Source organism: Centropristis striata, chromosome 1 (assembly GCF_030273125.1).
Source record: "Centropristis striata isolate RG_2023a ecotype Rhode Island chromosome 1, C.striata_1.0, whole genome shotgun sequence".
Taxonomy (NCBI): Eukaryota; Metazoa; Chordata; class Actinopteri; order Perciformes; family Serranidae; genus Centropristis; species Centropristis striata.
In genome coordinates this window covers 21,585,607-21,657,695 of record NC_081517.1, presented here as the reverse complement: position 1 = coordinate 21,657,695, position 72,089 = coordinate 21,585,607, and the positions used below count along the sequence as shown (strand labels likewise).

At 40.9% G+C, this 72,089-nt stretch overlaps 1 protein-coding gene, 1 long non-coding RNA gene and 1 other non-coding gene across 6 annotated transcripts in view; 2 read left to right on the top strand and 1 right to left on the bottom strand.

Moving 5' to 3' along the window:
- Nucleotides 1-476, bottom strand: part of LOC131969785 (uncharacterized) — a 1,687-nt gene extending 1,211 nt beyond the window's left edge. The window contains exons 1-3 of the long non-coding RNA XR_009394148.1: nt 431-476; nt 277-348; nt 1-189 (exon numbers count right to left, since the gene is read on the bottom strand). The exon at nt 1-189 is cut by the window's left edge and continues 1,211 nt beyond it. This is a non-coding gene — a long non-coding RNA (uncharacterized LOC131969785). The remainder of the gene's footprint in view (nt 190-276; nt 349-430) is intronic.
- A 37,388-nt stretch (nt 477-37,864) lies between these two features.
- On the top strand, nt 37,865-38,054 carry LOC131980059 (U2 spliceosomal RNA). Its single transcript, XR_009395176.1, has one exon. It is a non-coding gene; the product is annotated as a U2 spliceosomal RNA (small nuclear RNA).
- Nucleotides 38,055-40,634: 2,580 nt separating this feature from the next.
- LOC131972838 (zinc finger protein 638-like) lies at nt 40,635-71,771 on the top strand. 4 transcript variants are annotated; one of them, XM_059334580.1, is made up of 26 exons: nt 40,650-40,791; nt 47,125-47,243; nt 47,352-49,098; nt 53,092-53,153; nt 53,870-53,899; nt 54,136-54,332; nt 55,396-55,509; nt 55,912-56,111; nt 58,018-58,233; nt 59,669-59,767; nt 59,909-59,943; nt 60,067-60,113; nt 61,746-61,774; nt 61,888-62,007; nt 63,052-63,183; nt 63,336-63,377; nt 64,176-64,313; nt 64,678-64,842; nt 64,991-65,425; nt 66,494-66,973; nt 67,070-67,243; nt 68,562-68,781; nt 68,859-69,086; nt 70,373-70,498; nt 70,583-70,704; nt 71,478-71,771. In XM_059334580.1, the coding sequence occupies exons 3-26, from the start codon at nt 47,725-47,727 to the stop codon at nt 71,532-71,534; spliced, it is 4,842 nt and encodes a 1,613-aa protein (XP_059190563.1). In that variant the 5' UTR covers nt 40,650-40,791; nt 47,125-47,243; nt 47,352-47,724; the 3' UTR covers nt 71,535-71,771. The 4 variants fall into 4 exon arrangements, with proteins under 4 accessions (XP_059190572.1, XP_059190563.1, XP_059190590.1 ...); XM_059334589.1 differs by lacking the exon at nt 47,125-47,243 and having other exon boundaries at nt 40,635-40,791; XM_059334607.1 differs by having other exon boundaries at nt 47,125-49,098; nt 55,912-56,087.
- The last annotated feature ends 318 nt before the right edge of the window (nt 71,772-72,089 follow it).

Sequence of the window (72,089 nt, the reverse complement as noted above, 5' to 3'; positions counted from 1 at the left end):
GGACCAAATGGCGTGTTTGGTGCGCCGTCTGGCCTTTAGACCCTATAACATATAATAAAACAGTTGTCAAATTCTAAGGGTGCTAAAATGAATTATAGCATCACAGGCATACATACCACCAAGCGAGCACAGCTGTCACTCAGTGTGGATGAGAGGGGAGAGACACACGGCCGTTGTGCACTTTGCCAGCTGCTGACCACAAGAAAAAAAGAAAAACATCACTTGTGAAGCCAAGGGAGAAACCTGCCATCACTCTGTGAAGTCACGCCAGCCTACCTCACAGACTTGGTGAAGCTCAGGCCTGAAGCGAACTTCACCCGTAGCAAAACTGCCGGAGAAAAGCAGTACCTACAAAGAGAGACAATCAGCCGGTAAAGCACAACTCCGCTCTCTATGAATGCGCTGCACAAAGAATGGCACAAGAGCCTACCTTGTACTTGTAGTCAAATCGCCACACAGCCACGCCAAACTGCAGCAATGCTTAAGGGCCAGAGAGAGAGAGTGTGATCAGAGCAGCAGCCGGCCAACTTGATATAAACGTGCACGGCACAGCCCTGTAATCAAGAGGCCGAGGAGTAATTGCGCACTGCCTGCTACCAATTAAGCGGGCTGGAAAGGAGGAGAAACGCCACCTGCCACATTTTTTTTTCTAGTCTGGATGTGATGAAGAAATCATTCTTTAGTGCTTTTGGAGACTCTAGAGGGTTAAATGTAGTTTTGCCTTCATATTGCTGCAGATGGTCATGTAGCCAACCAGAGCCTGTCATCTCAAATAGCCTCATAGGCCACAGGTTTACAAAGAGCCTCTTATTTTGCAATAAAGAAATGAAAAGGTTTGCAAAGAAAATGCATGTGCACTGTGTCTGGTGGCAGGGGCTATGGACAGAGAGCAGAGAGGGGAGGGCAACTCACACCATTAGAATTATGAAATGCTGACAAATTGTTATGGAAATTCAATAAAGAAACCAAAGCATCTCTGGCTTGTCAGATGAGAATGTGTGGTAGGAGGTATTGTTACTGTGGTTAATCAGATTATGTAAGGGAGAGTGATAATGAGCTAAAACTGAGCTCAGTCACACATTTCACCTCACACACATTCACAGCTGTGACACACACTCATGGACACAGATGGAATTTCATGCTGCTCAGGGTTTTGCATTTTTTTGCCTGAGCAGAAATGGAAACACCATCAATCATATCAATCAACACCTGTCACTCTGTGGTTTCCTGAGGACACACAGGCCAGATTACAGGCACACAGCTAGTCGACAATTTGGAATAATCCTAAATCATTTCTGAGCTGTTGCACTGCCGAGTTTTAATTGTTCTCGACAGTTGCCTTACTTTTGAAGAAATAAAAATTAGAAGATTAGAAAATTAAGGAGCATATCAGATGTATTTCGTTAAAACCACATGTTAATTTAACCTCAGTTTGCCTTTAACCTGTCCACTCAGCCTCTCTGTCCCACTATAACCAGTCCACTCAGCCTCTCTGTCCCACTATAACCAGTTAACTCAGTCTCTCTGTCCCACTATAACCAGTCCACTCAGCCTCTCTGTCCCACTATAACCAGTCCTCTCAGCCTCTCTGTCCCACTATAACCAGTCCTCTCAGCCTCTCTGTCCCACTATAACCAGTCCTCTCAGTCTCTCTGTCCCACTACAACCAGTCCTCTCAGTCTCTCTGTCCCACTATAACCAGTCCACCCAGCCTCTCTGTCCCACTATAACCAGTCCTCTCAGCCTCTCTGTCCCACTATAACCAGTCCTCTCAGTATCTCTGTCCCACTATAACCAGTCCACTCAGCCTCTCTGTCCCACTATAACCAGTCCTCTCAGCCTCTCTGTCCCACTATAACCAGTCCTCTCAGCCTCTCTGTCCCACTATAACCAGTCCTCTCAGTCTCTCTGTCCCACTACAACCAGTCCTCTCAGTCTCTCTGTCCCACTATAACCAGTCCACCCAGCCTCTCTGTCCCACTATAACCAGTCCTCTCAGCCTCTCTGTCCCACTATAACCAGTCCTCTCAGTATCTCTGTCCCACTATAACCAGTCCACTCAGCCTCTCTGTCCCACTATAATCAGTCCTCTCAGCCTCTCTGTCCCACTATAACCAGTCCTCTCAGTCCCTCTGTCCCACTATAACCTATTACCATTTGGGGTCCTTTTTTTGAGAATCGGTGGTTGTGGGCAGTGGATGTTTAGGGGGAGGTAGCAGGTCAACAATAAATACCATATAGAAGGGGTGGACATCATCTGAAAACTGTGAACCTGGAGATTGCACTGAGCACTGTGGGGCTACACGGTGGTGTAGTGGTTAGCACTTAGTTAATTAATTATTGAAACTTATTATTGTGTATAATAATTTTGGTGCTGAATAATGCAATTTTATTCATACCGAGAATGGATAAAAATGTTCAGGAAAACCCTACAGAATATTACATCAGTATGCCAAGACCTTTTGAACAACATAGAAGAATCCATGCTGAGATTTGTGTTCAAAAACTTTGGTCATTTTGGAGATCTGTATTTTCAGCGATTGGATGACCAGCACTTCTGTTCTTCAAACTGCTGAGAAACCCTCTTATTGTCAATATACCTAGGAAACCTGCACATCCTCTGAATGCTCGAGGTCTCTAGTTTGTGGTTGTAAAGTTTCATGAGGCTGTGATTATTCTAGAGGTCACAGCAGCTCATTTTATACACTGAGGTAGAGACTCAAGAAATGCCCTCACTGCAATGAACTGGCTGCTACCATAGACGGATTACTGCATGGGCAAAGTGGGCGTGTGCCCAGGGCCCTAGAGCCAATAGGGGCCCTTGGCCTTCAGATTATTTATTTTTTTTGGTACAATTTAAAAATATATTGGAATGAATGTGGCTTTGAAAATGTAGTATGATAGTAAAATCAATTAAATGCTTTGGAAATTATAAGATTAAATCAGTAATGTGTGATGACACAATACGCTGGTCGCTGGGGTCAAAATTGAAAAAAGTGCATTTTTAAAATGGAGACATGGTCACTCAGTTGATCAGCTAAACGAAAACAGAGGGAAGAAAAAGCTGAAATGGCTGAAACCACACTATGTAACTGGCTGTGGAGGCCAAACTGGTCAGAGAGTTGGACTGTGATTACTTTATCAAGGACTTTGCCTCGAAGAAGGCCAGGAAAAAGCTGCTGGTTTAGGTGAGTAGTTCCTAGGACTGTAGCCGGTATCTGAGTACTCGGCAGCTGAGTGCCATGTTTGACCCCCTGGTCGGACGGTCGGTCTGAACACATTAGCGCGATTTAGTGCATTTGTTTATTACCATTACAACATGACTCCTCCATGGCATCTGCCTGTATTTGTGTGTGTAAGTGTGTCTGTGTGCGCCGGCCAGCGCGAGGGAGAGAGAGAGTATTGTTATAAAAATTAGGTTTATACAGTGTTTCAGATGTTTTAAATCCTACAATGAGTATGGGAGTCCCCATTTCTGACATGTCTTGTTTATACTTCTCTTATATGACTTTATTGCTGGGGCTGGCAGGGTGAGGTAAGGTTCAGGGTAAAGTATCAATAAAGGAAGTCTAGAACAGAGTGAGGATTAGAGAAAGGTCAGAGGACATTTAGATTGGGGATATCCTGATTACTGATTAAGGGAACAAAGGAAAACGTCTGGATGCACTGTCTTTAACAATTTACAAGGGTAAGGACAGCCCATTATCAATAATAGTATAAGAACCAGCTGTTAGAGCTCCTCTGGGAGCCTTTTTCTCTGTAACCCCTCGTTGTGTGTTGCACTGTTAAATGCTCCTTCTTGTACAAGAATAATAAATTCTAATTCAACTTTACTACTCCGAATCCAATCTTCTTTATTGAAGGGTCACTCTAAATAATTCCTATAACATTTGGCGCCCAACGTGGGGCTCCAATACCTGTTCTCCTCTGGAAGCAACGGCACTGGAAAAGACCTGCAGGTATATTAACTAAAAACCTCTGCCACGAGGGTTCTTAAATCCCGTTTTGGCGTGGGCCAGGACCAGCTGAGAGAGGAGACAGTGACGGGGCCAACCACAAAAAATAAAAAACGGACCCACGGGATTCGGAGGAAAAGAAAAGGGTAAGTTGAATTTGATTAACAGACCGGTAGAAGTAATTCGAGTCTTCGGACTTGGAGGTAATTCGAGTCTTCGGACTTGGAGGTAATTTGAGTCTTCGGACTTGGAGGTAATTCGAATCTTCGGACTTGGAGGTAATTCGAGTCTTCGGACTTGGAGGTAATTCGAGTCTTCGGACTTGGAGGTAATTCGAGTCTTAGGACTTGGAGGTATTAAGCGCTTGTAGGTAAGAGAGTTAACGTCAGGAGTCTAGGACTCCGATAAAGCATGCTTTAGTGTTTGTTTGGCTTTAGTGTTTGTTTGTCTTTAGTGTTTGTCTATATAGGTACCTAAAATAGATAAATAGTACACATGGCAAGAATTACCATAAGTAATTGAAAGGGGTTTTTATTTTTATTTTTAAGATAGATATTAACAGTGTCTCAGTGAAATAAAAAAACCAGACAAGGGTAACCATAACGGTGTCAACAAATTGTCTGGGGACTGGATACCATAACGGTGTCAACAGAAGGTCCACATATTTCACTGATCAGACCAGTTGCTCGGTGAACTCCATACAAACTGGTTGGCTGTTAAGGGGAAAATAGGCAAGAAAAATAATTTTGTTCCATGTGAATTAGAATAAATTAGAAATAGATAAATAAATAAGTAAAGATATGAATAAATAACTTTTAAAATGGGTAATAGTCAGAGTCGTAAAACAGGACAGTATAGTGGAGATGCCAAACGTATGGAAACATTAAATCCGGATAATGTTAAATACCTCAAGAGATGGCAGGAGAAGTATGACTTTGTAGGAAGATTAGATGTAGGAGAATGCGAAAAGTTAGTGAAAGCTATTAGTGAAGAGGGGAAAAAGGGAGGTAAGTCAAAGAAAGAAGGATTGTTACAGGCCAAGTTGTGGCTGATAGAGGCGAAGGCCAGACAAGCAGGTATTCAGAGAAGGAAAAGAGAAGAAGAAGAAAAAGTTGCTACAAAACAGGAAAATTCAGATAAACAGAAAGAAGTTCAACAAAGTAGAGAGAATCAATCTAACATATATCCTGTCTTATTTTCTGCCCGAGACCCGCAGGGTGATAATGAGTACGTGCCATATGGGCTCCGTCAGGATCCTCCGCCTTATCCCGCACCTCTACCTCCTCCTCCTCCTCCTCCACCTGCACCGCCGTCCGCTCCACCACCTCCCATCCGCTCACCCCATAACCCCTTCCTGAGGGTTAATGTCACTCCGCGAAGAGGACAGAGGACTTCACCGGACTCTCAATCTCCCCCAATGACACGAAGCGGTACAGTATACGGCCACATCACACACACGAATGAGAAACAGAATTACAAAGGAATAGATTTGGATGATAAGGATTATGACGCGGCCTTTATTGCACCCATGATTGAATTGCCAAACCCCAGAGCAGGTATGGCTGTAGATGGAGCAGTGCAGCCACTGACAGTGAGCGTATTTAGAGCATGGACAGATCAGGATGTTAGAGACGCAACAAAAACCATAACTCGTCCTGAAGAGGATGGCGAAGCTTTCACTGAAGAGATGAACCAACTCTTCAGAAGTTTCGGATTAAATGCTATAGAGGTAGAGAGAGCAGTCAGGACAATAGTACCAAGAGTATGGTGTCAAGTAAGGGGAAATTGGGACCCCCTTGTAAATCAAGAGCCGATTCCATTTGGTCATGCAAATTACGCTGCTCAGGTAGATCCATTATTAGCAAGAGTGGTTGCACATTACAGAGGACAGGCGAATTACTCCAGGGTGTCAGAGTGTAAACAGGGACCTGCAGAGTCAGTGCCACTTTTTGTTGAGAGAATGAAAAAAGTGTTCCGCATTCACAGCGGAATACCTATAGATAATGCTGATAACAGCCCGTACAGCATGCAGTTAAAGAATGCACTTATGATAGGATTCAGACCAGAGATCAGCCAGTTCATAATTAAACATTTGATTGCTTGGAAAAATGAAGGTCTGCAAAGAACCATTGATTATGCGATTCATGCAGAAGAAGCAATTGAAATGAAGAAAAAAAAGAAGGTTGCAAATGCATTTTTGTGTGATGATGGTGATACTGATGAAATTTTCTTCCGAGATAACGACGGGGAAAGGAGAGGAAGAGGAGGCGGTGTGAACAGAGGAAAGGACGACGAGACAAACGTGTGCTACAATTGTGGAAAATTCGGACACTATGCGAGAAATTGCAGAGCGCCAGGGAGGAGATGGAGAGGGGGAGGAGCGAGAGGAGATGGAGGAGCGGAGCCCAGGCAGGGAGGACAGGAAAGGAGGGAAAAGGATCGCACTGCATGACTAACTCCGGAAAAAAGGTTATGTTGACACACAAACACACACGCAGACACATACACAGATAGAAATAGATGACATCATGGAGACGACAGATGATGAAACAGAGGTAGATGAGATTCTATCGTTGCAAACAGCTGAGATTTTATTATCACAGGAAGGAACTAAACCATGGATAATATTAAAGGTGCAAGGGAAAGCAATCACTTTCTTGTGTGATTCTGGAGCCTGTAGAACAGTCGTGCGACATAACGAAACAGGAGCAGACTTTCCCTTACAGCTAAACAGCGGTTTGAGAGTTAGGTCAGCCACAGGGCATGTAACTACTGAACCTTTGACCAAACCTCTAAAAATAAGTGATCCTAAAACAAAGAAAACCATACTAGCCTCAGTGGCATTATCGCAATTGTGTCCTGTGAATCTCTTGGGGAGAGATTTGATGATGAAATTAGGAATAGCAGTAGTACCGGACCCAAATGGTTCTGGTATGAAAGCATGCCGTGTAAATCTAAAAACAGCAGACAGTGATGAAGAAGACGAGATAGAAACATTTGTGTATGAAGGACTAATGTTAAATTACTGGTATAGTTTAGATTTAGTTCAAACTGGGCCAGGTAGCATAACTAAGGAATTAATGAAATTGGTAAAAACCCACATTCCTCCTGCGGAGATCAAAAACGTTGAGATACACCCGAAGAGTTACATTGCACAATGTACTTTCGGCACGAAAGTGGACCAGACGGAGAATATCATGATAAGTTTTTTGAAGAGCCCAACTGTAAGGTAACTCTCACTGAACTATACTGGGACAAAAGAGGAAATTGTGCCTGTATGGTGAGCCTTGAGGATTCAGAATTGAAATTGTGTAGAGGAGGGCTCACACCACATATTTCATGTTCAAAGACGATTAATTCACGGTGGAAAGATTTGGGTGGGTTTATCTCAAGAATAAAAAGATCGAACTGTGAGTGGAAAGAAGTGGGTGGAAAAGTGCTATTTGCGCCTAATCTAAATGTGTATTGTACCCATTTAAACTGGGTCACACAAGTGGTCAAGGCTGTTCACCTCAGTGGAGAAACTAGCCTAGACTCTACCACTGAGTGATACACTCTAACTGCTGAAGAGGAATTAGAACTAATTGATTTACCTCAAGGGTTGTGGTCCAAGGGGTCAGCTGATGTCGGACTTATTAAGGGAATAAAACCAGTGAGAATAACTCCAAAAAGTACTTACAGGCCGTACCAGAGGCAATATCCACTTAAACCAGAGGCTGAAGAAGGAATAGCACCAATAGTACAGGATTTACTTAGTGCTGGAGTTATTAGAGAGTGCCCAGATGCTGCGTGTAATAGTCCTTTGTTTCCTGTGAAGAAAGCCGCCCCATCAACAGGATGGAGGATGGTGCAGGATTTACAAGCAGTAAACAAAGCAGTAATACCACGTGCTCCCCTTGTTCCAGACCCACACACGCTACTAAACGAACTCAATCCAAAAGCTGAATATTTTACAGTAGTAGATTTAGCTAATGCTTTTTTCTCTATACAACTTCACAAGGAAGATCAATTTTGGTTTGCATTTCAGTATAGAGGTAAAAAGTATACATTCACAAGACTCCCACAAGGATATTGTGAAAGTCCAACCATCTTTTCGATGGCAATGTCATCTAATTTAGCGCAATATACTCCCCCGAGAGGGAGCCAACTATTATTGTATGTTGATGACATTTTGCTAGCTTCAGAAAATGAACAGGATTGTAAAACAGACACTGTTGCTTTATTACAATATTTAGCAGAACAGGGTCACAAAGTAAGTAAGAATAAATTGCAATTATGGAAAGAAGTAGTGAAATATCTAGGTTTTAATATCTCCTTAGAAGGTAAACACCTAGATGAAAATAGGAAAACGGCAATATTACATGCACCTAAACCACGGACTAAGAAACAAATTTTGTCTTTTCTGGGAATGACTAACTTCTGTAGAGCATGGATTGCAAATTATGCTGAAGTAACACATCCACTCCAAATGCTCATCTATGATCGGCCCATGGCAGCTAATGATGTGATCACATGGACTCCAGAGGGAGAACATGCGTTTGTACAAGTAAAACAATTACTAGTGAGTTCAGCAGTTTTAGCACTTCCGGATTATAAAAAACCATTTATTCAAATGTGTGATTCTAAAGGAGGATTTATGACCAGTGTGTTAACCCAGCCTTTCGGAGGAAAACTTAGACCTATAGCATATTATTCGTCTAAATTAGATCCTATAGCTAGAGCGATGCCACAGTGTTTGCAAGCTGTACAGGCCGCAGCCCTAGCAATACAGAGTTCAGCTATAATTGTCTTGTTTCATCCATTGACACTGAAGGTGTCACACGCTGTAGACGCTTTGCTAACACAGTCAAAAATAGCCTTCATGTCTCCGGCTCGACATCTTAATTGTATGACTATTCTACTCTCTCAACCTCATCTAACTATTGAAAGATGTACAACTTTAAATCCAGCAACGCTATTACCAAATGAAACAGAAGGTACCAAGCATAATTGTGTAGCTGAAACAACAAAAAAGGTATTGCCTAGAGCAGATTTGACTGATGTGGCGTTACAAAACCCAGATGTAGTGATGTTTGTTGATGGTTCATGCACCTCACTTCTCAGCTCAAGCAGCAGAATTGATTGCACTAACAGAAGCATGTACGTAAGTTAGGAGCAGGGAAGAGAATAACTGTTTATACTGATAGCGCATATGCTTTTAATACCTTACATGTTTTTGCACAGCAGTGGAAAAATAGAGGTATGATTACATCCACCGGAAAGTCAATCTTGCATAGAGATCTGATTTTAACATTATTAAAGGCTGTACAATTGCCACTTCAGATAGCAGTATGTAAGTGTGCAGCTCACATGTCAGGAACCAACTTAGTTTCACAAGGTAATCGCAAAGCAGATGAGGAAGCGAAAGCAGCTGCTGTTAAGCAAGAATACCAGGACATATATACAGCTGAAGAAATCACACACATTGATCATGACATTTTGAAAGACATGCAACAAAGCTCACCTGAATCAGAAATCTTGGGTGAACAGTTAACAAATTAACTGAGAGTGAGTTATGGAAATGACCAGAGGACAAGTTCATACTTCCAAAGAATTTATTTCGATTTGCAGCAGTGTTGACGCATGGGTTAACTCATACGTCAACAGGGGGGATGTATGAACTAATAAATAGAATATACACAGCCTATGGATTCCAAAACTACTCAAAAAATTTTTGTGCATCATGTCTAGTGTGTGGTAAACAGAATGTCCAAGGTAGATTGAGGCCAAGATTAGGTAAAATGCCTAATGCTCCATATCCATTTCATACAATATGTATGGATTTTATAGAGTTAAATAAATGTGAAAACAAGAAGTATTGTCTAGTAATCATAGACTTATACTCCAAATGGATCGAAGTTATTCCAACTACGAAAAATGATGCAATAACAGTAGCTAAAGCCTTAGCAACACATATTGCACCAAGATTCGGATTTCCAGAAATCATATATAGTGACAATGGACCACATTTTAGGAATGAGGTGATTGCTAAATTAAGTTAACTGTTTTCCATTAAAATGAAATATCATTGTTCTTATCATCCACAGTCAGCAGGACTAGTGGAAAGAGCGAACGGTACAATAAAGGCTAAGCTCAGGAAAGCAATGGATGAGACAGGGAAAGGATGGGTGACCTGTTTACCAGCAGTAATGCTAAGCCTTCACATACAACCTAACAGTACAGGATTATCACCTTTTGAAATTCTGTATGGTAGACCTTACAGGGTACCTTTGATTAATTTGAAGGGAGATGATACAGAATTGACTGAAACAATTATAGATTATATGAGCAAAATGTTGAAAAACAAAGAGATTATGTCTACAGTTCTCTCACCCACAGAACAAGTCCTTGACCAAACAACACCTGTGAAGCCAGGAGACTGGGTATTTACCAAGACGCTTAAACGGAAGAATTGGAGTTCTCCAAGGTGGGAAGGCCCGTTTCAAGTGTTACTCGCAACACCCACAGCAGTACGTATAGCTGAGAGAACAACGTGGATACATCTAACACATTGTAAACGAGCACCTGATGGCAGCATCACAAAGGCACTGGAAGGACTGACCTCACTGTTGGAGGAGCTGGCAGAGAATTCAGCCTGTCTCCACAGAGGACGAGTACGAGAGCCATGTGGTGCTTGGAGGACATGAAGAGATTGAGCATAAGAATGAGGAGGAGTATGGAGAAAATGTCCAGTTCGAACGAATAAGGGATTACACTTACGAGTGCATGGGAGGAGAAACACCCATTGGAAATGACACATCTGTTTAGTCTTTATTCCACAGTATAATGATGAATCTATAGAAAATCTGAAAGGAAGTTATAGTGTTCTGATATAATGTATGCTTAAGAGAAAAAGATTGACAGCAATTGTATACATTTATAGGTTTTTTTCTTTTCTTCGCTTTAGGGACAAACACCCGTAGGCAGGGAAAGGTCCTCGTGACTGGGTCCAATGAGTCGATCAGCCCGGCTAGGGACAACTTATTTTTCTTTATTTGATTCATAAATATAATTATACATTTGCTATTGTAAAAAAAAAAAAAAAAAACGTTTCTACATTGTAATGTGTGATTAAGCATACTAATATGATTCAAACAATTGTAAATATAAAAGTAGTGGTCGCCGGGGCAGCGGGACCGTGTGGAGAATTTTCCTGTCTAGAAAGTAACGGTATGGACAATAAGAATGTTAAGGAACTGCCAGACAGGTTTTTCGCTCCCACATCATTTATGATTATTTGTATCAACTATGCAACACTGATTTAATTTTTATTCATGATTATATTTTTGTATCTTTTGAAACAGTACAAACGGGGGAAATGTTATAAAAATTAGGTTTATACAGTGTTTCAGATGTTTTAAATCCTACAATGAGTATGGGAGTCCCCATTTCTGACATGTCTTGTTTATACTTCTCTTATATGACTTTATTGCTGGGGCTGGCAGGGTGAGGTAAGGTTCAGGGTAAAGTATCAATAAAGGAAGTCTAGAACAGAGTGAGGATTAGAGAAAGGTCAGAGGACATTTAGATTGGGGATATCCTGATTACTGATTAAGGGAACAAAGGAAAACGTCTGGATGCACTGTCTGTTAACAATTTACAAGGGTAAGGACAGCCCATTATCAATAATAGTATAAGAACCAGCTGTTAGAGCTCCTCTGGGAGCCTTTTTCTCTGTAACCCCTCGTTGTGTGTTGCACTGTTAAATGCTCCTTCTTGTACAAGAATAATAAATTCTAATTCAACTTTACTACTCCGAATCCAATCTTCTTTATTGAAGGGTCACTCTAAATAATTCCTATAACAAGTATTAATGGGACACTCTGGATGCGCTGGTTGATGGTTTCGTTTTTAAAAATAGGTGGTTACCTATATTTTAATTAATACTGCAAGGGCTGGCTATTTGAGCTTTCTGTCTCTCCCATAATATATATATCGTCCTGTACATGGCAGGGGCCAAACAAAACAGACCTAAAATGACAGTTATTTTGTGTGGTTGTGTGTTGCCCGGTGTTGTTATGTGCGTAATGGGATGAGCACCTTTGCGCGCACACTGTTTGCTTGTGTAGGCAGGGGCCCGTGGTGAGTTTGTGTCCAGGGCCCGTGGTCATGATAATCCGTCTATGGCTACTACTGATGACTAACATCATCCCACATGAGCAAAACTGGGCTCATTGAATCAACAAGAGTCTCAGCTTTCCACTGATACCCAGTTTATGTCATTCAGCCTGTTTAGGGACCTCAGGATGCACAAATGTTCAAATTCAGTAGGCGGAAATGGCAAATTTGTTCTACATGAGAAAAACAATGTGGTTTTTGCCTTAAACTGCATGTTCTATTTCATTCTTACTGACCGCCAGAGGCGGTGCTTTAAGCACTGGATATTCCATCTTGCGCATGCGCAGGTCGAGTAGTTATACCAACAAAGTCATCTGTGACCCCTGGATGACACGGGAACATCTAGAGGTTCCGGTGTCAACAGAGGATCTGTTCCTTCTATCTTCTTGCGATTGAGGAATAATTGATAGCAGGTCAATTGGCTCGCCGCTGGTAGTCTCGTAACCTGAGGGTTGGTGCTTCGGCTATTCGTCCAACAGAGACTGCGGCAAGCCGCTAATTCTTTCAATTGTTGTTCTTTGAACGACCGATGGTGATCTCGTCGTTGCGGTTCGTACTGACTTACTCCGTACAGGTAAGTAAGCTACGTTGCTGAGCTTGTATTTTTGTTTGGGACAGCTGTGTTTTTGCCGCAGGTTCTGTTACATGCTACATTGCTTGACTCTCGTTTTTCGGGGGGTTGTAGTAGCAGTAGGAAAGCACGCCATAAGTTGCTTTAATTGTTAGCCGATGCTAGGAGTTGGCGGCTCGCTGAGCTTGTATTTTGTTTGGAACAGCGGTGTTTTCCCTGCAGGTTCTGTTACACGCTACATTGTTTGACTCTCTGTTTTCGGGGGGTAGTAGCGGCAGTAGGAAAGCACGCCATAAGTTGCTTTTATTGTTAGCTGATGCTAGGAGCCGGCGGCTCGCTGAGCTTGTATTTTGTTTGGAACAGCGGTGTTTTCGCCGCATGTTCTGTTACACGCTACATTGTTTGACTCTCTAGTTTTGGGGGGTTGTATCGGCAGTAGGAAAGCACGCCATTAGGTGGACGGTGCGGAAATATAACTTTGGGTCTGAGCCACGATCAGTGTCCGGCCTGTCTCGGGGTTGAACACCTCTGGCATTCCTGGCATCCTGTGATCAGTCGGTGATTGATACAGTGTTAAATGCCAGGGCCCCCTCCAGTAGGTTGCTCTATGCTAATAGGTGGAAGCTCTTTTCCCAGTGGTGCCACCAAGCGGCAAGCTCCGGTCCGGTGCTGGGAAGCCTATGCGGAAGTACCAAAATCTGCAGTTCCTCGACTCGCCGCTTGAGGCAGGCTGCAGAAGGGAGCAAGTTACATTGACTCTCATGTTAAAATGTCCGATTTCACAGTAGAAATAAACTTGTTTACAGCCTGGTTCAAACAATGGCTCTAGTTTCAAGAGCTGATTTCTCTTTTCATGACAGCTCTGGGGGGCGTGAATTATTTTATATCTCACTCATTTAAGTTTTGAAAATGCTGCATAATTGAGGGCGCTCCGCTTTGAGTGACAGCTCGGTGCTCTGCGTCATCGCCGCAAGCTGGGAGCTAGCCGCTTGGCCCCTCTACTTGACTACATGACTCATCTAAATCGAGTCACTGAACTTGTCGTTCGCCGTGTGTGTGTCATCGTCCTGTTTTTCTGATATTTTCTGCAAACATTGGACTGACATAATGTCTTGCTGTGCTGTTGATTGTACTAACAGACCGTCCAAGAATTCTGTGTTCCAGTTTTTTCAGTGAGTGAAATTCTATAATTACTTAATTTATATGTTAGTAGTAATTATCAGGTATTCACGCCGGTTCGCGCTAGCTTAGCTCGTTAACTAACGAGCTAATTAACCAGCTAATGCTAGCTTCGGTAAGCATTTACGTCTTATTCAGCAAGGTTTTTGAAAGCTTTTGCTTGCCAGTTATTGAATCGGTATGCACCATAGTCGAAATGAAATAGAGAAGTTATAATTTATTCTGTGATTATTACCTTATTTATACAGTCTATGGATAGTAGTTCTTGAACAAATCAAGTTTGTGTGAGTGTGGAAAATAAGGTACATCACATTAAGTAATATTAACATTTAATTAATTTAATTTCAGCACTATTACAGAAATACGGTTCACCTACCGGTTGCAATATGTTATTGTGTGAGCTGGAGTTGGTTAGGAACGTAAAAATCAGTATATCAGACGGTCTAATCCAACATTATTTTCATATTTATATTTATTTTAAATGTATTTTTTTGGGCTTTTCCATGCCTTTAATGGATAGGATAGCTGAAGATAGACAGGAAGCAGGGGGCAGAGAGAGGGGAATGACATGCAGTAAACGGCCGTCCGATGCGGGACTCGAACCGGGGCCAGCTGCAGTGAGGACTGTAGCCTCTACACATGGGGCGCCTGCGTAACCCACTACGCTACCGACCACACATATTTATATTTATATTATTACAAAAAAAACATGCATTCAGACTATAACACTACAGAAGCCGGGCTTTTATAGTAGCGTGCCGGCTGAGACATTGACATTTACCTGTTTCAGGAGCAGTTGTGCCGTGAGAAGCGTGCTGTTTACTCGTTACTCGTGCGTTAATTAATATTAATAATAGATAAATACATTGCTTAACAATAACTGCATTGAGTTAGATGACAGGAGACTGAGTGAACACATAAACAGGGAAAATTATACTGAAAATACAACGCACGTGGACATAGAATCTGTAAGGTAAATTGGAAAATAAAACTCAACACAGTTAACACAGTATTTGTTTTAATTGTTGTAATTATGTTTGGCTCAGGTGAAATTAAATTTGTACATTACATTATTTTTTTCTTCCCATTATTGTCGAAATCATTCCAAATATTTCTAACATAAGTGCATTTGGCACAAAATAAATTTAATTGAGTGTCCCATGAAATAAATAAATAAGTGTAGGAAATATGCCTGCCACTACACAAGAATAGACTGTATGTTTAAAAAAAAAGTCTGAAGAAGGTAATCTTACACATATATCCACTGAATCTATTTTTCTGAATGAAGTTTTCCTCTAGGTGATCCAGAGAGGCTGGACCAGTGGGTGCGCAACATTAGAAGACAGAACTGGACTCCAAACAAGGCTTCTCGTCTGTGCAGTGACCACTTTGAGAGACATCACTTCAGCATTGACTCCAGGGTACAGAGACCTTTTTCCCCCTATACCTTACAAAGAATCAGGCAACTAACTGGTTTAACCCATTAAGGCCTAAAGCGCCTGGGAAAAAATGCCTGGAAAACCTATAGACCCCCTAAAACCTGAAGTTTTTCTGGAAATTCAACACCTACGTAATAATAGATTTTTCAGCCTCTGTAGCAGATAAAAATGAAATTCAAAAAATATTTGAGAGCTTATACCCGTGGCTTTCATACGAAGTTGAGTTTATTTGTCCAAACCTTCAATAAAGTTTTTTAAAAAATCAACAAACTCAGCAAATGTTACATTTGACTGAATAAAAAATCCTATGCATAATACTAATACATGCCCATTAGCAAGATGCAAACATGTTATGACCACTGGAAGAACAAGTAATAGTTCTCATTAGCCTACTGTAATAAAAAATTTTTTTTATCATAATAATAATAATAATAAATAATAATAATACATTTTATATATTGCACTTTTCAGGGTACTCAGCGACGCATAAAGTAATATAAGACATAAACAGTCATGATTTCTTATATCATCATCACAATCAATTATTATTATTATTATTATTATTATTATTATTATTATTATTATTATTATTAATATAATATTAATAATATCATTATTATCTCCAGATGGCCACAAATCTGTCTGTTCTTCTGTTCTTTTAATGGTAGAAATGCGGTAATGCTTTCCCGGCGTCAATGGGTAATTGAAGTAGTAACCACAATAAATACGTACTTTCAATGACATTGCAATTTTTTTTTTATTCTTTTTTTTTTTTATTACATAATACAACACTAACTCATTTCTTATCAGAACTTAAACATAGACATAATTTATGAATAACCTCAACTCTGTAATAATGTGATATACTTTTATGCCTTGTGCTTTTTATTAGGAAAGGACATGCCTGAAGGACACCGCTGTGCCGACTATCTTCTCTTTCTCAGAGGGCAAAGGACAAAAGCCAAGAAAGAGCAGTTTGGTAAGCATAAATGTACAGGTAAGTGACAGGCCAGTTTCTGTTATAAACAGAAATGAGGAGGTTGCAGATGTAGACAATGTGGCTTGTGCTGGTAGTCTTGCTGCCGATCAGAGCAATGTCATGATGGAAGACACACCTGAACAGGCTTCTGTTGTCGAAGATATTGTGCAGGATGACACTGCTCTGACAGCAAATGTGTGCCACGATGTGGTTTTGAGTAGCAGCGTCGTTAAAGAGGCCGCATCAGGTCAGTGTTACACCTTGTCAACACTGCTGCCTAGCTCCAGTCTGATTGATCATGACTACACTATTTCGGAATCTCCAAAGACACTTAAAAGGAAAGCGTCTCAAATAGAGGGAAGCCTATGTGCAGCTCTTAAAAAACTGAGGTTGAAAAGCCAACATACAAGGAGACTGAAGGCAAGAATTTCTTCCTTGAAGGATGTTACAAAATTGCTTCAGAAGAAACTTCTTATTTCAACTGATTGTGTCTCTCTCCTTGATGGTCTCGATGATGTTCCACGAGATATCATTCAGAGAATACAAAAAAGAAAAGTGTTTTCTGAAAACTTGAAACAATTCGCAACAACACTTCACTTCTACTCTCCAAAAGCCTATGACTACGTGAGAGAGAAGTTTCACTTGGCTTTGCCTCATCCTCAGACCATTCGAAAATGGTACAGTAGCATCTCTGCAGATCCTGGATTTACGGTTGCTTCTTTCACAGCTTTAAGAAGTCATGTTGATGAGAAGAAAAAAGCAGGAAAAGAAACCATTTGCTCATTGATGATGGATGAAATGTACATTCATAAGCAGACTGAGTTTGGGGGGGACCAAATTCATGCCTATGTTGACATTGGCGCTGGTGAGTTGGAAAATGTTGTGGCAACACAAGCATTGGTCCTCATGGTTGTTGCAATCAATGAGTCTTGGAAGATCCCCTTTGCTTACTTTCTTATCAACAGCATGACAGGAACAGAGAGAGCAAACGTCATCCGAGAGAGCCTTGTCAGGCTTCATGCAATCAGAGTTAGGGTTATCTCCTTGACGTGTGACGGACCTTCCCAAAACTTTGCAATGATCAAGGATCTTGGTGCCAACCTGGACATCATGGACATGAGATCCTACTTTCTCCATCCTGTGGATCACACACAAAAAGTCCATGTGCTTTTGGATCCATGTCACATGCTCAAGCTTCTTCGGAATGTGTTTTCAACTGTTGAGGTTCTGGTAAGGGAAGATGGCCAACAGATTAGGTGGCGGTACATCGAGGAGCTGCACAAGGTTCAGGAAAAGGAAGGCTTGCGTCTGGGCAACAAATTAAAAATGGCGCATATTCAGTGGCGAAATCAGAAAATGAAGGTCCATCTTGCTGCCCAGCTTTTCAGCAGCAGTGTGGCTGATGCCCTTGAATATTGTGAGCAGGAACTGAAGTATCCCCAGTTTAGTGGATCTGCAGCCACAGTTCAGTTCCTGCGCACAATAGATGCAGCCTTTGATGTCCTAAACAGCCGCAACCCACTTGGAAAAGGACTCAAAGCACCCATCAAGCCAGCAACTAAACCTCCTTCGTGACAACACAACCATCCTTGACTCAACACCTGGGACTGTGAACATCGCACGCAGGGTGGATGTGGAGTCCGTGGAAGTGCTTGCACCTGAGAATGACACCCTGTCTGATCTTCCAGACATTGACAATCTGTCTGAGTACAAGGAAGCAGCAATCTCGTACATCACAGGCTTCATTGTAAAAAAGATGAAACAGAAGGTTACTTGCATGCCTTGCTCACAAGCACTGACCTCAGATGACTCGGTGCATCAATTTGTGGCTTTGAAAAACAGAGGTGGCCTGCAGAAACCATCACCAGGCATCACTGCTGTTTGTCAAGCTACAGAAAGATGCTTCCAGCGGCTTCTCAATTCCAATGAGGGAAAGGCTCCACAGGGAAGAGGAACAACAGCAGCCATTGTCACCCAGGTTCTTTCTGATTGTTCTGAGAAGAATCTCTTCCCACAGTTACACAGCCACATGTTTGAGATGTGTGTTGAAGCCAACCATGTCAATGTTCTGGTGAGGATGGCTTCTGCGTGCTACTGCAAAATTAGATTAAATCATATAGCAAGACGGGAGACAGATAAAATCAAACAGGGTAAGGTAGTCCGCAGAAAACTCACTAAATTAATCCATTTTTATGGAGATTAAGAAAAAGGTGGAAGTGGTCGTTGGTCATTTCTCTGTGTCCCTCTGTGCGTGTGTATATAGTTAGAATTTATACATGTTAATATATTTGTGTAGTTTTTTCAGTAGGTTTGTGTGTTTTATATCCATGTTTGTATGTGCATTTGTACCCACAAATATGTATATATATGTGTGTGTGTGTGTGTGTATATATATATGTTTTATTTGTGTGTAGTGTGTCTTATGTGTATGTCTGAATATGGCCAACACCATTATGCAGTTTTCTTAGAACATGGAAAATGGCAGGTAGCAAACCTAACTCTCTTGGATAACATTGTAAATGTTGCTTGGAGCCTGCATGCACGGGGCACAAGTAACTTTCAATGTCCGCTGTAAAATACATGTGTTGTCTCAAATTAATTGTAATGCCAGATGAACCTAGTATATAGTGAAAAAGCACTTGTTGACAGAGAAACCCACCAATGAGCATGATGACTTTCAGTTGGAGCCTGCATGAACGGGGCACAACTGTCCAAACAATACTCTTAATGATGATAGGATGCTGAGATGCTAAACTATGATAAAACATGCAAAAAATGCAGTTGTACATAGAGCTACACTTATATTTATTGGCTTGCGAAAATAAGAAAGAAATATACTACTGGCATATATGAGGCTGTTCAATATCGCTTAGAGTCTGCATGAACGGGGCCTAGGTTGATATTGATCAGTGTACTATGTCTCATGTGAACTACATATGCAACCTCCTGGTCATGTTCATGTTGACAGTCAGTTAGCCTTCAGTCCCTTTTAATGTAAATAGTTTCTGAAATCCTATGTCTTAGTTAAGAACAGTTCACATATAAAAATAAAAATATTTGAAAAAAATCATAAAAGCATTTAAAATAAGTTTGCATTTTTCATATTCTCTCTTTTACACTTAAAAAAATAGTTTTTTTTATCAAGTGTTGCTGAGGTAATGATCCAGTCAGTTTATCTACAGTTACTTTTCATGTAGCTAGTTCTGGATTTGTTCGTCTGAGGTAAGTGCAGTTCAGTAAAAAAAAAAAAAAAAAAAAAAAGCATTAAAAAAATGTTCATTTCATTCACAAAGGCTGTGTGAAATGTTAGTGTTAACCTAAATGTTAATGAGATTGTCTCTTATTTTTCATTATCAGTAAAGTTTTGTTTTTTGTCAGACTGTTCTATTATTTATCGATGGTCATCACATTCACATTACTAGTGATTATCAAACATTTGGCATATTTTTTTTTGTCCCAATTGCTCACCCTCTGAATAGGTTCTCCACTGTCATATTTTATTTTATTTCTCCTTATGTCTTGTGCCCATACGTTTTAGTTTCTTGTATGTTTGTCTCGTGTTATATGTTCCCACTCCTGACCTGCACCTTGCTGTGGTGAGTGGGATTTCAACCAAGACAGGCTCTGCTGAATTTTTCAACTTTTTTTTTTATCTTTCTCTCATGTAGGACGTTTGAGGATACGCCTACAACGCATAGGCCATAGTGTGATGTGTTCTCCATTGTTAAGAGGTTGAAGGCATCAGTACATCAACAAATTATGTTTTTACCAAATTATGACACTGGGGTTGTTATCCAAGTTATATCCTCAGAATTATAATTACAACTATTGCACATATAAGTGTACTTGAACCATAAAAACCCAACTTGTAAATGTGTAACCCTTAAAATGTATTTTCAAGAATGCAAGACTTAAAATTGTTAAACTGTTACTTGTGTACTGGGTGTGATTCTTTTGTCATATATAATATAAAAAAGGCACCTTCTTCAAAGCTGGCATTCATCTGTTTCCTATATTAATTAGAAATTGTCATCCTAACCTTTAACATAATGCAATAGTTCATAATTCTCAATGTTATTATTAGGATTGGATTTGCTTGTTAACATTGACCAGATTTTAGGTCTTCAGAGTAAAAAGAATGGAAAAGCTAGTATTTGCTGGTAAAATATGTATCTATTGTGAAAAAATGTTTTTAGCTGCACACTGAATTGTCTTAAAGCCTGCTATTTTTTCTTAATGTTTTATTAATATGTTTTTGTATAGTACTGTGTGATTTGCTTGTCTTTTCAATTGACATATTTTCTGTCAGCAGTAAAGAGAACTGGAGAACATATAAACATTTATTAATACAAAATATAACATTTATAACAATATATACATATAACACAAGGGCCCAGAGAGCAGCAGACCATACAGTGTGTTGGGGGAAGGGGATAAAGGGTGGAATAGAGGAAGAGCAACAGAACAGGAAACAGTGTTATGGCTACATTTGTTGTGTTTTTTTTTTACTTTTTAACAAATGTCAACATTAGCCATGACAGTCAGGGCTATTTTAATGCCTAAATGTGTCCCAAAGGCCAAATTCAAAAGCAGTGACACTGCAAACTGTCAGCAGTTCACTGCATTTGGATGTGGTCTTTCAGGCAGTTGGCCAATGCCCCTAAAAACATATCATTTCCACTAGGTGTGAGATAAACTTTATCTGCCAAAAATATCCCAGGACTGTTGTCTAATGTTAGGGTGCTCAATCATGGCACAATTTAATCCACGGACAAATGTAGCCATAACACTGTTGACAAACTTCCTGGCCTTGTCCATCTGTCCTGGATTTGCACCAGCCCTCCACCGGCACCTTTGGGTCAAAGAAGAAAAAATAATCTTCATCACAGGGTGTCGGTGGTGGAGCTGGTGCAAATCCTCCATCATGTTGACTAGCTGGACACTGCTGGTTTCCCCCATGTCGTTGCCGCCACAGTTGATCATCAGGTAGTCTGGGGCTGCTCTTCCTCGCAGGGAGTGGTCGAAGAAGGGGAGAAGGCCTTTCCAACGCAGTCCACCCCAGCCAAACCAGCAAACGTGGACGTCAGGTAGGTCGAGGTTGCTTCCACGTGTCTCTGCTGCTCTCTGGGCACCACGCCGGACAAAGCTGTCCCCGACAATCCATACGGTGGCTGTGGGACAAAAATAAATTACAGTAATAGATTGCACCAGGTAATGAAAAATATTAAATATAAAGGGTGGCTCAGTACTATTGTCTCATCGGTTAGATGGAACAGGGGGGCACTAAATACCAAATACCCTGCTGTGAAATACTCACACCAAGTAAAAGTTCTGCATTTAACTTTTACTACTGATACTTTAAGTACATTTTGATACATTTGCACTTTTTACAAAGTTTTTAATGCAGGACTTTTACTTGTAGTGTAGTAATTTCACAGTGTGATATTAGTACTTTTATTAAAGGAATCTACAAAATGCATTTTAATCAAGATATATTTTCTATATATTATTGTAGTGTTGTTGTAATAAATGTATTATATAACCAACATTTTTATGTTTTCAAAGTAGAGGTAATCTTAAAATACTGTTAGTGTGGTTTAATTTATAAAAACGCATAATAGTTTGAATAAACTGATCATGTTTCTTATATTGAATCTTTACCTGAAAGTAAGTTAACAGGCAATGTAATATCAACTGTCAAGACTTAATTAACAAAAACTGGTACTTAAGGTTTATCCGGAGTGGAGCAGCTTTGGTGGAGATCTCACTCGCTGCCATTACTGATTTGCTGAAATAAATATGCATGTTGTAAGAAACACCGAAGTACCGTTCTTTCTCCACTGCACTGTCATTATGACAATAATCACACACAGTGCTGTCAATGGCGGTACACGTGAATAAATAAACCCCCTGCGGACTTTTATCACTGTCAAAACCACTAAGCATTCTAAGCTTTAATGAAACGCATAGCTGTTATGCACTGGTGCATCTGAACTGAAAATCAGCAATAAATCCCGGCGATAATAATTATGACTAAAATTACGCAGGCCATCATCAATACAACAAATATAGCAAGAACATTGTGGCTACCAGTAACCTCACATGTAATTTAGCTAGCTTACTAACATTAACACACACACACACACACACACACATATATATATATATATATGCCTATGTAATAAACGGTAATAAATAGCATCACTCTGATTCGCGGCCAAATTGCTGCAATCGCCGACAATATGTAGTTTAACCAACTTTAACAGATTGCAATGAAATAATGAGCATATATATTGAGTAATATAATATCAGTCTAAATGTCAGGTCGTTATTATTTCAAGTTTCGTTGTATAGTTTTTGTTTTAACTTACCTTGGTTAAGATAACTGAGAAGGCGGCAACCGGCGGCAAGGGTATGCACCATTATGTAGCATCCGTAGCATCAGAGTAGCATATAGCCTAGCTTCTTAGCCTAGCTCCTTAGCCTCAGCTCTCTTGCTTGGTGGATGTGTTTCAGTGCATGAGCCCGCCTCCACTCCAGCTCTTAGCCAATCACAGGGAGTTGGGCGGAGTCAGCCCCTGCCAAGATGGCGACTGGGGGAACGCCCACAAAGCTTCATTTGCGCTCTTCAGAACCCTATGGGTGACGTCACGGTGACTACGTCCATTATTTATACAGTCTATGGGTGCCACACACAGGGTGAAGTGCTGGAGACCTGCTCAGTAGCCATCGTTCTGCGGTTCCTGCAGTGGGTCTTGGACACAGGCAGATGTGCATCAACCCTGAGGGTATATGCAGCGGCCATCTAGCAGGACATGCCAGAGTGACCGGCCAGACAGTGGGGTCACACTATCTGGTAAGCCAGTTTTTGAAGGGCGCACAGAGGCGTGTCATCAAGGGTCACTGTAGTGCCATCATGGGACTTGACCTTGGTTTTGAGGTCAGTGTGTCGGCCCCCGTTCGAGCCCATAGGAGGGGGAGAACTCAGGTGGCTGTCTGCAAAGACTGCATTTCTGCTGGCAATCACTTCAGCGAAGCGAGTGGGAGAGCTCCACGCCCTGTCAGTGAGCCAGATGTGTTTGCGTTGGTATCCAAATGGCTCAGGGGTTGCACTGCTACCCAATCCCTCTTTCCTGCAAAAGAGGGTGCCTTCTGTCAGAGCAACTTTGCCCTGTTCGGGCTCTCAAGGCATATGTGGCTGCTACAGCCCCTCTTCATAAATCTGACAAACTGTTCGTTTGTTATGGGGGTTGTAGGAAAGGTCAGCCTCTGTTGAAACAGAGACTTTCTAGGTGGATTGTTGAAATGATTCTACATGCTTATAGGTCACAGGGCCTACCTGCGCCTAGTAACGTCCGGTGCCACTCAACTCGGAGTGTGTCCACATTATGGGCAGCCTTGAAGGGGGTTCCTCTTCAAGACATCTGTGCTGCTGCTAGCTGGTCTTCATCGTGCACTTTTGCTCGATTCTACAGAGTGAATGTTGCGGCTCCTCATCCTGTGGTGATGGCTGTCCTGTCAACAGCCTCAGGCCTCTAGTTGATCAGTATCCTTGTGACCTTTTTGGTATTAGTCATCCAGTGCTTAAAGCACCGCCTCTGGCGGTCAGTAAGAATGAAATAGAATGAGAGTTACGTATGTAGCTACGATTCTATGAATTCTTGATGACCAGTTCTCTGTCACTCCAATCCATCAGTTTCGCAAGAAGATCCAGTTGGAACAGATCCTCTGGTGACACCAGAATTTATAGATGTTCCCAGGTCATCCAGGGGTCACAGGTGACTTTGTTGGTATAACTCCTCGACCTGCACATGCGCGAGATGGAATATCCAGTGCTTAAAGCACCGCCTCTGTCGGTCATCCAGAATTCATAGAACCATAGTTACATACGTAACTCTCGTTATCAGCATAAAGTATGTATGTAAAGAGGAGAATTGTAGGACACAGAGAGCCTATTTTCATTTAGATAGCATGACGTCAGAGGTCACATGACCGCTTTAAAAATTGCCAAAAGTGTTTTTTACTTCCCGACATGGTATCTTGATGTACTTGGACTATATAGATTCCTTAGATCTTCTAGTTTCATATCAATCAATCAATCAAACAAACAAAATGACTATTTATGCCCGAGGGGAAATTCAATTAGTCTGGTAGAATCTCTGAGAGATTGAGATTGATACAGCCATCAGGCTGTCTCATTCTAATAATCTCAAAGGCTTCAAAGGAAAAAAGGGTCCTTCTTGAATCAAGCCTGAAGTCTCTGCCTTTTTCTGTCTTTGTCAGATCATTTAATTGAAATGTTCCAGCCCATACCCAACGTATGGGCACGTTTTCCCGTGAACGAGCACGCTGCTAAGTCCACTTTTTAACCTTAAAAGGAATTCAACCATACTGTTTATATTCTAATTCCACAGGCTCTAATGTCTGACAAATCCCAGATCCTACAGTTCATTATTCTGGTTTAAAGCTCTTACAGTTCTGTTCTGAACAAAAGGTCAGACTGGGCCCCTTTAGTAAAGCAGAAGACTTATATTAAAAGTAACATAAAATATACCACTTGTAACATAAAATATACTACACAAAACAATAATGGCAGAAGAACTGCCGTCGTGCTGTTTCTCACTGTAGAGATTCTATAGAGTCAAGCAAAGTTGTTCTGCATTTTGCTGAACATGATTTGATGAGTGTAGGATAAAAATATGCCTCTTACTTGAGTAAGAGGCATATTTTTATCCCGCCTCCAACAGTCTCGCCGATTTTACGCCTTACGATATAACTCACTACCTCTAAAGTCGTTACAGAGCCGGCATCACTTGATGCCCCCATCATGCATTCAGAATAAAGGCAAAACATCACAGAGGCTTAAATATTGTGGCTTTAAACAGCAGTCTGGGGCTTTAATCTCGGCATCCAAAGCCACTGGGAAAATGTGGTGTTTCATGCTGCGTCAGATTTGTTGCAATTAATTTTTTTCATACTATAGCTCTTTGTGATCATCTTAAGGAGTTCCTTCCCTTCCACTCTTACTATCCCACAATGCAAAACACTCCCCTTTTTTCCTTCTGTGTCACTCTATCTTCTTACATAATTCCTTGTCAGTGTCCCCCTTGCTTCATCTCTGAATCAGCGCTCTGCTGTAACTGGAGACTGAAGCTGTGACTTGTGACCCAGTAATTCTTACCATCCTGAAAAAGAGGGCTAACCTTGGATGCTCCCCCTTAATGACCGGCTAAAATTAAATATAGCAAATAGCTAAATACATTTTAATGAATTATGGTCAATGTTACTGCACTGCATAAAGGTGTGTCCAAAACACAAGATAAAAACACTAAACCTGAGGGAAATGATCTTGCTGCATGGACAGATAATTTCACTTGACAAGATTTCCTTAATTAAGATTGATAAATCTAGAAATAGGCATGTTGAATGCTTAAAATAAGAAATTAACTCTGAAAACAAGATAAAGTATCTAACACTTCTAAATCTAATGTTTTTTCTTATTTTAAGCATACAACATGCTCATTTCTAGATTTAATAATCTATTTAAGAAATCTTGTCAAGTGAAATTATCTGTCCATGCAGCAAGATCGTGTCCCTCAGATTTAGTGTTTTTATCTTGTTTTTAGACACACCTTTTTGCAGTGTGTAATCTGGTCAATGAGTTTTACTGATAGCAGGACAGTTTTAGCCTGTTTATTTTAAAAACAGCAACAAGACATGTTGCTGTTCATGTAGATTCTTTGGTTTGTTGAACTATTTTTTAGGTATGCATTTCTGACCATGTGGATTCCTTTCTCTGGTTCAGTGTGTCTGTGGGACACGGAGGGACGGGGCTAATGTTATGTGTGTGTATGTGAAATGTCAGAGAGGGAGGGGGCAAGGTCAGAACTGTGCTGGCTGGCCATGGGGCCAGGGTGAGCACACAAAAACTGGATTACTCCTGTCTTTTGCTCTTCAGTATAGTGTCTTTTCTTTCCTCGTTTCATCCTTCATTTCAATCTTTTAACACTGAGTCTCTGAGAAAGGAGATCCAGCTTTGGAGATGCAGAAGACCAACAAGAAGAAACAGGCCCAGAGGACCAGTGCTAACCCAAAAGCAGCTCATCAGTAAGTAACAGGTTAGGGGGGAGGGACAGAAGATCCACCGGAGTTTAGTAAAAGTCAGGGAAATGTAATGATGTCTTGTAGGAATAAGGTTAGGGAAGACGCTTTCATTTATTTCATCCATTACAACTGTATTATTATGGAATTATAGGAAGGAATTCAGAAATATAGTTTATTCTTGATAAAGAGGAAAATTCTGAAGCTTCTTATCTAACCCGGTTCTCTTTTTGGACTGACGAGTGAAGTTTAGAAAACCACAATTTAGAAAAGAATTATGAAAAAACTCAGACTCAGACTCTCAGAACTAAACTAAATTGGGTGTTAAAACTCTGATGATTTTCCATGAGAGTAAAATGAAACAGTGGACGTTGTTTTTACCATAGACACGAATAAAAGATGAGTCAAAGCAATTTTTTTTTTTAGAGAGGAATCATTTTACATTTGGTGTGGACAGCTGTTTTCTTAAAGGCTAATCCCGTAATCCTATTAATGTCCCATATGACAGTATCATATGACATTAGTAATGACAATAATAAGTAATAATATAAAATGGAGCACCAAGTATACATTACAATAATTAAAAAATGAAATAGAAAATAAAATAAGAAATAAAAAAGAGCAAAACAGACAGCAAAACCTCTCCTTTAACTTTCAATTGTTATTCCTTGGTCTGGGAAGCACCTTCAAAAATATGTTAGATATTCTAGGTCCAACATAATTGAGAAATGGGGTCCATATATGATAAAACAAACCAATTTTCCCTCTGGAGCAGTGCGTCAAATATTCCATGGGTAAGAGGTCAAATATTACCTTATGCCAATCTAAAACTGTAGGTGGCTTATTTGAAATCCAGTTCAGCAGTATAGTTTTACGTGCAGCATATGTTAAGACATTCCACAATTTTTGACAATGGGATGATTTTATTTGTGGGTGTGGTAATCCCAACAACAGACACACTGGGTCCAGATCCAAGTCCTTATTAAAGACCAAATCTAATTTCAGAGCCACTGCTACCCAGAAATCCTGGATATGCACACACGTCCATACAGTGTGTATAAAGCTACCAACTTCCTTATTACACTTCATACACAGAGCTGATTTCTTTGGGTCCATCTTATGTCTGAGTTCAGGTGATATCTGGAGGTGATGCAGTAATTTAAATTGTGATTCCTTTGCTCTATTACATATGGAGATGTTGTTAGCATGCTCCCATATGTCCGCCTCCATATCTTCATCTATTGCCACCCTCGAATGGACTGTTTAGTGCGCACCAACAGCTGTTGGTGTGAAAGCACACTTAAACGTGAAATCAACAGTGCTAGTATTTTTTTACCATAATATTACAAAAAGTTCTGGCAACCACAGCTGCCGTTTTTTTACCGTAAAGTGTAGTTGTAAGAACATTTGTGTACTTTTTAGCAAGATACAAACCTTCCAAATATTAAGTGTCCAATGTTAACAGTTTGTTAATAGAACTCTAGCTTTCTCTAGCTAAATTGGTTTAAAATAGTGCTTCGTACTATGCGACATAGGATGTGCTTTGGCCGCCATGTGAAGCTTTGATGACATGACACAACAACGCCGCTGTGGGCCGATCTCTGTGTTTAGCTTTTAGTACTTTGTAGCTAGATGACCTGAAAGACCATGTAATCATTGACTGTACACGGCTGTGCTGACAACTTCTTTCCTACTTCTTAAAAAAACTATCCACTGCCCTATAAATTGTTTGCAGTTATTTTAAATTTGTTCATATCATAACCCTGTTGTTCAACTCATCTGTGTCTTAAAGTTTGATGAACATGAAAAAGCTTTGTTTTGATCAGGTTCTGTTACTATATGACCATTGCTTTGTTAATCTGTATCACATTACTCTGAATAACTACAATGATTTTATATTAAACTTACTGTTCAACATGGATTATTTATTGAAATCTATTGTAACATGTCAAACATTACAAGAAACTATGCATACAGGTAGAGGAAAAAATATAATATATTATAATAAATTTAAATTTTCCTCCATTTGATCAAGTCACAGTCTAGATATGAGTTGAAGCAGTTTAGAGTCAGAAATTGAGAAAAAATGATGGAGATCTATTGATGAGATATGATGGGATGAGATGTCCAACAAAGGACATGTGCTTTGAATGTATGTGTCTGTTAAAAAGCCAATTTAAAGTATTTTGTATGTGAATTTTTGTGCCAGATCAAAGTGAACTTGTCAGTAAGTTAGTTAGTTAGTAAAGACCTGGTGTTTGTGTAAACAAGACTAGAGTTCAATTTCAAGTGGTGTGGCTAAATAAACATCACAAAAATAGTACTGCACATCAAAACCATCGATTGAAGTTTGAAAACTTATGCTTTGCCGATTTGCTAACTCATCTAGCCCAGTACTTAACCAGTTAATCCATGAAGGTGAGAAGGGTAATGAAGGAAAATATTAAAGGTTTGCTTCTCAGTAGTGGTCGACCAATACAGATTTTTTAATGCCGATGCCGATACCGATCATTTTGACATCAGTCTTAACCGATCCCCAATATGTGCTGCCGTTTTTTTTGGCCCGATTCTTGAAGCCGATATTGCCTTTTCTCCCTCCATTTACATGATAAAAATGACACAATGATAACAAATGTTACACCAATAAGGCAAAAAAGAAACATTTATTAACAAAACATATTAACAGTTGGATAGCAACAATGTGTATGTTGTTCTAGGCCTCGAGGTGGTGGCGCCTCAGATGAGTCCACATATTTGATGTGTTTTTTCTTTTTTCCGGTATCAGCAGCAGCTCACCAGAGAATGGCAGATGTTGCACCGAGCTTTGCCTGGTGTTGGCTCAGTGAAATGGACTAATTGATCGGCGAACACAAGCACGTATCGGCCGATGCCGATACAAGTAAAAAACGCAAATATCAGCTGATATATATCGGTCTGCCGATATTTCGGTCTATATATATTGGTCTATCTCTACTTCCCAGTGTAGTCCAGCTGTCCTTTGCTGTAGTGATGTGCCAATGAAGCCTCATGAAGCATTTTCTGTATTTTCTGACTCCACTAGATGGAGCTCTCTGTTCAACAATGGGCTGAAAACACACTTGATTACCATTGCGAGAGCCTTTTTTAATGAACCAAGGGCACCATCTAGTGGGCTCAGAAAATATAGAAAATGCTTCATGAGGCTTCATTGGCACATCAATACTTTGCTGCTGCTGCACACTAATCATGGTTGCATTCAAGAATATTTAAGTTGTTGGAAAAAACTCAGCACAGACCCATGGCTTGGTTTTGCCGCCTTGTAGGCTGGAGGCCTGCTCCTTTAGAGCCAGGTCTGTCCCTTTGTGGAAACTGCAGAAAAAGACAGCCAGCATGCCTCAGGTTGAGACCAGGTTGAGAAGAGACGTGTTGTCTCCATGAAGAGCCGGAGAAGAAGCAGGAAGGAAGTTATGAACTTCCTACGGAGGAAACTCATTTCAACCAGTTTTATCCACAATCTTGTTCTTTTGGTCACTGTCCAAAGCTAATGACCAAAGGTGAGGGTTGGAACGTATATGGACTTGTAAATCAAAAGCTTTGCCTTCTGGCTCAGCTCCTTCTGCACCACAACTGTCCAGTACAAAGCCTGCATCACTGCTGACGCTACACCAAACCGCCTGTCCATCTCACGCCCCGTTCTACCCTCACTAGTGAACAAGACCCCGAGATACTTGAACTCCTTCGCTTGAGGGAGTAACTCACCCCTCACCCAGAGGGGGCAGTCCACTGTATTCCGGCAGAGAACCATGGCCTCAGACCTGTGCTGACTCTGATCCCAACCGATTTGAAGTCTGCATCAAACTGCCCCAATACATGCTGGAGGTCCTGGTCTGATGAAGCCAAAAGAACCACATCATCTGGAAAAAGCAGAGATGCAATTCTAAGGTCTCCAAACCAAAACCACCCACTGGGAACATGTTTGACATTGTGCCGAGTATGCAGACACAGCTCTCACTTTGGTTATGTAGGGATCGGGTAGCTCGTAGTAACGAGCCCAGTACCCCATACTCCCGCTGTATCCCCCATAGGACTCGAGGGACACGGTTGTAAGCTTTCTCCAAGTCCACCGAAAACAGACTGGATGAGCAAACTCCCATAACCCATTCAGCAGTCTCACAAAGGTAAAGAGCTGGTTCGTTGTTCCATGGCCAGGACGAAATCTGCATAGTACCTCCTGAATCTGAGGTTCGACAACTGGCTGGAGCCTCCTTTCCAGCACCCTGGAGTAGACTTTCCCGGAAAGGTTGAGTAGTGTGATTACCTGGTAATTGGAACACACCCTCACCACAGAAGAAGTGCTGGATTAAGGAGTTCCTCAAGGTTTGGGTCAGCAGGTCTCCTCCCCAGCTGAACACAGCTTGAGCCAAGCCCTGCTTTCCCTTCCTGAGTTGTCTGGCAGTTTTTCAGAACCTCCTTGAAGCCAATCAAAAGTCCTCCTTCAGAGCCTCAATTCCTTCAACACTCAAGGTTTTGCTTCAGCAACTGCTGCAGCTGCAGCCCTTCTGGCTGAACGATACCCATCTAGTGTTCCCGAAGACCCCTGGGCCAGTCAAGCTACCAGCAGGTTCTTAGGTTGCCACCACAACAGGCACCGACAACCTTCCAACCACAACTCTTCCCATCCACAATGGGGGCTTTGAACATGGCCCACTCAGACTCCATGTCCCCAACCTCACCCGGAGTGCAGGAAGAAAAATTCTTCCAGAGGTTGGAGTTGAAGACCCAGAAGACCCCCCGCATTTTTTAGAGGGGCATCCTCTAGCTCTATTTCTTAATTAACCCTTATAGATGACAAATCCAGTGAGAAACCAACCTTTGCTCTCCATGTTCACAGAACTGCTATAGATGACCCAACTAGCCGCTGATGTTATTATCACCAGTTACATGTTGTCTGAGTCTGTATGAAAACCTTGTTGTGACCAGACAGCTGAGAGGGAGAGAGAGAGAGCTGTGCATGACTCCTCCAGACTGTCAGTCGGACAGATACACACTGTGACAGAGGGCCTTTGTCAAAGCAGACCTTCCCCATTCCCACTCCATGATGGACACTAAGACAGTGACACAGAGCAACAATCAGTGGAAAGACACTACACTGCAGTTTAAACTTTTTAAAAGACAAATGACTGGAGGTCTCAGTAGCTTATGGACTGGAAATGCTAAAGCAAGCATGTATGACTTGAAGATACTATGACTTGATAATCAGAGAGAATAACATATCTTCCAACCATAGCTTTCCTCAGGTATGTTTTGATTTATGGCTGTGGGTTTGTCACTCACCACCATCTGCTCAAGTAAAATAAATAAAATCAATACACACAACACTGTTGATTTCTTCTCATGAAGCACACATGACACTATTTTGGTTCAGTAATTGTTTTGCTGTCAGTCAGTCTGATGAAGCCACTACTGCTCACACTGTAAAAAATGTTTGTAGAAATTACAGTAAAACAAAAATTAACTCTGCATCTAATGAAAACTATCCTTAACTCATGTGAAACTAAAGGCATTAGGCTTGTGTTTACATGGAGTAGGGCTGGGCGATATGGACCAAAAGTCATATCGTGATATATTTAGCCTGAATATCGATATACAATATATATCCTGATATTTTTATCGCAGAGTGAGAGCAAATAAATATTTCTAAAATTGAGCCTGCTACGACCTCTGAAAATAAATACAAAACAGCAAAAATATGAAGCCTTCGGAAAGCTAAATATCGATACTTTGCGGGCATGAATCGATATCATATTACCACACGGTATTATGCTATTATATACTATAGGTAATACACGACCATGGATAAGTACCTCATACAACCTGTTTAAAAATTAATAAGACAACTCATGCAAGGTCCCTGGCATGAGTTGGAGTCCAGAGGTGTACTAATCTAAAGTATTTGAACAGTCATTGTATTGTCATGTTTTTTGGGGGGTTTTGTTGCATTTGTTCTAGTTGGGATGGACTCTTACATAGCAACAACACATTTCCCCTGAAAGTAACATGAATGGAGTTAGTGACTGATAGGATTTTAAGAGTTCTGTATGACAGCTCATATTACTCTGTTTTAGCCAGCAACTCGACTATTCCATCTGTTTTGAAGTTAGTCCGGAAAAAGACTTGAATGTCTATTTTGTAGACATTTATGGTGCCAGTTGCTGAAAAATACTAAATATGATAAAGGAGATGCAGTTGACTTCCATGAGTACAGTATGATCATAATGCCTTCCCCTTCAATCCACAGCACACTAATCCCTTTCTATTTCTCTTGGTCTCCCTCATAGTCCTCCACTTGCATGTCCATCCATTTCTCCTGCTTCTCCTCCTTTGCCTTCAGACAGATACTGGACAGAAAGTTCAGTGTGGTATGTTGGCCACTATCCCCTGTCCAAGGCAACACTTGATCCACACGATCTAATTAAGTCATTCATATGACTCAACACAGGAATGCTGCCCGGGTGTAGAAACAAGTATCAAGTGGGCACTTGAGGGCTTAACCACAGCATGTGGCACGTAGTGAACATGACTAGATTCCTCCAAGTATTTGCCATGTCAGTAGTTTAGGTCTCGAGCTCCAATTCATCAAACAGCATCAAGTCACTTGTGAGAATGACACTAAAAATTGGACCAAAAATATTCCTTAATACTACTAAATTAGTATAGTAATTGATCCAGAAACTGTTCAACTACAGAGCAAAAGAGAGGCAAGCTTTACGAAGTTTGATCAGATAGAAAGAAATAAGTATAGATAGATAGAAAACAATGTATGTGTGTGTGTGTGTGTGTGTGTGTGTGTGTGAGAGAGTGAGCGAGTAAGTGGCTTCTGAGAGAGTCAAGCAGGGTCCCAATTCACACACACACACACACACACACACACACAGTAGTGGCTAGTTGCTAATAAAGTTCAACCCCTGACATTCAAGTTAAGAGCATCCAGCAGTGCAAACTCATTGCAGAAACAGATGACCACATTACAGCCATTCAGTTACATTCTGTCCTTCCCATCTCCTCTTTCTTTCTTATATAACATGCACATTGCAAAATTACACTTTGGACCGTTATTTTAGTATATCTAATTAGCACCATAATTTCTCTTATGTATTAAATGTCTAAGTATCTGGTCATGTCATGTCTTCAGAGGGATTAATACAAACTATGTAACTGGAGAGCTATCTGGTAGCACAGCAAGCACTGGTTGGCCAGAATAGTCCAGAAAGCCAGGTGATGGAAGAACCATCAAGTAAGATAACAGGACAAAGAGTTATCACATTGTTTGTACAATCAGGGTGTTGGCAGAGAAAGAAATGTAGAAGTGGATGGTGCAACACTACCTTACTATGGACTCTCAACTGTCAACTGAAATGGTGTGATCTGGCTGGCTGTCAGATTGCCATCAGTGTTGTGCACGTTCACACGTAATAAGAACTCTGACAAGTTCAGTTCAAGCAGATCATAATGAGATCATAATTCACGATCGACAATGGCAACGACCTTGCAGCTGCTTTCTCAACCTCAACTAACTGACTAACTATACTAACTTCATCACATGCTATCTCATCATTTCGTCTGTCCAGTCTCCATTCCGGTCACTCAGCAGATTTTACAGTTTATTCGGGACAGAGTGATAGATGCCCCCTTACTTGGCTCACAAAAAAAAATCTAATCTTATAACAAATGTGGTGCAAACCCCCCTCTACTGGCATCAGTTACTGATATCTAAGGCCAGTCTCACTGTCAAGATGTTCCAGGCCATCCTGAAATACCCAGATCATCCGCTACGCAAAACCTTTATGGACCAAAAAAACAGCAGTGGACGGCTCCTCTCTCTCTGTTGCAAGACAGAGAGATTCTACCAGACTAACTGAATTTACCCTCAGGGATAAATAAAGTAATTTGATTTAGATTTTTGATTTGATGCAAATGATTTACAAAGGTGTCACGGATCAGGGCGGACCCAAGCACAGAATCACAGGCAGAGGAAGGAGTAACTGGGGATTTCCACCGGGCGCGTTACAGCAGCGGCACGTCTCCACCGCGGTTTTGCTGCGTCTTCTGGCGTCAATTCACACCGGGTGCATTACAGCAGCAGCACGTCAGCTTAGCGAGCCGGTCGTATACACGCGAGATCACGAGATCACGCGATAATCCTGACCATACGGGAGACTGCGAGATCCCGTGATAAACTCTAAATACAGTCTATGGATAAACTGTGTGTATAAAGTAACCAACAACAACTAACAGCTTACTTTGCTTCTCTGACGTGAAAGATCGTTTGATCTGACCATCTATCCTTATAAAAACTATATGTTATGTCATAAATGATTGTATGATGTTCCACTTCAACAATCAGTCTCTTGTCGTCCGTGTTGCCGATCCTCTGAGACCCTTTGATTGATTGATTGCTGATCTGGTGCCCCGGTCATAACATAATGTTGATGTGAAGTAGTTTTAGGCTGCATGAACTGCGTATTGTGTTTTATTTTGAAAGGGGGCGGAAGTGTTTTACGTTGATTCTGAGTCGGACTTCCTGTCTGGTGCGATCTGCTCTGTTGAGATTTACGCGATTTGGCAGCGTCTCGTGGAGAAAATAGAAGTCCTATCTAATGCTCGCGTAGAGACGCTGCTGAGACGCTGCAGTAACGTTACGCAGCGCGCCCGGTGGAAATGCTGTCATTGATTAGTGTTACCTATTTGCAACGGCGAACGCATCGCTGACGTGACGCTGGTCGCCTGGTGGAAATCAGGCGTAAGACAAAAAGCTTTACTTAAAACAAAAGCAAAGTTCAGGCAAAGGTACAGATATGTCAGGCAGGTCGATAACAGGAAAAGGTCAAAAATCCAAAAACAAAGAGTAATCAAATGCAGGATAGTTAAGGGAGCGGAAAATTCCCACAGGGACCATGACACAAAGGTGTTGTATTTTCAGTGAATCTGGTCCTTGCACTATGTGGGGATAGCATCACACCGACATTGTGGAAAAACAGCAATAAACATGCCAAAAGCCTACAGCCATGAAAGCTAATGGCACAAATTTGATGCCAAGTGACTCTGATTACCTGTGACTTGCTCCTTTTTCTTTGGCCATTTACTAAGTTTTGTTGTTGTCATTTGCTTGTCGTTGTCAGACATTAGTATTTCTTTTAAAGGAGATACAAACTCTAGTCACCATGTACGATGTGGATCATCTTCCATAGCACACATTTGAGTGTCGCCTTCTGAAGTAAAGCCTGAGAACCCACAAGCCACAGGATGATATGGCTCCGGCTACTTACATAATACATTATGACATTCAAAACAGAGAATAGAGCAGTAAAACAGCATGTGTGTGGCAAATTGTCATTTTATGGTTGTGCATCTGTCCAAAGTAGTTGCTGCCCGCTAGAACGAGAACTGTCTCGATAAGTGATTTAATGGCCGTGTTTCTACTAGGGGGGGGAAGTGGCCACCGGGAAAGTCTCAGGCCACACCCTCTCTAAAGTCCGCTCACTCTGCGTGTTTCCACTACAAGTTAGCCCCCAGAGGGATTTAAAGACTCTGGAGGTGACGTATGGCTAATTATGCACAGAGTTTCTGCTGATCATAAACATACACACTGTACTGCTACAGAGCTAACTGTAGCTAACTGCCGCTAACGGCATGTCTTCTTAACGAGCCAACTTCTTCTTATTCTTCTTAAGAAGTTATAATGTTATAATGTTAATTTATTACCAACTACAGATAACACAATAAGTAGGATTGAATTACTCGTGCATTTTATCAGTCTGATTTTTTTTTGCCATGCCATCTCCCTGTCTGTTTTTGTGACCGTCACTTTATATTCTTCATAAAGCTCCAACAGCATCGTTTGCTTGGCCACCGAGGAAAAATCAGCACTGTTTTTCACCTCTTTTTGTGACCGTCACTTGATATCCTTCATAAAGATCCTTCAGCGTTGCTTTTCACCACTTTTTGCGACATCTTATTGCCTGTTCCCGTCTGTTCCACGATCGATTAATACGGGCTGCTTATATCCTCCACTCTCGCGCACAATGCCAGCTTGTCTAGCCTGGGTTGAGTTAGCATTAACTAGACTCGACTGAGCGGCGTTAAAGGAACGGCTACTGAATTTGCCTGAATATTTTAAACATGCAATTATTCAGAATGATACCAACTTAGATTAGATTAGCTAGATTTAGCAACTTTCTGACTAACCTAGCAATTATGTTTTCTAAAAGCAACACAATAGGGCTGTTTCCACTACCGGGTAATACCCGAAATGAGGCGGGTCTCACTTGCCCAAACGCCCCTAATTTGAATACGAGCAGTCCGGAGCCGGCTTTTGCCTGGACTTTTTTAGTCCCTGTTGAAGATCAGGGTCTTTTTTCTTCCCTGAAAACAGCCTGATTACTGATTGGATAGATCGCTAAACAGGATGTGACGTAGTACTATACACAACAACAACATGCGATATTTGTAAAAGCCGGCAAAGCAGTGTTCCCAATTTTAGCGACTTTTCAAACCCCCTTAGTGACTATTTTTCAAGAAAGCGACCTTTTTACTCTTCTTAAGGAGCCGCTAACGAGCGTAAGAAGGAGCCGGCTAGTTAAGAAGAGCCGCCATTAGTGGTAGTTAGCTACAGTTAGCTCTGTAGCAGTGTGTATGTGCTGCTGCTGCAGGAGGTGTTCACTTAGCAATCTCTGTTTGTTTACAACAAGCACCAGACACTCTGTGCACAGTTAGTGATGCCGTTAATTCACAATCATTATGTTTATGATCAGTGGAGACTCTGTGCATAATTAGCCATGCTGCTTTCAGCTGCTGACGTTGTGCACAGTTAGCGATGGCGAAAACCATACGTCACCTCCAGAGTCTCTAAATCCCTCTGGGGGCTAACTTGTAGTGGAAACACGCAGAGTGAGCGGACTTTAGAGAGGGTGTGGCCTGAGACTTTCCCGGTGGCCACTTTCCCCCCTAGTCGAAACACGGCTATTTAGCAACTTTTAAAATTCATTTTGAAACTTTCAGGAGCTTTTGAAAAGTAACTCAGATGCTAAAATCCACACATTTTCCCTCTAAATGACACAAAAAAGGATTTTCTCAGTCACAACACACTGCAAAGTTCAGTTCAATTCAATTCAATTCAAATAGCCCAGAATCACATCGGCAAGGGTAAAACTGCTATGAAAAAAAAGAAGAAACCTCAGGGAGGGATAGAACAGGGATTCATCTCCCAGGATGGACAGACGTGCAATAGATGTCGGTGTACAGGGTCAACAGAGCAGAATGGATAATAGATAGAGGCTGTATCCCAAAGTCAAGGATCCTTCCTTGGTAGGATCCTTCCTTCAGAGTCGGGTCCTCCGGAAACGAGGCAAGAGTCCTTCCTTTCACTGGTGTAACGCACAAATGGGACAGCCTTCGGAGTGTGCAGCTGTGCGTCATTGCGTAATTGGACGTCCTGCTTAAATTCAGCGCCGCTCTCGGCCTTTTGGCTAAGATCAAGTCTAGTATCTGTTCTTATCAGTTTAATAAAAATGAATAAATAAATAAATTCAGCGCCTCAATTTCAAAATCAGTTCACGACATGGACGTGTCTTTGGCATCAGCACTCTGACACATATTTGTAAAAATGGAAGAAGATGCTTTAAGGTTGAATCTCCACGATTTAGCAAGTAAAAGCCACAAAGTGGATTAAACCCAGTGGCGGCCGGTGCATTTCACACTTCACGTCAATAAATACCTTTCATTATGCCAGCATTTATAACACCAGGACTGGAGAGTAGTTAGAAACACACTTAAGCACTACTAGGCATTGCATCACCTCAGTTGTGTACAAAATGGGCTATTATCCGGCGCATCAGCAATTAAAACATATCAGGTATGCTACTGTCAAAACTTAAAAATAAAAGGGTCTTTAAAATGATCTTTCCAAAAAGTTTTATTAAATGAGTCCACAAAGAATATGCAAGCTTTAACAAGATTGTACAATACATTGCAAAATCGCAGTTAAATATCAGAAAGACACAAACAAGACGGCCATACTTTGGCGACAGCGACACAATAAACAAGTCTCTTTGTGAAAAAACGTTTTCATGTCAAAACGTGACGTATCACGACTTTCTGTGACCTGTTGCTTTGAGTACAACCACACAGCTGCGCCAATGCGCCAGATTATTTACATACCGTTAACAGTCCCGGGTGAGACTCTGTAGATCTGCATAGCACTGCCGTGGCTCAAACTAGTAAGTATCCATATCCAATCACAGGACGCGTAAATGTCACATTCAACGTGAGGCCAGCTAGAGGGCCTTACTGACACAACTCGTGATCTGATTGGCTATCACAACTATCTATCAACTGTATTTGCCCGTTCACTTACAGTGCACAGACGCCCGCATTGTTGATTCTGAAGGCCCGGGCAGATTTCATATAGCCTGGCAACATAAGATAGCTGAATTCTGATTGGATAAAAGCTCTAACCTAAAAACAACAGCACTGGAAGGAGCATAATATGACATGAAGAGAATATGAATACTTTTAGATATTTAGGGAAAGAAAATTAAAAATTAAATTAACCTTTATCATAATTATGATCATGATTTCTGTTCTGGTTATGTTAGGCCAGCAGAGAAGGCCTTGCTGGCCCTGACGGCCCACCACTGATTAAACCTGAATATTTCACTGATCCTGGCTTAATTTGGCCGCTACTTAGTTTCATAAAAGCAGCGGAGCATAATCATCATGGAAATATGTTCTGTGATTTTTTATTTTTTATTTTACAGTACAGTACAATAACAGTTATTTATAAATAACAATAACGGATAATAGCAGACTTTCGGTCCCTGTAAACACAATAAAGAAATGTATAACTTTCTGAATGGCATAGTTGCACATAGTACATCATCATCTGACGCATATAAATTAATTAACAATAACTTTAGCGACTGAGACGGCATTAATTAACTTAACCGGAAATGTATCAAGATGACGTTTATTATCTTTAGCTTAATATTCTGGCATTTGTTTATATATATGTTTTTGCTTGAATTTGAACACACGTTTTGTAAGTTATGTGACAACATTCAGTGTAAACTGAAAATACTTATTTAAATGCATATTGCGCTGCCGGCGTCGCTGTTTCTACGCTCGCTCAATGCTTTATGGGTAATGGGAGCGCACGGAGGATACACACATGCATCCTTGGAATTTGGGCAAAAGAAGGACTCTGTCCTCCGGAGCATCCTCGACATTGGGACAGTCCTTCGGCGGATGTCGATGACGTAGTGTCCTTCAAATCCAGCCGTTTTAGCATCCTTCCTTGACATTGGGACACAGCCAGAGTGTGAGGGAGGGAGGATAGAGGGGAGGGTTGAAAGGGGGAGAGAGAGCCAGAGTTCTGGGAGGGGCACAGCAGCAGGTGACAAAAGTTTGTTGTGAGTGACGTCGATGCTCAATAAGAGGCACAGGCAGTAGCAGGCCAACATGGGTCAACTCGCCTCAAAACCATCCAGACTTTTCTCTGTCCTGGCACACGAATGGTGGAAGGAGCTCCCGACCGACATCAGGACCTCAGACACCTAGACATCTTCCACCGCAGGCTGGAGACCTACCTCTTCCAACAATACCTCGGTTAAGTCATGGTCACCTGAACAACCTTAATAAAATAATAATAATCATTTTAAAATTTAAAAAAATGCTCTTCTTCTTCAACATAAACCACTCCTGTAGCGATTACAGATGGCTCTTTAAGTAATGTACTTACTTGATTCCTGTGGTCTGAGGCTAGTACCTTCAGGTTGAATGCATTAATTGTATTTTGCTCTGGACAAAAGCGTCAGCTAAATAACCTGTAATGTAAAGTAATGTAATGAATTTAGTCATGTATTTAATTATTTATATTTGTATTGTAATATGCTATCCTTTACACTATTGTTCCCACTTTTCCCCTTAAATAATTTATTTATATTAATTTTATTATTATTATTATCATTATTATTATTATTACTTTATTTATTTTTATTTTATTTCATTATCAGTATTATTATACTTAAACTTTAATTATATTATATTAAAGGTCCTTATTTTCCTGTCAATCTACTGCTCCACACTCCAGTCAGCAGGTGTCGGTAATGCTCCTGAACGTTGCTCTGCCAACCGCCAAAACAGTCAAAAGAAGAAGAAGCAGATCTGACAGTAGTTCCTCCGGACCAGCAGGTGGCGGGATGCATCGTATAACCGCTACATTAGCACCATGACAAGATGAAGGGAAGAAGCAGAGCGTCGTTGTTCTCTGCTGGTTCTGATGGCGGAAAATAGCTTCATGTTAATGACATCGGGCTGGAAAGAAACCAAGACTTTCCGCTAACACCAAAGACCCAAATCAGCTTGTTGTGAAAGGTATTTATTAAGTGAGCTGTGCACTCAGCGTTGTTTAAATGCAACCAAACTGTTTGTAGCTCTCCTCTTGGTAGCGGCAGCTAGCTCGGTAATGAAAACACCTAAAATGGCTGGTATGTGAGGGTTTAACTGTGCAGTCTGGCCCTGTAATTACCGGTTTTAATCATTCGTCTCAGCAAATACGGCATAAATTGTATCGCCAGAGTGTGAACAGTTGTGTATTTGTGTGATACCATGCAGTTTGTTGATTCTAGAGATTGTACGTGTGCATTTAGCTGAATTAGCATGTTGTAATGTGTTTCGGGCTGCTGGTTCAGAAACAGTGGGGTTCACACAAAAGACAAATCAATATCGGTGTCCTAGCTTTAGCTTCTTTACTGCTGTCACTGCAGTGTTCACTGCTTCTCCTCCTCTGGGATTTAATTTAACTAGTTTCTCCACTGTCCTGGACAATGCTATGTTGACCATTAGTGTGCATGTAACTCCCTGCTGATGAAATGCCTTGTGCCACATCTTCTATCTGAACGTGTAAATGTACATGTCAGGTACGTTCTGTCACCTATGTGTTTATCCAGACATTATGCATTATCTGAATTAGATATACGGTAGATATTATTCTTCGTGTTATCAACTCTAACACTGTTGCTGATTTGCCAACCTGCATGCCATGTCTTTAATTTAGAGAAATATTTTCTTCCTTAACTTTGATTTACGGTAGGGCTGGGCGATATTGACCAAACGTCATATGATATCCCGATATATTTAGGCTGAATATCGACATACGATATATATTCCGATATTTATATTGCAAAGTGAGAGCAAATGTTCAGTCAAAGTCAAATATGACATGTCACAAGTAGTTTTATTGAAACTTTTTATTTAAGTGAACATAAATACTGTATAACAGGAGAACCTTTTTAAAAAAAAAAAATCAAAGCTCCATAAAGTGCACATTTAAATAAATAAATATCTTAAATAAAAATGGCCTATGAAATAAAATAGGCCAATCTGTTTCTGAAATAAATATATTTATATGAGAAAAGAATAACATACATTACAAAAGAACTAAATATGACAAACAAACAGCATTTTTATATAAAGCAGCCTGGATCAAGGATCACAGCACAAATTTGAACTATATCCATATATGCAATATGGTCTAATTCCATGTCACATTTCACAATATATCGATATATCTTTTATATTGCCCAGCCCTAATTTAGGGTATACTCCTTCTCAATCTATATGTGGTGAGATGATTAGAAACAAACATCTATGTCTGATATAGTTGCTCAGCGTGCAGGCTCAGCTCTTAACAGCAAATATTTCGTCTAATGTTGCTAAGCTCAATCTGTTAAATCGGTTAATTTTAACTTTCAATTTTCAATTTTTGAAATTAAAAACAGAACCTGTGAGATTTTGACTGTATGGCATTTAAACATAAGGTTTAAACTTTAAGTATTGTGACACCCTTAGTGCAAATCAACTTGTGTTTTGAATTATCTACAACAAGGCCTAGCAAAAGATAATAGTGTAGACTGATACCTGTTTGACATGAGTGACACTATTGCAATAATAAAATAATGTTAAAAGCAGCCTGATAGCTTTTGTAAAAGAAAACAAACAACCATTCAGCCCAAATTCAGCTGAGGTACAAGATACAGAAAATAAGAGTGGGTTGATGATGATGTATATAATGAATGTTTCCATCACATGGACTGTTTGTGACAAGAAACACATACATGTAATGTAAGCCTGTCGCCAGTGGAGTTGAGGGATTTTATTAGGCATTTTACAGCTTTCTTTGATAGTGCAGCAATAGAGTGAAAGGTTGGCAACAAAGGGGAAGTCGTGCATTAAAGGCCTCCGAGCCGGATTCGAACTCAAGCCGCCTGGTTGCGAGGACTTGTGCCACTGGGACACCCCGCAATATAATATTTTTGTGATTGAGGACAAGTTCCGAGTAAAGATTCCTTTAACTACCTTTTTTCTCAGACAAAAAACTACATAATATATTTTGAAATCAAAGAATCCTTTTTTATTTCTAAGGAAAGGTATAATTTAAGTAAACAATGCATATTTCCTTTTTTGATATATTTTTAATCATTTTTTTATTTTTATTTTCCAAAAAATCCCAAATCAAATGGGTGTAAATAAATTAAAACAAAAACTATTCTAACCATGTAATGGATATAAAAAATAATTAAATTAATATCAGCATATCATTGACAAAGTACAAAGCTGTTTATGTTAAGCTTGTTATCTTCTTGCCTTGATACAGCTAATGGCAGCTGAGGACATTAAACAAGGGAAGTCAAAAGTAGATTATATAGTCATATTTGTGTCATGGTTAAAACGTCTTTCCTAGTGGACATGCTTTCTTCTTTAGGTCTTGTAAAACATTAGGCCCTTTCATAGTGCGGTCCCGCAAATATCACGCTATATTGGCGGAAAGTAGGCCTGTCAGGATAATTACTATATTGACTTATCGTTCAATATATAAAATGGACTCGATAGCTTTTGTGGACTCCATGCATGTTTGTTTACATAAGCCATCAACACCAGTTGCGCCGCTTTTTCTCCCTACACTCAGTCTGCTCTCTGTGGGAAGGCGTGGCTCTCTCACACACACACACACACACACACACACACACACAGACGGTAGTAGGGATGTGCATTTCAGGCAAAAGTACTATTCGGTAAGCATGGGGTACTAATCGATGAATATTCGATAATAACAGTGCGGTGACTTCAATAATATTAATTTTGAGCATGTTTTACTGAACATACCAGAGAGACAGCATTGCTGACGTGAACATTTTTAACATGCACATCTTCATAATCCGAGCAATAGTTGAAGACTGCAGCCTATTCCATGTTTTTATTTAGAAAGATCAGCATGTCCCCATGTTTGGGATGAAGACGGGTGGAAAACACCGTCTCCTCTGTTTGTTTCTTCTTCTAAAGCTTGGCATCTAGCCCGCCACACTGTGTATCATCAAATGCTATGCTGCCCCCGTGCGGAAGGCACCAGTAATACAACTTTTTTTTTCCAGATATGATGAACTATTCGTTTTTTTTTTTTTAATGATTTAATTACTATTTGAAAATCGATGCCCATCCCAAGACACTAGCCAGCTGAAGCATAGTGAGTTACTCGAAGTTAAGTTTCCCGACAGCTGCACTTCAACTCCGAAAGTGTGGTGGAATACTACGGCTGACGTTGCTAACTGTGCACAGCGGCCACCGCTTATTGTAAACAACCGGCATGCTAACTGTGCACAGAGTGACCGGTGCTTGTGAACACATACTGCTGCAGCACATGCATACTGTACTGCTACAGAGCTAACTGTGCAGCTTATTAGCACTGTGCCACTGCACAGCACTGACTGCCCTGCCTCTGAGAGGAGCCACGCCACTCTTATAGTGGACGCATTATAATGCAGACTTTTGGTGCTTTTTTTAATTAATGCTACAAATGTTTGTCAGGCAATAGGACTTGCCAAAAAATCTCAAACAGCTGTTAATATATTATTTAGAATGTATAATAATATAATATCCCAGTGCAATTTCTGTTAACAGAGCCTTAGAGTCTATTTTATTTGTTTTGATTGTGGTTTATTTATATATGTTTTATTTATCTAGGATGTTTTACTTTTTTTTCATTTGAATTCCAATGTTATAATAATATGCTATACTAATATTCTTGAGATTTTAAAATTCATTGCTGTGGAAAAGGATGTACTCACGTTATACTATCGTTTATCGTTATAGTTTCCAACAGTCCCACCAATTTTCCTCCTCTGTCACTACCTCTGAAGGTGTAAAATTGGTGGGATCACTTGATCTTGGCATCCTGCTTCTGGCGCTTTCATAGTGCAGTTGAGATGTAGGCTTGTTACGATAACACATTTTTTAAGCCATAATATTTTCTCAGAAACTATCACAATAAACGATAGTATCGATGTTGTTTTAGGACCATTTTATACCATTGATATAATGAAATTAGCAAAATAATCCAACTACATCCTTTTCAACAGCAATTATTTTTTTTAAATCTCAAGAATATTAGAAACTGGAATTGAATTGTGGGAAATAAATATTAAAATATCCTAGATAAATAAAACATAAATATTAAACTACAATCAAAACAAATAAAATAGACTTTCAGGCTCAGTTAACAAAAAAATACACTGAGATAAATATTTGGAAATATATTGTTTTATATTATAAATAACATGCAAACAGCTGGAATTGCTGCTTAGGAAATGTAGGGTTTTTTTCCCCCGGCAATTCGTACTACCTGCTAGGGTTGTCACAATACTAAAATTTTCAGCTCGATACAGATACTCAGGAAAATATTCGATACTCGATACCATTTTCGATACCACCAGGATAAAAACAAAGACCCCAAAATTTAACAGAAATATTTTTATTAACAAGAAAAATGCAACATTTAAAAATTAACAGAACCACAGGTTAAATATTTATAATGAAAAACAGTTGTGCAAAAAGAAACTGCAACTATGATAACAAGCTTCAAGTCTGAGGTAGTGCAAAAAATAAATAAATACAATAAACAATAACAATGATAATATTTTTGGCTGTGTGTGTTGCTGTTTGTTTGCAGGTCGACTTTTCTCTGCTTCATTCTGGGACTTCAAGAGAGAAAATAACACTTTTCAGTCACCAACATTTATGTAAACGTATTAACTCTATGCTTATGTATACTGACACTGTGTCAATTAACGTAATATGGGCATACTATATATATTCATTTATTTATTTACATTGTTTATAATCATTAATGTGACGTCAGCCTTTAATTGCTAGCTGCGGCTAATGGCTAATAATAACACGGGCAACATTAATGCGAGCCACCGGCCACGATAACATCAGTAATAGGTCAGTTTGAAACGAAAGACACTAACCTGTCGAAATTCACTGTTAAGGCCAGAACCACAGGTTAAATATTTATAATAAAAACAGTTGTGCAAAAAGAAACTGCAACTATGATAACAAGCTTCAGATACTCGATACTTTTGAAAATGAGTATTGTATCCGGATACAACGTTTTAGTATCGGTACTTTTTTGAGTATCGATACTTTCGACAACCCTACTACCTGCCAAACATTTGCAGCGTTACTTTAGCACAACACAAAAAAGCACAAAACGTCTGCGTTACAACTACAACGCATCCACTTTTAGAGGGGTGCGGCTCCTTTAAGAGACAGGGCAGTCTGTGTGTGTGCATGTGTGTACGTGATGAGTGTGTGGTGTGGATGGGCAAGAAAGAGCGAGCGGGTGATTCTGGTGACGGTAATGCAGCAGGGGGCTCTTCATGTCCATTTAGTTCCTGGCTGAGTAAACTGGGCTGGATGGTCATGTTTTAAAAGAACTTTCAGGTTTGCTGTATTGCCAGTTTGCATTGCCAACGTTTCATACCGGCTGATTTGGCTGAAATCCGAAAATGTTCCCACACCACACCAGCTTTGGCACCAATTCCATTTATTCCACCAAACTTTCTGGAAATATGCAGTAGGGATGTGTATTTCAGGCAAAAGTATTATTTGATAATAACAGATTGTTTCTTCTTCTACAGCTTGCTTGTTCTTTTATTTTTCCAGATATGATAAACTATTCAAAATTTTATGATTTAATGACTATTCGAAAATCGATGCTGGCATGTGCGTGGGCTGAGTTACATGAGAGGGACAGAAGCAGCACGACTGGCGTAAACGTTGATGGCATATGTAAACAAACACACATGTAAACGATAATGTATCGAGTCTAGAAAAAACTATTGGGTCCATTTCATACATCGCACGAAGAGATATAGTCATTATCGTGACAGGCCTAGTGAGACGTTACAGAACCATAAATGTCCTAGCATGAAATGGCACTATGACAATTGCCAGTATGTCCAATAGGCTTAAAAGTTGTTCAAAATATTTATTAAGTGTTCATTTTATTCAAGTTTTACTAGTGGTATGCCATCGTTCAATATTTCTTTGTTTATTTTGAATGTGTTACAGGACATGGTAAGTTTGATTTAAAATGTGTTACACGCAGGGAATATTTGATGAAAAACAACACTTTGTATTCCTGCAGTGAAAATTGTCAAAGAGGCCTATGTCATGTTTGGACAGAGTCCACTTGTTGAAACCTTGAAAGCTTGCAAGTGTCTCTTGGGAAGCAGGATTATATTTTTTTCTTCTTCCCAGAGCTTCAGAATTCTTGTTGTCTCCTTAGTTTGAATTCATATTTGCTTTTTAAATGGTTTTCAATGATTCAGTGTTCCATAATATTGCTTTGCTTTTCCGTCCTGAAAGAAAAGCACAGCGGGACAACAGGAAGGAGATCTTTGGGCCATTTCTTAGTGCTTTGACAGATTTTTAAAGGAAGAAGACTGAACAAACACGATGAGGACTGAACAAACATGTTAAATAAAGTGCGTGGGGAAAGAAAGGACTAAATCTGAAAGCTACTTTTTGAAAATTAAAGTTAAAGCTTTAAAGCTTTAAATCTGTAATAGTAATTTCTGCTTTTCACCTCACAGCCTTGCTGTGCACGCCGATCGTAATTTGCACCTTCCTCCTACCCATCGTTTGGAGCCCAGTGCAACATTCTCCATCGCCAACAGCACAAGAGAGACCCATTTCACATTTGGACCTGTCGTTGGTGCTGCTGCAGTGACAGCCCTCCGAGTGGCTCAGATTGAGACTCTTGCGCAGATTGTTCTTCAGCAGCTTGCTACTCTAGCATCCATAACTCTTGGCCACCAGCGTCAAAACAACAGATTTGCAGTGGCCTTACCTCTTCAGCTGGCCCTTCCGAGTCTTCCCAATAGACAGCAGGTGTCAGCTGTTTGGTTTAACGTGGAAACAAACAGCAAAACTTACAGAAACACACAACCAAGTCTCTACGCTACTATGTACCACCACCACTCCCAGCAACAAGGGCCGCAGCCCTTCCCTAATGGACCTAGGCCACCTCATCATCAGCCACCTCCAAATCAACATCAGAATCATTCTTCCTCTAATATGCTATCGCAGGTGATGGGTTTTCAGTTTCCTCGTCCAACCCAGCTCCCTGATGAGCTAGAGTCTGCTCTGGCTATCCGGGGTGCTAGGGACATGGATCACCGCCTCATGGACCACATGAATAGACCGAACCAACACCAGAACCAAGGCTCAGGTTCTGGGATCAGTCAACATGGAGGCTACAGCTCTAACTCAATTACACTTCCCTCTGATAATCAGCCTAGCCACCAGCAAGGAGTAGACTGGTCAAGCTACCAACCTCCAACCAAACTTTTTGCCAATCCTCCACCTAGTGCTAGCCACCAGTCCCAGCGACACCAGGGGCCTCAACAGCAGCCACAGAGCAGCCATGCTGGAACAAACATCCCAAGCTGGACACCCCCTGCAAATGACTCTCTATCACCCCAAGCCCGGCACCCCCATGGTGGGGGAAGTGGTGGCAGTGGAGATGGTCAGGCTTTGTACACACCGGAGAGTGCTGGAAGCATCTTGGCTAGCTTTGGACTTTCAAATGAAGACTTAGAAGTTCTAAGTCACTACCCTGATGATCAACTTACCCCAGATACTTTACCATTCATACTCCGTGACATACAGATAAACAAGTCAGGCAGCCAGAAAACTGTGGCTTCCTCATCCTCCTTCTCACGGAACATCCATGATATGCCATTGCCGCCATCTCACTCTTCACCATTGGCACGTTCCCGCTCTCCAGAAGTTCCCAGCCTCCTTACTGTTACACAGACAGCTGGTAAAGTCATTGACTATGGTCATGCCAGTCGGGCAAAGGATGAGAGTAGTACAAGAGAGACTTTTAAAAGAGAGCCGCTGTCCAGTGAAAGGACAGTTAAAATGTACCAATCCTCGTTGTCTTCTTCATCAGCTCCAAAATTGGATAAGGCTGAAAGGCGTCAAGTTCGTTTGGAACACAGTGAATCAAGTAAGCACGGAGACCAGGACTATCGCAGAACGTGTAGCGACATTCGCAAGAGCGATCGCTCACCTGGGAGAGAATTTCCTCAATCATCCAAATCTCGTAATCTAGACCGAGACTACAGGCGTGATGGACCCAAGTCTCGGCCCTCATCTGAAACAAAGAGTGACTCTTCCTCAAGACGTTCCCTATCCTCTTCATCTGGCTCAAAACCACACAACAGCAGCAAGAAGTTACCTACCCCCACCATGATAAGTGATTTCTCAGCCGTGTCTCCAAAGGTGTATCCCCATACCTGCTCCCTGTGCCACACACAGTGTGAACAGGAAAAGGTGAGTGCCTACATGCCCTCCTACCAATGTTTGAAAGGAAAAACCTTCAGGTTTAATTTTAGTTTGCAACCTTTCTTCACCAGGCAGTTGTCGAGATGAATGTGATTCTGATGTCATGTGTTGTTTTGCACGGTTTGTAATTTCCATTGAAATAAGTAGGTAAAGTTGCTCTAAATGATGCCACTAGAATGCAGCCAGGAGAAATGCATAATTTCACGTACTGGTAAAATGATTGTTAAATTAAGAACAAGTATTATGCGGGACATGCTTTTTTTTTGATTGACAGAATAAGCACATGACAACCCTCACCCCTGGTGTCAGTCACTATCACAACTCCATCCAGCCATTTTCCTCTTTGTTCAAATGTTTTTCTTTTTTGTTCAAAGAGAAATGGCTATGAACAGATAAACCAGGTTTTGAAAATTCCCAGCGGAAACGTGTGGTCGGTGTCACAGTCCCTATAGCCATGTAACCATGTCTGTCAAAAGTCTTTAAACAGTAAAGGTTTAGATTTACAAATTTAGCACTATGCTACATTGACTGGCCCATCTATTAAAGATTCAACCCTTTTTAATACCACAGTTTATCAGCTTGTGTTTTCATTTGCAAATCTTTTAACAAAAATACCCACCAAAGAGTATAAGTAGAGAAAAAGACAACATATTTGTGTACTAGACCTGTCCACGGCTCCCAGGAGATGTACAATGTAGAAATGTACTCGCTTCTGGAAAACGCTGTGTATTAAATGGCCTCCAGTTGATATAAGGGTAAAAATCCTTAACTCAATTCATCACAAAAAAACAGCAGAAAACTCACCTTTACCTATTGGTAGGGTTGTGCCATATCGTATCGTTCATGATTTCTTTTTTTTTTATGGTTGAAAAAATGCATATCATGCAGTGTTGCCAACTTATCGACTTTGTTGCTATATTTAGTGACTTTTCAACCCCCCCAGCGACTATTTTAAAAAAAACGGACTAGCAACAAATCTAGCGACTTTTTCTGGTGTTATTGTAGACTCGTTATTGCTCTTCTTACAAGCAGCAGGGGCTGCCGGCGGCCTCTTCCTCATCTTAAAGCACTCACAAGCGGCACAGTCCTCCCACAGGAGTCTCTCCCAGCTGCAGTCAGAGCAGGGGATGTTACCCTCAGCGTTCAGTCTGCAAATCGCGCACGCTCAAAAGTCCGCTGGTTTACTGTTGGTGTCTCTTTTGGCGGTCCCAAGGCTGGATAAAGGAGAATGATTGGAATTAAAGACAAAACATATTAAGGGTGTTTTTTACTCACTCTTTGTCTCTCCCACAAGGTTATTGCTCTCTCCTACAGCGTCCATTACAATTACATGCACAAGGTAAATTATGCAAATTAGGCGATGATGTCATTTAGCGTCTTTTAGAACAGCCATAGCTATATTCCTTACTGAGGAGTTGGCAGCACTGACATATTTGCAACATTACTTCTTGACATAGTGGCATAAGGGTTTCCCAGTAATTACCTAGACCGGGGCGCCCCGCCATAGTCTAATGTCACATTTCAAGATACTGAAAGTATATTTACACAATTCATAATATAAAGTTATTTTGCTATGTGTAGCCATTGCTCAGCAGAGTGTCTGTCACCCGTCAGTCAGTCAAACCCCGACCCACCTCTCCCTCCTCCTCCGAGACATCCGCGCAGCCACACACTTTTACAACCAAATATACCGAGCTGCCCTCCCCACTTCTCAGCTTCAAAAATATTCCAGCATGATAGAGAAACGTACCTACCTGTCTGTATCAGTCCCGTCCTCACATCATCTCTCTCTAAATTTCATTAAAACATGCAACGATTAAGATCAGTGTATATGATGGAATAGTGGCATTAGGAAATGTAGAACATTTTCTCCCTGAGGGCATGCCCCCAGACCCTCCTAGTTGATATTATTTGATAATACTCAGGAGTCAAGAATATATTTTTTTGTATTTAACAACTGTTAAGATTTGCAATATACATTACATTTAGATTGATGGTTGATTTTTATTTTGTTGTAAGATTTTTATATATTTATACACACTAAAAAAATCATATTTTCTATATATTTTTCATTATTTTGTAACATCGTCAAGAATATCGTTATCGCAAAAATACCCAGAAATATTGGGATATTCTTTTAAGGCCAAATCGCCCACCCCTACCTATTGGTTACTTGGGCTGTAACCGCCACAAATGAGGTTTAACGACAGTGTTTACATAGCATTTTTACGGGTGTAATGTTGTAAAAATCTATGTCATCTCTTATAAACGGTTGCATTCAGAAATTGCTGAAGATATGAAGTTTTTAAGCTGCATGTTTATATGTGGACAGGGACGAGAGATAATCAACCCATAAGAGAAATATTTCCTTCGTTTAACAGTAATGGTGTTCTTTTAGAAAATCCAATCCTTTTGAAGTGGAGTTTCTCATGTCCTAAAGTTTTTAATATGGCTTGTACTCCATTTCAGTTTTAACTTTAATTATTAGTAGTTGATTGTGACTGTCTTCATTTCTCAAATATACCAAGTGCTGGTATATATTGAAAAAAGCAATTAAGCAAGGGTTTTTTTTTTCTTACATTTTCTCATTGAAAGGTTACGTTTGTTTAAGGTTTCCTCAAATTTACAAAAATGTCCCTGGCAAAATAAGGGTTTGAACCCAATGACTAAATTGTCCTTTTTTCACCAAGCAATTGCATACTGATCTTGCAGGATGTGAAGTGTGTTGTTAAAATGACTAAGTTTCTCTAAGGTTTTTAGGTTCATATTGATTGTTGTAAAAAACAGTTGTTATACATATCAAGCATGAGGAATTTATTTTATTTTAAACTAAATTGTAGTACACCATAGGCTGTGACAGGAACTCCAAATAGTAAACAGATATGTGGTTATAAAGTTAATAAATATTATGTGCTCTACATGACTTGGAACATAGTAGAGCTCTACTGAATATTTTGAAGATTTTTTAATATTATGAGTGTTTTTAGATTCCAGTGGTAGCTGCACAGGATTGTTTTCAGACTTGTTATCCACCTCCCCGCCACTAGTAGACTTCACTGTTAAGAGTCTTCAGTTAGCAATGGTAACAACTTAAATTCAGCCAGCACCAGGGTTCTGACCTGACGGCCCGATATAACGCCAGACAAGCAAACTTTTATACTACTGTTGTAACACAGGTGAGTGTCAGTTATTGCTGGTGCTGGGGGTTGAGCTGGCATAATTCAATTTTCTACAGCCACTAAGTACAGGTTTATCTCCAGAGTTGGCTGCTCTCTCCTCAGGAATGTCTCCCAAGCAGCAGGGAATGAGGCAGGTGGACTGAATGGTGCACTAGCTTGCTAGTGTGTCTCATTTGTTGTCTGAAAAACGCAGAGAGATTGTACAACCTGATTCCAAAAAGGTTGGGACATTGTACATTCTGTTTTATGTTTTAGACCGTTTCCAGTTAATATTTGCCACAAGGGATAATCACAAAGACAATATATTAAACCTCATTTAACCCTGCCAGCTGGTAGGAGCAGGGGTAAACCAAAACATTTTAGCTATTATTTCCACACTGTTTTAAAAGGTTAATGTTCAAATGTTATGGAAACATAAACACTGAATTCTTACTGATACGTTCAGTCTTTATGCATATGTTACACAGCCACAGACACAGTCCTAACTTCTTTTGAATCAGGTTTATACTTCTGGTAGAAGTTGTATCTTTTTAAAGTGCTAAACAAATAAAATGTATTAACAATTAGAATATGAATATGGCATCAAAGAAATGGGCCTTAACTTTCAGTTCAGGGTTTTCTCACAATGTTTTATGAATGACTTCAGGAAAGGAAGATCCACTTGAGAATTTCTCTCAGTCCTCAAGTTTTTCACTTTAGATGGATGAATTTCTTCATACATGTGGATCTAGCACTGTTGAGGATTATTTCTATTTGTGTCTGATTATGATATCTCCCCCTCCCATTTGTGGTTTTTCTTCAGGACTGGGTTGACCATATTAACACCGTCAACCACACTGCTGCCTGCAGAGACCTGCGCAACAAGTGAGGACATTTTAATGTGCTGCTGAAGCCTTGCATAACTGTTTTGTGAGAGAAGAAGAAGAAAAAAATAAATGTGCATATAGCAGTTCATGATATAAATAAGAAATGCAGCCCAGACATGCCTTGACTTAAGTGCTCATGGCTAATGTGCTGGCAAACGATTGCCAATTTCTGCATCCAGGAGACATGGTCAAACATGGGTGTTCCACTGAAGTAGTGCTTACAGGGTTAATCTAAGTTTAATGTTGCACATGTTGCACATTCGCTCTGGTTTAGTCCACTTCCTGAGACCTCCTGGCTCTTTAGTTTGCCTTTTTGACGCTCTTCAAGGCCACATTACTTGGGCCTTTGACGCAGCTTACATTGGCTTTGTTCTTGGGGAAACAGCTGCCTGTTTGGGTTAATACTAAGGAAGATGCAGGAACAATGAGAGTCATCCATAAAACTGATGGGCGTCCTGTAGAACAGAAGCAAGCTGAAAAAGAGGTCAATCTGGATAGAGCTGCAGAGTAGTGTCTTCATTCTGGGATGTCCTAGTACAACAAGGGACCAATTAACATTATACAGAACATTATCAAACTTATTGCTTGATGCAGATTTTAAATAGTACAGCTTAGAGTTGATACATGTATTTTAAAAGAATTTCCAAATGTATTTACAAGTTTCGGAGTAGAAAATGTTGAATGGTTGTAACGGATGTTTGTGTGTCTCTGAAGGTACCCTGACTGGAAACCAAATCTAACAAGGTTAGTTAGACTCTTGTTCTTATGTTTCCAATAATCTGTATTTAGCTGTGTCCAGAAGCCAGTTGGAGTCCATCCAGTCAGTAGGCAGGTCCCACATGTACAGCCAGTGTGACACGTATCTTGCTTTTTATATTGGTTATCACACTGATCTTAGTACATGTATGCCTTTGGGCTACCACTTGTCACAATTCACTGTAACCTGTTCTGTCTGTTGATGAGTGTTGTCTTTTATCTAGTCGGAGTGGAAGGTATGGCAGCCGGGCTCTGTGGGATCCCAAGGATAACTCTCCATCCCAGTCTGCGTCTCGATCTCTCTCTGGCTCTCCTGACCCAAGTCCTCCTCGCAGTAAACGCAGGGTGGGCCCCCATCCTCATTGGCTGCACCCACGACCTTACTCTCCTCACCATCAGACTCGCCACCAACACTACACAGGTAGGCCACAAGAAAGGGAGAGAGTAGGTGGAGGTGGATAAATGAAGAACTTAGTAAAGGAATGTCAATGATGTTCATAACATGTAGATTTGAGTTTTCACATTGTTAAGTATTCACCCTAAGAAATAGCAGAAGGATGTCCTGAGCTGATGGGTAGGACTATTTAGTAGATTTAGAAATGTCTTCATGTTGACTTTGTGATCTAATCAATTACCGGATGCTAAGGAGTTAAAATCCCCTGCAGCCCATCCCCAGCTTGGAGAGACTGCTGCAGGATGACTGTGCCGCTTCGACTCGTTCTTACTCCTCTTATCGAGCCGCCGGCCCCCACGGCTCGTTAAGAAGAGTAAGAACGAGTCCTCAAAAGTCTCCAATAACACCAGAAAAAGTTGCTGGATTTGTCGTCAGTCGCTTTTTTGAAAAATAGTCGCTAAGGGGGTCTGAAAAATATAGCAACAAAGTTGCTAAGTTGGCAACACTGCTTCGCCGGCTTTTACAAATGGCGCGTGTCGTTGTGGCGTCGAGTACTACGTCACATCCTGCTTAGCGATCTATCCAATCAGCAACCAGGCTCTTTTCAGGGGATAAAAACGGCCCCGCCCCCTGGTGGTTGGTGGACTACTGGTGAAGAAAGTGCTTGATTAGACATGCAGGAGAGCCGCATTTTAAAATGGAAATATCACAGATGATCAGGTTAATTTAATTGTGGCAGGCAAAATCGTGATCACAAATAAAATTTGATTATATGTGCAGCCCGAGGATTAAGAGGGGTTCTTCTTGCCTCAACGTATTTATATGGGCACTTCTCCTCATATATGTAAAACAATACACAAAAACAAGATTTGATTCAGGTTATAGGTTATTAACACGGAATGATGTCCTTCTCAAGCAAACCTAATTTTGAGTCGCATTATTTGATTGTAGGCTTCCTGTGTAGGGTAAGTCAGCACAGTACTTGGGGAATGTTAAATTGACTTGGTAATGGGTAACTGAGATCAGATAAAATATGTCTAGTGTAGTTCACCAACTTCTAAACTAAGACATTTTCATTTGCTGTCCTCAGAACATGGCCAGCAGTTGGTGCGGAGTCACTCTGGCTCACGCAGTCCCTCACACTCGTATCGAACCTCCTCATCTAGAGAGCATCGGCCTGAGAAGAGGGACAGGGAATCATCAGGTTAGTCAGTGTGTCTGATTTTTATTTCAAGATTTGCTGAGATTTTTAGTTAATTTAAGAGCTGATGGTGTAAAGAGACAGAAAACATGGGGAAACAAACATCAGTTTTGTGAGATTTGGAGAATCCCATTTATTGGTTTACATACTATATGTAATCAATAGGTCCTGATTTAAAACATGCACAAAACTTCATCCTGGATTTGAGCGACCCAGACTCAATTAGAAATGTGCATATTGTGAACGCAGGTGTTGCTTTTTTAAAATGCAAGCATTTATGTGATTTTCAGTGTTCCATATAATTCTAAATTGACTAGATATAATCTAATGTTCTATTTGTGAATATTTCTTCCACCACTTCATTTTGCTCCCTTGTCCTGTCTCTGATTCCTGGTGTGTGCACAGTGGGTTCCTCTCGCAGTGGTGTGAAGCGTCCACATGATGATTCAACCAAGTTCTCCAGTGACACCAGCCGACATCCATCCTCCTCTAGGGCGGGTCATGGCGCCAAACATGGACCAATGCAGTCCACCAAAACTGTCAAGAGCTGGACAAAACCTGGAACCAAGCCAACAAAGACGGCAAGTGCCAAGGCTTCTGACACAGTGGGTGCTTTTCACGTGAGCTGTGCAAAGCTTCACATAGAAGGCCAAAATCACAATTAATAGTGTAGGTTAGAAGAAAGGGAAGATCAAGAACTTTTACTTTTGTCCTGAGCTAGTTAGGATTACACAGTGTCTGGGACCAGTAGTAAATGTTTTAGGATCTACCCAAACAAGCATTTTTAATATGTGTTGTGTAACTGAAAAATATATACACAACCACACAAAATACCTGTTTGTGTTTAGAGTTTATTTTAAATGGCATATGCCTTTTTGTTCCCAGTATCACATGCAGTTATGTAGTAACTGCTAAAATTTCAGTCAGGAAATTGATTCATTCATTATCCTTAACCACTGGAGCCGATCCCAGCTGACATTGGGCGAGAGGCAGGTTACACCCTGGACAGATCACCAGGCTATCACAGGAATGACACATAGAGACAGACAATCAGTCAGGAAATATGCCATATAATTAAATAAATCAATTAGCTTTAAAATGGTTAGAAATTGTTGTTTAGTGTTTGCTTGTGTGCATGCATGTGTGTCAGTGCTTTGTATCATAGGTGCCATCCAGACAGTAATCTGTCATGGCTGATCCAGTCACAAGTGGACAACACTACTGTCAAAGTAAGATGCCTTAAATTTAATATACAGGAATCCTTATTCTCCTTTAAAATACTTTTTAAAAACTTGGGCTTTTATGGAAATAAAGTTCTCTGGGGGGAGGGGGGTACAGCTCTGATTGGCTCATGGAGGCACGTGATCAGACGCTACTCGCTTGATCACATGAATTTGATTATGGGAAGCCAAAATCGTGATTCATTTTGATTAATTTTGCAGCCCTAGAGTATACGCATGGCTAATACAGTTGGCGTTACAACGTAACATTAGAGGATCTCCTAAAATCTGTGAGTGAATGTGAATTGGGGTACATTTTATAAACCTAAAACTATGAGGTTATTAATGCTGTGGTTCCTGATGACCTCCATGCTGCTGACACTTCCGCCTTTACCAGGCAAGTGTTGCACATGGAGCTTTAAAGAGGCAGGGAGGGGTGAAATGTGGGTGGGAAATGTCAGACCTGTGTGGAGCAGCAGAACAAAAACACCGACTGACTGATGATGATAATAACAAAACAGAACATTCACTCTCAGTGGTTTCTACCACGTGAGAAATACAGCAGCACTTACGGACCCCTCAGTGCAGGGTGTGCAGCTGGTCATCAGATATTGCCGCTTTGAAACACCTTTAACCAACATTTAAATGTATTCTATTATTATGGCTATTTAAAACATATGCCCAGCAGTTCTATTTGGCCCAAATTCTGGAATAAAAACAGCCACATTGGCCGTCTAAAAGTGTAGCAGTTACATTAACAGCTGTGTCGATACTCGGAGCAGAGAAGAAACTTTCAGTTTGTGTTGCACAGCCTACTTTGTGCAGCGTTTCTTCTGAATTATTTTAATGACTAACCCTAGTTACGTATGATTTGTGAAGTTAACAGATGCTGGAGGCCAATTTCAAGCAAAATGCTACAACCCCCGATTCCAAAAATCCTAGAATGTTGTCTCAAGCAAAAACTTAATAGAATGCAGTTCCATTAGCTAATCCTTTGTGACATATATTCAATTGAATACTAACAATATATTTTATGTTTAACTGATAAACTATGTTTTTGTAAACATACATGCTGAATTTGATGATTTCTATTTTTTGTTATCTAGGTTGTAGAAATAATTCTGTTTTAGCAGCATGACAAGTTGATATATTAAGTAAGCAAAAAATGTTTAAAGCCCACCACATTGCCATGGTAAATAGAGCTTCACAGTTAGACACTTCATTTAAGTAGTAACTGGTTAAATTGAATTTCTTGAAAAACTAAACAAAAACTTTTGCTGTTGGTTTCTAGTCTGCCAAGCTTCCACCAACGAAGAAGAAGAAGAAACCAGTGATTTCAACCTGCCAGGGCTGGTCTGTTGCGGACCGTCTGGTTTATCTAACAGGCATCCCAAAGGATGCATCCGAACAGGAAGTTACAGACTTGGTGGGGTCTTTTGGCAAGATCAACAATGTGATCCTCATGCCATGCTCTGAGGAAGAAAGCGAGAAGGACGAAGGACAAAAGGTGCTATTTAATTGTAACATGATCGTTATTGCCGAATTTTGCACATATTAATGTTTTGCATGTTTAAGGGCAAGTTTGATTTAAGATAAAACACAAGGGGTCCATCACCCCACCCCCTCACCTCAACCCCAGCCCCGTAACCTTTAAACAGAGTGAACACTACTCAAAAGTAGTTTTGTTCATTCATTCACTACCTAAAGCTGATAGGCTAATGTTATGAAACATGGAACAGATAGGTTTCCATTCTATTTAATTTTTTACACTTCTACAACTCTATTGTTGGGGCATTTAGTGAAGACTAATCTGCATAGAGAGCTGTTTTACACAAATATCCCACTGTAACCTTTCTGAACTTATTAACTATCTACATTGATCAAGGGTCAAGTCTGTCAGTAAGTGAGAGGAATCTGCATTTGGTGAACCAGAAAGCTCACAATGTTGGGCAGGAAAAAAAACCTATCAATCATGTACATACAGCACTGTTTATTTCTTCTCAGGGAGCCGACGTGAAAACTATTTTGGTAAATTTCTGCTTTCATTCAGCCTGATGAAGGCAGGTTAGCCAGCTGCTGTCCACTCAGCAACGAGCTGCTGCATCTTACTGCAGATGTCCAGAGATCTGAGCTTCCTTAAGAAAAAGAGGTGGCTCTAACCCTTTTTGTAGAGAGCGTCTGTGTTTAGGGACCAGTCCAACTTATTATCCAGGTATACACCTAGATACTTATAACTTGGCACCACCTCCTTGTCTACCCCACAGGTATTCACTGGGTGAAGCATGGGGCTTGAACCTGCGGAAATCTATGATAATTTCCTTAGTCTTTGAGGTGTTCAGTAGGAGATAGTTCTTGTGACTCCAGTCACTGAAGGCTTTTATCAGATCCCTATATTCAGATTCCTGTCCATTCCAGATACACGTCACAATAGCAGTGTCGTCGGAGTACTTCTGGATGTGGCAGGACTCAGAGTTGTATTTGAAGTCCCCTGTGTACAGTGTGAACAGGAATGGAGCCAGAACAGTGCCTGGTGGAGCCCCTGTGCTGCTCATTAATGTCCCAGAAACACAGTTCCCCAACCTGACATACTGTGGTCTTCCTGTCAGGTAATCTGTGATCCAGGAGATAAAGGAAAGATCCACTCCCATCTCTGTCAGCTTGTTCTGAGTATGTTGGGTTGGATGGTGTTGAATGCGCTTGAAAAAAATCAAAGAACATGATTCTCACATAAGCACCAGTTTCCTCCAGATGAGCAAGGGCATGGTGAAGAATGTAGAGGACAGCATCGTTCACTCCCATGTGTTTGTATGCAAGCTGCAGGGGGTCGAGTTTGTCTTAAATACAGCAGGATATTTGTGTGATTTAAAACTACTGTCTATGCAGATCAATTACGTTCCACCATGATCCCACATTATAACTGTCACCCTTCCCCCCTGTTGCAGGCATCTGTATGCATGGTGACTGCAGAAGACGCCCGTGCTCTGGCTAATTCGACAGATCTCTCCATCAGAGACCAACAAATAACTGCTTCAACAGCCAAGGTACAGTGTGGAAAATATGCATCATTGATTGATTATCCTATGTGGTTATTATTCTGCCACGTGTTTAAAGCAGTTAACAGTAGGTATTCTTTCAGAAACTATTTGAAGCAAAATTATAACACATATGTTTGTTTGTTTCAGAAACCGGAAACAGAACAGTATTCTGATGCAAACAGGTTTGTCTCAGTTACCATCATCTTAAACATTCAAATTCTTTAACCTCGTATGTTGCACTCTCACCCTTCCAAATTCAAAACTGCTGTAGTTGCACTCAACCATAAATATTTCTGTCTTCACAGCAAAGCTGCTCCAGGGCAGGACCAAGGAGCTGCTGGGGAAGACCAAGGTAGGTAAACAAGGAACTGGGAGTCTGCAGTACCCACCAATGACATCAGTCCAAATCTTATAAAACATATCCAAATGCTATCATTGTCAAGAAATGCTCACTTGTGACCTCAATCTTAACTATACTTAAAAGCTGCTGGACACTCTCCTCCCTCTGGCTTCACCTTGAGATTCTGTCCATGAATATCACAAACAGAATGGGTCAACACGAAACTCAAGCTCCCATGGTCCCCCTCCCCTTCCCCAAAAGCCCTGTAAGGTCAAAGCGCTGGTCCACTGTTCAATGATCAGGACAGAATCTGTACTGCTACTCCAGAATCTGAGGTCTGACAGCAGATCAGAAGACAATGTCCAGAGCCTTCAGCTTCTCTTAGGGTGAGGCTTCCCCAAAGTCTTTAAACTCTGCCCCCTGCACCGAGGACATGTTGGTGGGGTTAAGGAAGTCCTTTTTGCTTTTCCCACTTCTCAACAAAATTCCCACTTGGGTCTGCAGTTGAACAGAGCTGAACACAGCATGAGCAAGGTCAACTACAACATGGGCCACCATGGACCTTCTGCACAAGGGCCTTAGGCAGATCTGATGATACGATGAAGGAGTCAGTCATGGATCTTTGATCTCAGGTGTTCTGGTACCAAATTCAACAATCACCACCATATGTTGAACATGGTGTTTGTTATGGCCTATCCAAGACATGTAAGTGAAAGTCCGGTTTAGATCAGGCAGGCCATTCTTGCCAGTCACCATCTCTGGAGATCCCAGACGGTGTACCTTCCAGGATGCCACCCAGAGAGTCCAAGAATGCTGCTCAGCTGCTGTAAAGTACAAACAACAGTGAGACTTTCTCTCTCTGAGTCACAGTCACATAGAAGCACCCTCTCACTGCCCAGGAAAACAACATCACATCGGTGCTCAGCCGAGGGTCTATGAGTATCCCTCTACCTGCCTGGCCCATCTCACCCTGGGCAACTCCAGGAAGGGTGAGGGTCCAGCCCCTATCCAGTTTGTCAAGCTAAGCCCAACTATATCTAGTTAGCTCTGCCTCCCTCACAAACTCACATCCCTTAACCACCAAAAAGGTAATGTTTACATCTTTAGGTCTGTTCTTTGATGAAAAGGTTCAGCACACGTAGGTTCGCCGCTTTGTTCACAATAAACTGGGCCCCAGTGTCATTCACTAGTCCCTTTTTTTATTATTCTATTTCCGCAAAAGTCCCGCTACATTGCTATCACAAGCTTTGCCGGCTATTCGCCTCAGGACATTCAGATCAGTGGCAATGCAACACAGTAGCACAGCACAGTACAGTATGTATGTGCTGCTGCAGAATGTGTACATTAAGCACCTGCAGTAAGCAGCGACTACCTCCGAAGGCGGTACAGAGCTGAAATCACTTGGGCCCACCATCACCTCTCTGGCACGTTCAGATTGCAGGCGAAAAGTTAGAGGCGGCTTGAAACGTCAGTCTGACTGTGAGAGGTGGGCCAATACAGTGGCAGCTCCATATGACACTTCTGTTGCTAAGCTACGGTGGACAAGTCTGTGACGTCCTGGCTTGTGGTTGTGGTGTTAGAAACGTACTAACTGTCGCTCTGTTTTCACTTTGGCCCTCCATCTTCCCCAACGCTCCAATGCAGGTGCTGAGGTTGACCAGAAGACTTATGAGGTACATGATGCATAAACATACCCTGTACAATCTAAATCATAATTTTGTGAAAAGTGTTTTTAGCCAAATCCTCATGTGTGATTAATTAACACATTAAACATTGTCTCCTGCAGAAGGGCATGGTGTTGATCACAGGATTTCCTGAAAGCGGCTGGTCAGAGAGTGACGTCATCAAGCTGATCCAGCCATATGGAACTCCTTCTAACATCATCCAGGCAACAGAATTGGGAAAGGTTGGTGTGAAAACTAATGGACAGCAGCATTTTCTGTTAGTTTTTTGCAATAACAATATTCGACTGATCCTTTTCAGGGCAGCTATTGTCTCAGGATGGCCATTTCCTGTGAATGGATTAGGGCAACTTTAGACTATTTTGATAATCGATTATGAATTGGATAAAAATGAAAAAGCTAAGTGTCGTTATTTCCAGCCTCTTCTTGTACAATGCTCTTTTAAATGTCTACAGTTACATGTAACTCAACACATACCGTGTTGTTGTAGTTAATAATTGTTGATGAAAAAGGCAAGTAAACACGATGGCTCTAAAATAAAAAGATTTCATGAAAAAAATAAAAATTGTAAAGAGACAAAGAAATACTTAGACTGTCTCTGATTAATGGCATGAAACATTCTACAAACTCCATAATGTAACATATTTCCTGTTGCTGTGCACATGAATGACCTCAACTGACATGAAGTAAACATTGAAACATGGAGCAGCTGACCTCAATTCAGCTAATTAGCGTTAGCTAAATTCCACTGTCTCCAGTAGATTTTTGTCCCTTTTTTGAAGGACAAAAGCACAATTACAGGTTAGTTTAGGTTAGTTCAAAAACAAACGGATAGACACCCTATATTTGTTTTTTCTCTGTTTTGTGAAGGGTAAGTGTAGCTGAACCAAGCTGTATCCATCACATAACAGAGCTAAAAAAAAGGTATTTTCCTCACGTTTGTTTTTAAATCAACCTGTATTTTGTGCATTCGTCCATCAAAGCAGAAACAAATCTGCCAGAGATGGCAGATTTAGCCAACGCTAATTAGCAGAAATGAGATCGGAGAGCCACTGGAGTTAACATACGTGTATGGTGCTGTGCATCATAACATTGATCCAGCAAATTGATGATCAGATTGGTTGCCTTTTTTTTTGCATTTTTTCTTATAGATTTAAATTGATCTAATCAATTAGTTGTTGCAGCAATGGAATGGATATATTCGCTGAAAAACCCAAAGTTGGTGTGCCTAAGAAATCATTTTCAGTTTTTATGTTTTTGTATGTAAGGTGCTTGTGTCAGTGCCAGACGTGGAGATCGCTCAAGAGATAGTGAAAATTCACTCCTTCATGCCTATGAAGATGAACGAGTCGGAGCTGAAGACAATCCATCTCAAACAACGTATTGGTCTCAGCACTCCGGTACAGCTGTCATTACTATATAGACTCTTGATTACTTTTTCTTCTGAGTTGCTGATGAATGAGTCTTTGTCTTTATCACTTCTGAAAGGTTGCTTTCTTGATACTGTTGATATTGTTGAACAATGAAAGTTGAGCAATAACTCTTTTTGCAGGTGGCTCTCTACAATCTTCTGATGGGATCAGTAGACCCATTAGTGAGTATTTCTGTTTTAATTAATGTTTTAGTATTTTTTGTATTGGGTAGGGCCGCGATTTTGAGACCCATGGTTTAACCCAAGTTGCCACCTATGCACAGTCTCATTATGCCCAGTATGACATTTGTAGTTAACTAAGGTAAAACATATTGTTTATGCCGCATTTTTGCCGATCTTTCACTTCCCTTTGTATCATGCTTCAGGCACTTCCGTCAAAACAGCTTTATTTAGCCTCAAAGTTTTTCTCGTACGAACGAGTTACTATCTTATACAGATAAACTTTGCCCAACAATGCCCAATTTTTATTTTTTTTCACCTTGCCTTTCAGGGCTTGTGCTCGCTGTTCTTGCTTGATGTACTTGAGTCTAGAATCGATTGCTCTTCCTTTGGTCCCCGGATGTTAACACTGAATTTTTTGCAGCTGGATTTTTTTTATGTTTAAAAACATTCAGATGCATAATTTCAACAAATAAATATTCAGTGCTAAATTCAATGGCTTTTTCTTTCCAAAATCCGATGACACAGAATTACTTCCATACACGATCCTTGTAGTGCTGGAAATGAAAATGTCCCTTCTGCATGGGTCTGAAATAAGAGGTTCTCATTTATTAAGATAGAAAAACAGTTGTAAAATAGTTGCCATATAATGTTTAGGTTTTTCAAGGTTCTGTGAAACCCTAATTTTTTTTACATAATGAATCTATCTCATTTGAGGAGTCTACATACCTTGGAGTGGTTGGTGGACTACAAATTCTCCACTGGCTAATAAGTGACATAATGTTCCTTTGCACCCTGCAGGAGAGTCCTGTTCCAAAAGGCTGGAGCAGCCTGTTGGTGATCAGTAATGTTCCAAACACACCCTCAGGCTCTTCTGAGGTCCAGAAATTGGTGAGGCGCTTTGGTACGGTCATCAAGACTCTGGTGCTCAACAACACAGTGAGGCCTGTTTACTATTAATGTGCCAGTGAAGCCTCATGAAGCATTTTCTTTTTTTTTCTGAGCCCACAAGATGGCGCCCTTGGTTCATTGAAAAAGGCTCTAGCAATGGCAATCAAGTGTGTTTTCAGCCCTTTGTTGAACAGAGAGATCCATCTAGTGGAGTCAGAAAATACAGAAAATGCTTCACGAGGCTTCACTGGCACATCACTACTGTTTACTCTGCAGCTCCAAGCATGCTCATCCATTATCTCCTGTCCTATCATGTCCTCAGTCAGAGCTGTGACCATTCTCTCCAAATCTGTCCTGTCTCACATTATTTATCGTACACTGTTGACGTGATGATGGGTCTCTTCTTGCTCAGGTCATTTGTGAGATGGCAACTGCAGCGATGGCCTTGTCTGTTTACAAACGCTTCCAGACGTTTCCGTGCATCATCCAGAACAATCCTCTGTTCTTCTCCCGCAAGCCTGACCCCAAAGCCACCACTCAGACCAAGCTCATCACTGCACATCTTGATTCACCTGAGGTTGGTAACCTGTTCATTGACTTGTCAAGGTTCTGGGACATCAACCAAACACATTTTTTATCTCCTACTAGCAAGCATCCCTGCAGCTTTTAACTTGTACCAAACACCCGAATATGTGTGGCTTTGACCTCCTTGTTTCTGATCATAGGATGGACCTGCAAATGGCAAAGGCAGCCAAGCAGCAGCAGCAGTAGCAGCTGAAGAGGAGTCAACACATAGAAATAATGTCGAACCCACATCGGAGGGAATTAAAAAAGACTGTGACGGGAATGATGACAAGGTCACAAGCAGGGAGAAGGTGGTTGGTGAAGACGAAGCTTTGGGAGAAAACGGGAGCAAAGACGATGAGATGAAGAAAGATTACCTCACGATTGCTCTTTCTGATGCCTTGGCTGCACCGGGATCAGAATTGGAGACTGATATCGGGGAAAAATCAGCTGTAATGGAGACAGCAGAAGAGAACAAAGAGATAAGTGCATCCACAGTGGGAGATGAAAAGACGATTGCAGGTGAAGAGACAAAGCCATCAAGCTCTGATGGCAAAGCAGCTTCCTGGGAGACGGCCATGCCAGAACTCCCTCAGGTAAAATATGCCCCAAATATGCTTCTGTTTAGGGTTGTCACGATACTAAAATTTTCAACTCGATATCGATATTTAGGAAAATATTCGATACTCGATACCATTTTCGATACCACCAGGATAAAAACAAAGACCCCAAAATTTAACAGAAATATTTTTATTAACAAGAAAAATGCAACATGTAAAAATGAACAGAACCACAGGTTAAATATTTATAATAAAAAACAGTTGTGCAAAAAGAAACTGCAACTATGATAACAAGCTTCAGGTCTGAGGTAGTGCAAAAAATAAATAAATACAATAAACAATAACAATTAGAACAATATTTTGAGGTTGTATGCTGTGCACAATATGAGGAAAGCTTGATAAAAAAGAGGTAGAGTCGGCTGTGTGTGTTGCTGTTTGGTTGCAGGTCGACTTTTCTCTGCTTCATTCTGGGACTTCAAGAGAGAAAAACACTTTTCAGTCACCAACATTTCTGTAAACGTATTATCTCTATGCTTATGTATACTGACACTGTGTCAATTAACGTAATATGGGCATACTACGTGCCTGATTTATATATTTATTTACGTTGCTTTTAATCATTAATGTGACATCAGCCTTTAATTGCTAGCTGCGGCTAATGGCTAATAATAACACGGGCAACATTAATAACATCAGCCACGATAACATCAGTAATAGGTCAGTTTGAAACCAAAGACACTAACCTGTCGAAATTCACTGTAAAGGCTGTAAAGGGTGTCGCTCCTTAAGATGTTTCTCCAAGTTCGAAGTACTGCTTGTGCACGTCACGGGGAGGGGCCTGCTGCTGTGTGTGTGTGTGTGTGCGCAGGCAGAGAGAGAGAAGGAGGCAGCGTCGGCAGCTCGGCGTCAGGAGGAGGGGACGGGGGGGTATCGATACTTTTTAAGATGAGTATCGTATCCGGATACAACGTTTTAGTATCAATACTTTTTTGAGTATCGATACTTTTGACAACCCTACTTCTGTTGTTGGAGCCAGATTAGAGTTGCGGTCAGAAACCTCTAGCATATTCACTGATGTGTGTGAGTTTTGATGTGTTTCAACAGGTTACTCAAGAGATGGTTAACGCACTGCTGGTGGAGTGCCGAACAAGAACTGCTAGCCATTCCATCAACACAGCAACTTCTACCAATGGAGAACAGGAAGAAACACAGATGGAGACGGAGCAGGGCGAAAAAGCAGCAGAGGAGACTAAAGAGCCAGGCAAGAAGAACATGGAGGAGGAGGGGAAGAAGAAGGAAACGGAGGAGGAGGGGAAGAAGCAGGAAACGGAGCGGAAAGAGAGAGAGGCAAGAAAGGAGAAGGAGTTGAGGGAGAGAGAGAGAAAGGAGAAGGAGAGGAGGGCCTACGAGAAGATGGAGAGGACCAATCGGGAGAGGGATGAAAGAGCCAGAAGGGAGAGGAGAGAAAGAGAGAGACGGCAGAGGAAGAGAGCATACACAGAAGGTTTGTCAGGCTCCAGAACTTCCTGCAGGTCAGAGGGAAACAAGAAGAGCTCGCGGAAAGATGAACAGTCTAGCAGCACGGTGAGAAGGCTCCGTCAGGTAGAGCACATGTTGAGACTGCTGACTGAAGCTCCTCTTTATCCTCGCTGTTGTTTCATTGTCCTGTTGTACAATCAGGTGGAGGAGGAGGAGCAGTTGGATGACTTCCCGTTCAACATGAGCGACTTTGTGACAGTAGATGAAGTTGGAGATGTGACTGACCTTCCTTCCCCACCACCTCCCTCTGTTCCCTTGGAAACCACAGAAGGAGGGGAGGATGCTTCCACATCTATCCAACAGGACACTTCAGGGGTACGTATAGTAGGGTGACCATATTTTGATTTCCAAAAAAGAGGACAATCGGCACGGCCTTGAGACACAAATTCAGACAGGCTTCTCGGAGGTTGATGAACATGCTTTATTATGCTTCAATGGTGCAAAATTAACTTCTGTAATAAAATAAAATGAAATCTGTAAAAACTTGTAACAAAATAATAGCTCTCGTAGACTCTTTTCAAATAAATGAATAAATAATAGGAAATAATGTTCTAAATATGAACTCTTCTGTTAGAAAATCTAGCTCCAACAATATATCTCTTAATAACTGCAATAAGATAAATAATAGAAGAGTCTCACAAAGATACTAACTTAACAAACAAAAAGGATCTATACTTTTCATCTTTAGTTGTCTTTGAGCTTTGAGATCTCCAGCACCTTTATTAGACACTGAGACATATGTGCCAGCATTGCACAGGGTGCACTCCGCCTCCCACCTGTCCCGACCGGGACGGTACGTCGGAAATTTTTTTTGCAGTTCATCTGTGAAGCTGCACTTACGCTTCGGCATTTCCCGTGCAATGCTGCTCCGCTGTTCGAACTGCCCTCTGTCTGCTCTGCTCTGTCATTCTGTCTCTCTCTGTGTGTGCGCGCGGCGCTGACTCGCCCACAAGGCAGCCTCTTGGTAATTACGTCTCGCAAAATTGTGTGCAAAACGCCGGTCAATTTACGTGCACGTGTACTGGTCCTATGAAAAACAGTGAACACCGGACATTTTCGTGAATTTATAAAACCCGGCCGGACGCCCCGGACAGGACATAAAAAGTGGACCTGTCCGGGCAAAAGAGGACGCTTGGTCACCCTAAAGTATAGCTGCAGCATGGCTAATTATCATAAACAGAAGATTTTGAATTAACCGCCATCGCTAACTGTGCACAGAGTGTCTGGTGCTTGTTGTAAACAAACAGAGATCGCTAAGTGAACACCTCCTGCAGCAGTAGCACATACACACTGTACTGCTACAGAGCTAACTGTTAGCCTATTAGCAATTTTCAGACTCTGGCTCTCCAGCTGGGAGAGACTGCTGCAGTAGGACTGTTCCGCTTCCATCCGTTCTTACTCTTCTTAAGGAGCTGCTGGACCCTGTGACGTCATTCTGGCTGCCTACTGCTTCCCCTCCTTTACTGCCCCCACAGGTCACAAATAAAAGTTTGGATAGCTAGCAAATCTTGCGAGACAGATTTTTAACGCAACAAGAAATATTGTCGAGTTTAATCTCGCGAGATCTCGTCACACCCCTAGGTTATACACAATGTAATGACATCATGGTCTCATTCTTGTTTTGTGTTTGTAGGACACACCCATAGAAGTCAGCACAGAACCAGCACCCTCTGGCACCCCAGTGACCCTGACGGAGTCTGATGAGCACAAATCAGAGTCAGAATATGTGGCTGTGCCAACAGCTGACACTTCAGCAGATTTAACACCCAGTCTGGTCCTCGCTGCTGCAGCATCTACCTCACTGCCTTCCCAAGCTGAACCTTCACCTGAGGCTGAGATCACACTTGAGACCGGTACAACCTCACACTCGTGTCCAGTTGATAAAGGTTGTCTAATTCATTTTAATCTTAAATCTTTCATTGTTCTTTAGAAGCTGCACTGGAGTCCATCCCTGAGATTGAACCCCTTCCAGTAGCTTCTCCTGCTTCAGTTGCCCCTGCTGACTCAGCAACAGTAGTGACTTCAGAGAATGAGAAAGAAGGCGATGATCTCCGTCACAGCCAGGCTCAGAAGGAGGAGGTGACGGCAGAAGGAGCAGAGGAACAGGAGCAGATGCCGTGTGAAGAGGACAAAGAGACGGCAGCTCCTGTTGTCTCAGGTTTGCTTAATTTGATTTTACTTTGCTGTCACAATGTGTAGAGGTTGGCAGATCTTCTGATGTCCCGCATTGCTCAATTCAAGTGATCAGCTACCATTTGGCCCCCAAATAACGAACAAAAAAAATACACAAAGTACACAATGACAAAACTAGTGACACCTTGAACCCAAGTCTCACCGCAAGAGGCAGCAGCAATATGCTAACGAGCAAAGCAAAAGAGTTGTTGAGCTGGATCTGTTACAACCCTCTTAATTGTTTGATTCATGTATTCATTCTGTTGTAAATGCTTCAGCCACACACTAATAATGTAGATTTCTGACTTTTATAAATGAGTCAGCTGTACAAAATGTACTTTGTTATTGGAGTTAGTGGAGGTTGGCAACTCTGCAGCAGTAGCACCTTAACAGTGTTCGGGACCGCACAACATGTAAGGAGTTGTAGGATGACCAGGTTATGGATGAGACCATGACCAGGGGCCTAATGTATAAACCCTGCTTACACAAAAAAAAGACTGCTTAACACTGAGGATAATGCTGTCATTCCACCATCCATGACTAAATATGAAGATGTTACATGATTAAGTTATGATTAATATGGAGCCTAATTTAAACCTTAAACTCATTTTTCCATAATATTCCTTGCTCACCGTAGATTTCCTAATTCATGTGACTTTGACGACTTTTACGACATCAGGCACACAGAGATGCATGACTCACAGATCATCTCTCCGCAGGGAAGAAAGCGCTGTGTCAGGAAAGCATTCACTTAATTGGCCATTTTCATACTGCGTTTCCACAAAATGCCACAAAAGTGCTGTAACGAGCTCAGCCGGCATTGCCTTAGGACATTCATACTGATTCAGTAACGGCATAATATCCATTTACCTTGCTATCCAGAATTTCAGAACAAAGTGGGAGGAGACGGAAGTGTTTGTTTAAAAGTAGTGCAATAAAAATACAGATGTTTCCCTAACATGATGAATAATCGTGATTAATAATCGTGATTACAATATTGATCAAAATAATCGTGATTATCATTTTGGCCATAATCGTGCAGCCCTTATTTGAAGTCATGGTGCCACTCTGCCACTCATTCCCTGCCTCAGCCTCAGAAATCAGTACTTCTGGTAATTTGTGTTGTTTTTTTTCTTTCGGCAGCTTGTTTAGCAACTGTTCTTTTTGAGTACGCCATCTTTTAATATAAAAGCTGCATAGTCTTTCATACATGAGGCCCCATCTCTTTTTAGTCCCTATTCCAGATGTTAAAGAGGTCTTTGTCTCTCACAGGAAAGCCCAATAAGTCTGAAGATGAACCAAATGGCAAAGAAGAGGGCCTGAAGAAAAATGTAAAGAAAGGTAGTCCGATGAGCACAGAGTGCTCCCTCCCTCCTTTTGACCCCAACAGCCCAGTTGGTAAGGTTATTCACTGTATGCCACTGTGTCTATCTGTTTTACATTCGCCCTGACTGACTTGTGTGTGTCTGTGTGCATCCACAGGTATGGAATTCTTGGTCCCAAAGACAGGTTTCTTCTGTAAGGCGTGTAACCGGTTCTTCAGTGGAACCAAAGAGGCAGAGATAAACCACTGCAAAACCCTCAAACACTACGAGAACTGGCAGGTAGGAAACACGCCACCACACATAGAAATATAGTGTTGAGACAGGATTCACTCTTGTCCTCTCCACAATGACAGCTTCTACTTGTTTCTGGAAACAAATCAAACACATGGCCTGTTAAGTAGGATTATTTGTATTTTGACTCGAAACCTTTTCTTGCAAATGGGGCTTTTTCCGTTATTTTTGATACTAACTGTAATACAGGTGTTCAAATCAGACATTTGTTTGGACCAAGGTTATTATAGTTAACGAAAACTGACGAAATAACGAAAACTAGAATTGAAAAACATTTTCATTAACTGAAATAAAAATGATACCATAGTTCGTTTTAAAAAACGATAACTAACTGAAACTATATTTTGTGGTTACAAAACTAACTGAAACTAACTAAAATTATAGTGAAAATGTCCTTCGTTTTCGTCTTTGTCAACTTTTTTCATACATAAACCTTTTTGGTTGATATGAAATCTATTTCATCTATCTAAGGAAATAAAGGCAACATTTATTGTGACCTTATTGAATCTGGCACCCAACAAATACCCTCTTACAAAAAAGCTAAAACAGATCAAAACAAAACTAAAACTAAGCATTTTCCAAAAAAAATAATTAAAACTCGTAAAAACTCATTAAAACTAACTCAATTTAAAAACAAAAAAATGACAACGAAATAAAAACTAAAACTGATGAAAAATCCAAAACTATTATAACCTTGGTTTGGACACAAAGAGGCTATACTATTTGGGTCTAATCAAGTTTCCTTGTTCATTATTTTCCAGAAATGCATGCAGACCAGAAAGCTGGCAAATGTGACTGCCAAACCTGACTCCATCTGAATATGGCTATGAACATCTTATCTGAATTCATCATTCCCCTCCTGTTGTATTATGTCTGTATTTGTCACTAAAGGTCCAGATTCTCACATTGATATAGCTTAGTCTTATGTCCTGTCTTAGTTGGAATACGTGCTGTAGATTGTTCACCAACTGAAGAGAAAAGAGTTTAAACTGTGTACAGTGGAGGACGGCTGACAGTAAGAACTGTGCACAATCAATAAAAAAAATTTTACTAAATTTTTTGTCAATCATTCAGTTTTTGTTGTGTGCTGCATGCTTAGAGATGTGATGGGGGAAACAACATAAAGAGAGGCTTTTATTTTGAACATCACTGCTCTAAATGTCTCATCTCGTCAGCTCAGCAACTTCATTGCCACAACTGACTGCATCATTTGTTGCATCAACGGATGTTTTGTCTGGCTTTATTCATCCATTTATTCAGCAGATCAGGTTGAGAACATGGAACTTGTTGGAGATTCGCCAGGCATGCACAATTAATCCATCACCTCACACTTAAGTTGGATCTAAGTTTAAAAAGGCTGTTTAAAATTGCTT

Bases quoted from the DNA above. Each gene is read 5' to 3' on its own strand.
- LOC131972838 (XM_059334589.1), top strand. From the start codon at position 47,725: ATGTACCACCACCACTCCCAGCAACAAGGGCCGCAGCCCTTCCCTAAT. The intron at 61,775-61,887 runs GTACATGATGCA...TGTCTCCTGCAG, and splicing joins TTGACCAGAAGACTTATGAG to AAGGGCATGGTGTTGATCAC. The intron at 63,378-64,175 runs GTGAGTATTTCT...TGCACCCTGCAG, and splicing joins TGGGATCAGTAGACCCATTA to GAGAGTCCTGTTCCAAAAGG.